The sequence below is a fragment of the Mangifera indica genome, chromosome 15, assembly GCF_011075055.1.
Source record: "Mangifera indica cultivar Alphonso chromosome 15, CATAS_Mindica_2.1, whole genome shotgun sequence".
Lineage (NCBI taxonomy): Eukaryota > Viridiplantae > Streptophyta > Magnoliopsida > Sapindales > Anacardiaceae > Mangifera > Mangifera indica.
Window position 1 is genome coordinate 5,999,529 of NC_058151.1, and position 72,089 is coordinate 6,071,617.

Here is a 72,089-nt window from a genome sequence, read left to right on the forward strand (position 1 = left end):
TGTGTTAAGTAGATGAAATGATTGTTTGTTATACTTGCAAAAATGGATTGGATAAAACACTAATTATAATATTTTAATTACGTATATGCATGCTCATGCTCATGCACATGCACATGCACATACACACTTAAGAATTATTTAAGGTAGAAAAGAGCCACACTCAAATTTACAGTATTAGACAATCACAAATAACATGAAAAAAGTCTCGTGACATATCACACCATACCATCCATAACTCGCCTTTTTTTTTTTTTTGGTTCTGTAAATTAAAAAAATAATAATGATTGAGTTTGATAGAGCTATAAGGATATTGACTTTTGATTAGCTTCAATTTGAAGGTTGAAAATCAATGTACAAAATATAGGGGCTGTTGATCCTATATTTAGATTTTAGTCAAGTATTAAATAAATGGGAAATTTTAAAAACTAGGCGAAATTAAAGGGGTCTAAGCGAAATTACCCAAAAAATTCAGGTTTAACAAAAATGCCCAGGTTTTGTGAAATGACGAAACTGCCCCCATATATAAACACAGTAAATTTTTACTGTGCAATTCAAAGAAAATTCGAATTTTTTCCACATCCCACGGCGAACGTCATTTCCGCCGATTTTCTTACTTTCCGGCAACCGAAAATGGAAAATAATGTTATCACATCTCCCGTAATCTTGTTTGGATCAAGTTATTGCTCATATTATTGAGATTTTTCAGTTTGAAATTTTAGGGTTTACGGTTTAAACAATGCTTAAATTGTTTTGATTCTTGGTTGTTTTTGTTGAATTAATTAAGGGGTTTTGTGTTATACAACGTGTAGATTCGATTTATGGGAAAATCGGAGGCTGAAACGACCAAAATTTGGCCGAAAATGACTGCTGAAGAGATCAGCAGTCTGACGTGGGAACAGTGTTTCCCACGTCAAAATCATGCATCCCACGTTCAGCCAAATTTAAGGGGGTAAATAACTTTTTAAAACTATTACGGAGTCGTGGGAGACACATTAGCCCACGTCGGGTTTTTCTGAAATTTGTCACGTCAACGTGAGTTTGGCGAAATTATGAAAATGTCCCTATATATAAACACAGTCAAATTTCTTATTTCCCACGTTAATATTTGCGAATTTACTGTGCATTTCTTTCAAATTTCAAAACTTTTCACGCACCACGTTCATCCCACGGCCGACCAGATTTTCGTGATTTCCGGCATCCGCAAATGGCAAAGAAGGTTAGTATATCTCCCGTAATTTTGTTTGGATCAAGTTATTGCTCATATTATTGAGATTTTTCAGTTTGAAATTTTAGGGTTTACGGTTTGAATAATGCTTAAAATGTTTTGATTCTTGGTTGTTTTTGTTGAATTAATTGAGGGGTTTTGTGTTATACAACGTCTAGATTTGATTTATGTGAAAATCGAAGGCTGAAACAACCAAATTTTGGCTGAAAATAACTGCCGAAGAGATCGGCAGTCCGACGTGGGAACAGTGTTTCCCACGTCAAAATCGTGCGTCCCACGTTCAGCCAAGATTGGTTGTTTTTAGGGGGGTAAAGTAGCTTTTTTAAAATATTGGGACGCCGGTGAAATTCTTTAGAACACAGTGGACCTGTTTAGAGTTGGAGTTTTCATGAGGAGGTAAATGGAGAATTTTCTTATCTAGGGTTTTTGATTGTGTAGTTTTCGAATTTTATATCCATTTTTTCTATTCTAGGGTTTTTCAACTTTTAGAATTCGAATTTCAATTCCGTTTTTTCGAATTTCACGGTTTTACGAGATATGGACTCGTATTTTTCAGATTTCCGAAGGATTTTTCGATTGTTCCCATTCTAGGGTTTTTCAACTTTTAGAATTCGAATTTCAATTCCGTTTTTTCGGATTTCATCGTTTTATGAGATATAAACTCTTATTTTTTAGATTTCTGAATGATTTTTCGATTGTTGTCATTCTAGGGTATTTCAACTTTTAGAATTCGAATTTCAGTTCCATTTTTTCGAATTTAACCGTTTTACGAAATATGGACTCGTATTTTCCAGATTTTTGAAGGATTTTTCGATTGTTGCCATTCTAGAGTTTTTCAACTTTTAGAAATCGAATTTCAATTCCGTTTTTTCGAATTTCACCGTTTTACAATATATCGATTTGTATTTTTCAAATTTCCGAAGGATTTCTCGAATATTGCCATTCTAGGGTATTTCAACTTTTAGAATTCGAATTTCAGTTCTATTTTTTCGAATTTAACCGTTTTACGAGATATGGACTCGTATTTTCCAGATTTCTGAAGGATTTTTCGATTGTTGCCATTTTAGAGTTTTTCAACTTTTAGAATTCGAATTTCAATTCCGTTTTTTTCTAATTTCACCGTTTTACGATATATCGATTCGTATTTTTCAGATTTACGAAGGATTTTTTGATTGTTTCCATTCTAAGGTTTTTCAACTTTTAGAATTCGAATTTCAATTCTGTTTTTTCACATTGCACCGTTTTACGAGATATGGACTCTTATTTTTCATATTTTCGAATAATTTTTCGACTGTTGCCATTCTAGGGTATTTCAACTTTTAGAATTCGAATTTCAGTTCCATTTTTTCGAATTTAATCGTTTTACGAGATATGGACTCGTATTTCCCCGATTTCTGAAAGATTTTTCGATTGTTGTCATTCTAGGGTTTTTCAACTCTTAGAATTCGAATTTCAGTTCCATTTTTTCGAATTTAACCATTTTACGAGATATGGACTTGTATTTTCCAGATTTTCGAAAGATTTTTCGATTGTTGCCATTCTAGAGTTTTTCAACTTTTAGAATTCGAATTTCAATTCCGTTTTTTCGAATTTTACCGTTTTACGATATATCGACTCGTATTTTTCAGATTTCTGAAGGATTTTTCAATTATTGTCATTCTAGGATATTTCAACTTTTAGAATTCGAATTTCAGTTCTATTTTTTCGAATTTAACCGTTTTACGAGATATGGACTCGTATTTTCCAGATTTCTGAAGGATTTTTCGATTGTTGCCATTCTAGAGTTTTTCAACTTTTAGAATTCGAATTTCAATTCCATTTTTTCTAATTTCACCGTTTTACGAGATATGGACTCGTATTTTCTAGATTTCTGAGGGATTTTTTGATTGTTGTCATCCTAGAGTTTTTCAACTTTTAGAATTCGAATTTCAGTTCCATTTTTTGGAATTTAACCGTTTTACGAGATATGGACTCGTATTTTCCAGATTTCTGAAAGATTTTTCGATTGTTGCCATTCTAGAGTTTTTCAACTTTTAGAATTCGAATTTCAATTTCGATTTTTTGAATTTCACCGTTTTACGATATATCGACTCGTATTTTTCAGATTTCTGAAGGATTTTTCAATTATTGCCATTATAGGGTATTTCAACTTTTAGAATTCGAATTTCAGTTCTATTTTTTCGAATTTAACCGTTTTACGAGATATGGACTCGTATTTTCCAGATTTCTGAAGGATTTTTCGATTGTTGCCACTCTAGAGTTTTTCAACTTTTAGAATTTGAATTTCAATTCCGTTTTTTCGAATTTAACCGTTTTACGATATATTGATTCGTATTTTTCAGATTTACGAAGGATTTTTCGATTGTTGCCATTCTAGGGTATTTCAACTTTTAGAATTCGAATTTCAGCTCTATTTTTTTGAATTTAACCGTTTTACGAGATATGGACTCGTATTTTCCAGATTTTCGAAGGATTTTTTGATTGTTGCCATTCTAGAGTTTTTCAACTTTTAGAATTTGAATTTCACCGTTTTACGAGATATGGACTCGTATTTTCTAGATTTCTAAAGGATTTTTCGATTGTTGCCATTCTAGAGTTTTTCAACTTTTAGAATTCTAATTGCAGTTCCATTTTTTCGAATTTAACCGTTTTACGAGATATGGACTCGTATTTTCCAGATTTCTGAAGGATTTTTCGATTGTTGCCATTCTAGAGTTTTTCAACTTTTAGAATTCGAATTTCAATTCCGTTTTTTCGAATTTCACCGTTTTATGATATATCGACTCGTATTTTTCAGATTTCTAAAGGATTTTTCAATTATTGCCATTCTAGGGTATTTCAACTTTTAGAGTTCGAATTTCAGTTCTATTTTTTCGAATTTAACCGTTTTACGAGATATGGGCCTGTATTTTCAAGATTTCTGAAGGATTTTTCGTTTGTTGCCATTCAAGAGTTTTTCAACTTTTAGAATTTGAATTTCAATTCCGTTTTTTCGAATTTCACCATTTTACGATATATTGATTCGTATTTTTCAGATTTACAAATGATTTTTCGATTGTTGCCATTCTAGGGTATTTCAACTTTTAGAATTTGAATTTTAGTTCCATTTTTTAGAATTTCACCGTTTTACGAGATATAGACTCGTATTTCCCAGATTTCTGAAAGATTTTTCGATTGTTGCCATTCTAGGGTTTTTCAACTTTTAGAATTCGAATTTCAGTTCCATTTTTTTGAATTTCACCGTTTTACTAGATATGGACTCGTATTTCCTCGAATTCTGAAGGATTTTTCGATTTTTGTCGTTCTAGAGTTTTTCAACTTTTAGAATTCGAATTTCAATTCCATTTTTTCTAATTTCACTGTTTTACGAGATATGGACTCGTATTTTCCAGATTTCTGAAGGATTTTTCGATTGTTGCCATTCTAGAGTTTTTCAACTTTTAGAATTCGAATTTCAGTTCCATTTTTTTGAATTGAACCGTTTTACGAGATATGGACTCGTATTTTCCAGCTTTCTGAAGGATTTTTTGATTTTTGCCATTCTAGAGTTTTCCAACTTTTAGAATTCGAATTTCAATTCCGGTTTTTTGAATTTCACCGTTTTACGATATATCGACTCGTATTTTTCAGATTTCTGAAAGATTTTTCAATTATTGTCATTCTAGGGTATTTCAACTTTTAGAATTCAAATTTCAGTTTTATTTTTTCGAATTTAACTATTTTACGAGATATGGACTCGTATTTTTCAGATTTCTGAAGGATTTTTTTATTGTTGTCATTCTAGAGTGTTTCAACTTTTAGAATTTGAATTTCAATTCTGTTTTTTCGAATCTAACCGTTTTACGATATATTGATTCGTATTTTTCAGATTTACGAATGATTTTTCGATTGTTGCCATTCTAGGGTATCTCAATTTTTAGAATTTGAATTTTAGTTCCATTTTTTAGAATTTCACTGTTTTACGAAATATGGACTCGTATTTCCCAGATTTCTGAAAGATTTTTCGATTGTTGCCATTCTAGGGTTTTTCAACTTTTAGAATTCGAATTTCAGTTCCATTTTTTCAAATTTCACCGTTTTACGAGATATGGACTCGTATTTCCCCGATTTCTGAAAGATTTTTCGATTGTTGTCATTCTAGGGTTTTTCAACTTTTAGAATTCGAATTTCAGTTTCATTTTTTCTAGTTTCACCGTTTTACGAGATATGGACTAGTATTTTCCAGATTTTTGAAGGATTTTTCGATTGTTGCCATTCTAGAGTTTTTCAACTTTTAGAATTTGAATTTCAATTCCGTTTTTTCGAATTTAACCGTTTTACGATATATTGATTCGTATTTTTCAGATTTACGAATGATTTTTTGATTGTTGCCATTCTAGGGTATTTCAACTTTTAGAATTTGACTGTTAGTTCCATTTTTTAGAATTTCACCGTTTTACGAGATATGGACTCGTATTTTCCAAATTTTCGAAAGATTTTTCGATTGCTGCCATTCTAGGGTTTTTCAACTTTTAGAATTCGAATTTCAGTTCCATTTTTTTGAATTTCACCGTTTTACGAGATATGGACTCCTATTTCCCCGATTTCTGAAGGATTTTTCGATTGTTGTCATTCTTGGGTTTTTCAACTTTTAGAATTCGAATTTCAGTTCCATTTTTTCGAATTTAACCGTTTTACGAGATATGGACTCGTATTTTCCAGATTTTTGAAGGATTTTTCGATTGTTACCATTCTAGAGTTTTTCAACTTTTAGAATTCGAATTTCAGTTCTATTTTTTCGAATTTAACCGTTTTACGAGATATGGACTCGTATTTTCTAGATTTCTGAAAGATTTTTCGATTGTTGCCATTCTAGAGTTTTTCAACTTTTAGAATTCGAATTTCAATTCCGTTTTTTCGAATTTCACCGTTTTACAATATATCGACTCGTATTTTTTAGATTTCTGAAGGATTTTTTGATTATTGCTATTCTAGGGTAATTCAACTTTTAGAATTTGAATTTCAGTTCTATTACCGTTTTACGAGATATGGACTCGTATTTTTCATATTTCTGAAGGATTTTTCGATTGTTACCATTCTAGAGTTTTTCAACTTTTAGAATTTGAATTTCAATTCTGTTTTTTTGAATTTCACCGTTTTACGATATATCGATTCATATTTTTCAGATTTACGAAGGATTTTTTGATTGTTTCCATTCTATGGTTTTTCAATTTTTAGAATTCGAATTTCAATTCTGTTTTTTCGAATTTCACCGTTTTTAGATATATCGACTCATATTTTTCAGATTTTCGAAGGATTTTTTTGATTGTTCCCATTCTAGGGTTTTTCAACTTTTAGAATTCAAATTTTAATTCCGTTATCAGGCAGTTAAATTTTGTTTTTTAAGTTTTGTCATTTCCTTTTTTATTATTTGGTATTTTTCATCTTTTTATGTTTTTTCCACGTACATATTTGTTTACATATTTGTTTTTACTCATGTCTAACGAATTTTTTACATTATCTCAGGATATTTCTCGCAAAAGAAGACGGGTTGACAGCGAGCTGCGAATCCCCGACGAGACCAGACACTTCCAGGTAGAGACGATATGTTGTGTACAGCGTGCCGCATTATCTCGGATTACTGCTACATTGACCCCAGATCAGTTACGACTATTTGGGAGGACATGTTTTGGGTATCTCCTTCGTTTACCCGAAACCAAATTCTCCGGGATGTTGGTTCATGCGTTCTACTCCGATAGCTACATCGACCCTCTGCCAGAGACGAGTTTTGGTTCAGGGTTAGTGGGGTTGATGTGAGATTTAGTCCGTTCGAGTTTGCACTAGTGACAGGTCTATCGTTTAGTCGACAGATTGATGTCTCTTCATATATGTCTCGCTCTTCCGGACATAGGATCAGAGATACTTACTTTCGAGGATTTTTTACGGTGCAGTATCACGACTTAGAGTGTATTTTCTTGTCGAGGCCATGAGGGGATGACGATATTGACGCTGTCAAGATGGTCTTGTTGTATATTCCTCACATTGTTTTGTTGGGGAATGATCGACAAAAGAAGGTGTCCACGGATTACTTCCAGTTAGTTGATCATTTGGACGGGTTTAATTCCTATCCGTGGGGCGTTGTTGTGTGGCAGATGACATACGATTCTATGTCATAGGCGAGTGAGAGAGTCTGTTCTGGACGGATGTCGAAAATCTGTAAATACGACCTTTACGAATTTTCGTTCGCATTTCAGGTGTGTTTTATATTATCATTTATATATATTAATTGACAAAAATATAAATTGATTTATTTACATCGTAAATGATTATATTACAGTTTTGGATATACGAGACTCTAGAGACGTTACACAATTGGATTGACCTTATCGACCTCTATTCGTCCCCCCGGATGTTGAGGTGGCGTAGTTGGACTCATATAGGGCGTATTTTCACTGGTGATCCGGTATGTACTAGTTAATTAATAAGTCGATTAATTCATTATATGTTACAATTATTTTAACTTAAATATCTTCATCATTAGGAGGATGTCACATTCCCTCTTGAGTCATCATCAATCGAGGAGGGTTTACTGTGGTACGTAGAGATTCGTGAGTACACCGGTTTACCTGATGCTGATTCTTCCTAATCTTCTTCGGTTCCGATCGCTACTAGAGACGGGGCTTCTCCATCCTTAGGCCCTTCAGATGTACCCGTCAAGACTTCTGAGACACATGAGAAGCCTATTCAGCATCCTGTTATGGATCAGCCGATATGTTCCCCTGTTGTTCAGAGCCCACGGACAGACCATCCTGTAGTGGAGGACCACCCTGGACTGGAGGACGATTCTACCCATCATGCCACCGAGCAGTGTCCCCCATTCGTATCACCCAGTTTTTTTACATTAGATGCTACATTAGCGCACTGGGGTGCTACGATTTTACGTGAGATATCGAGTTTTCGTGACGATATCTCTTCCCAGATGACCTGATTACGTGACGATGTCTCTTCCCAGATGACTCGATTAGAGGATCGTATGACTCGTTTGGAGGACATCGTCACGCGTACATATCCAGCCTCCGTCGCTCAGGTTGTAAAACCACTTTTAATTTATTACTTATATAAAATGTCTACAGTGTTATTATTCTGACAACTATTATTACATTCGCAGCTCGATCCTAAAACAATGAAATTCAAAAAAATAGAATTGAAATTCGGAATCTAAAAGTTGAAATACCCTAGTATGGCAACAATCGAAAAATTCTTCATAAATCTGGAAAATGTGCATTGATATATCCTAAAGCGGTGAAACTCGAAAAAACCTATAATTTCAATTATAATGCGCCTACAATGTTTAATATGAAAATGCGCCCTAATTTTAATAACATTTCATTTGACCCCTTAATTATCTCTTTCTTTATTTAACACCCTTGTATGTTGTCTTGTATCAAATCAATACCTATCTATTTTTAACATGTTATATAAATCCTGTATATATTGTAAAATATCTAAAACCCCCATAACAATGTAAAATATCCAAAAATCCCCCATATTTATCCTAAATTACATTTAAACCCCCATACTTGTTAGACATTCATTTAACCCCTATATTATGACATAAAAACTAGACTTAACAAATAAAATTAAGTTTTAGGCTAAGATTGACATAAATACCTTTTTTTGATGAATAGTATTTTTTCGAGCCGAATTCAAAAATACGAACTTCTTTCGTCCGAACGAATCTGGTACTTGCTGTCGTTGACACCCAAATTAAATCCTAAATTCCTGCAACAAAAATGTAGTAAAGGAAAGTAGGGATCGTTCCCTCAAAGAGCTTTGATTAGTATGTCGTCACAAATAAATTGAAACAAATAAATAAAAAGGGGGTTCTGAAGTGAATGCGAATTATAATGAAAAACAATAAATAAAAATTCAGTAAAATAATTTAAAAGGAATAAATCAATTTAACAAACCTTGGTCTTCGGTCACATCCACCATTGGAACTACGATTGATCATCGAAACAAAATATCAAATTAATTAATTGAATATTCGTTGTGGTATTAAATTTACCTGTCATTCCTTACGATTAGTTAACCAAAAACATGTATTCCAATTAACCCTTATTGATTAATAATTCGGATACGATCTCGAATTTAATTAAACAATAGCATTACGATTTAGAAAGACCAACGAAGCAAGACAACACAAACGTACGACGTTGCATTTAATCCAGTTGATTATTTTCCTAGGATTTAAAGTTTCTGACGCAGCAAACGATAAACCTAGTTGCCACTTCAATTAGGTGGATTGAACAATTACGGATTCAACACCTAAACTAGCAATAGATTATATTAATTGATAAACTAATTGCGCATCTTAGAAATCAACCAACACAATCATGAAAAATAATTCAGAAAGATAACCAATACTCAAATAATTAAAAGATGCATTAAAGAACAAAAATAAATCTCACAATCATTGTAGTTTCATGGTTTTAGATCCCTTCAACCAAGATAAATTATTCAGCCACTGTAAACCATATTTTGCTCTCTAATTCTCTAATTACAATGGTTGATAATTCTCAAATAAAAATAAGAGTATATATATTGCATTCCTACTAAAATTCTGGAAATTGAAAGTGAATCTTAATCTCCTAATCCAACCAAGCAAAGTGATACATATCTTCCCAAAAAGAAAGGAAAAGATATGTATCTTTAATGTATATCCTTCCTCCAAAAATATCCTTCTTTATTTAGCTCAATTAATCCTCTTTTCCAGCTGGTGATTATCCTTTTCCTAGGAAGCAAATCTTAATATCTGGACTCTTGCAACAGATCTGAGCGTTCAGATCTGTTTTCCGGATTCTGCTCTCATCTTTCACGTGCCACGCCTAGTCTGCATTACGGAAATTCCAGATTAATAGATCTGCTCCAGTTTTTCATCTTTTTGGCACTATTTATTCCAAAATTGCTCAAAGCTTCCTAAAAGCAAAAAGATAAGTAATTCCATTAGATTAAATCAAATTTCCACACAACACAAGGGAATTATAAATCAAAATAGTAGCAATTAATGGTTTTATCAAATTCCCCCACACTTATCTTTTGCTCGTCCTCGAGTAAAACAAAAACAAAAACAAAAACAAAGCAAACACAAAAAATGTTCCATCAATCTCTTTTCTCACGATACCGCAAAGTGTACATACCCTAAGATTCAAACCAACCAAGATTCAAGCATCAACACACATCATTATCAAACTTTACAAGGAAGTATGCACAAAGACAAATCAAGATAATTGCATTCTAAAGCATGTATAAAGCTTCGGTGAATCATCCTCACGGTTATCACTCATGTGTTTAATGGTTCGGTGTTTCGCTCAAATTCTTCCAATGCAAACATTCTACCATAAGCTTGCTCATGCACCAAATCTCCACCACTTAGATTATATACATGCATAAATCAAAAGGACTTTATTTTAGGTTGTAATGGGGCTTTGGGTAAAGGTGAGGATTAATGGATACAAAAGGTTAAAACCATGAATATTAACAAAACATTTAAACACATAAGGGGAACAAAAATGTAAAGCTAAAGCCACCACATTCACCATATTTCTTTGTTACTCGCTATTGCCTTTCTCTTCTCTCTCTTTTTTTTTTTAACTTCTTTTTTTTCTCTTCTTTTTTCTTTTTCTTTCTTTCTTTTCTTTTTCTTCTGTTTTTTTTTTCTTTTCTGTTTTCTTCTCTGTTTTCTTTTCAGCATTTTTTTTTTCTTGAATAACTAAGAGAATTGATAATAAAGCTAGCAACATAAGGCAGTAACAATAACAACATAAGGCAATAACTAAGAGAATTTAAGTCCCCTTTTCCCCCACACTTAAAATTCTTCAAGATAGCAAATTCACCCAGCAACAAATTTAAGTTTAAATGCCTTGCTTATTTTCATGGTTGGGTGAGGATTTTTACTTGAAGGCTTGGGTTTGTAATATGGTTTTAGCACAAAGAATCAAGGGCTTTGTAAGGCTCAAAGGGCTAACTAGGGAAATTAAAATAGGTTGGCTTTTTAAGCTAAAGGTTTTAAACAAGAATGCCTTTATCATTTCCATGCATGCATATTTCAATGTGGTCTCGAAACGGTTCAAAGCAAGTTCTAGAGATATATTCACATGGACGAATATCACTCATCAAAGAAAACATAGATTGAATGAATGTTTCAATCTTTTTCGGCTCAAAACTCACGGGTTAATTAAATTCACCTTAACTTCAAACAAACTCGAGCACTCAATTATCAAAATTTGTTTAAGTGCATACCCTTAATTAATCTAACAAATCAGTGTACAATGTTCTCCTATTGAATCGGCTAAATTCCAAGGCATACATACAAATTAATTCATTCAAAGTGAGATTAATGGACTGTTTAGCTGACTAAAAAAACAGGGAAGGATACGCTATCTGCCATAAAAATCAAACTTTATCCAGCAAAGAGCAACAACATAGACAAAACAAAGCAGAAAATTTAGGCATAATAGAATAAGCATAACACAAAGAAGACAAAAAAAAAAACTGACAGAGAAACAAAACAAAATAAAAGCAGAACAAAGAAGAATAGAGCAGAGAAGAATAGAACAAGTAAATAAAACAGAGCAGGAAAAAAAAATAAAATAAAACTGAAGGACAGAATAGTACACAACAGAAAAATAAACAACGGAAAATTAAAATACAAATAAACCCTCCCCCACACTTAAACCAAACATTGTCCTCAATGTTTAAACAAAACAAAATATAATGAGAACTGAAATTTAAAAGAAAAAGAAGAGGAAACTTCTCTGGATTTGGGGAAAAGGAACAGTAGTTCGAATTATGAAGAGTTGCAATTGATAGAGGATTCTTTAGATTGTGATGACAACTCTGGCGTAGGAGGCCTCCGATGAGTGGGTTTTTTGCTGCTCTTTGATGTTGTGAATGGGTTTTGACCATGGTGTTGTAGAATGGAGGAAAGGGGCTGCTAGGTTTTTATTTTAGGTGGAGAGAAATTTTGAGGTATGGTCTCTGGAAGCAAATAACCCAGCCTTATAATCACACTAAATCATATAGCCCCCTTGAATTTAAGAAAATAGCAAAGCAGAAGTTAGACTTTTGACAAAAGCACATGACCCAGTTCCAGAATACCAAAATGCAGATTTTTCCCTCATGAACATTTACAGACAGCTCACTGGAACCTACAGGAGGAAGAAGATGATTGAACAGTAACATGAAAATAAATTAAAATAAACCTAAGCGAAAATCATAAAATAATTGCTAATTAAATATCTAAAAATCATAAACTAAAATTTAAAACTAAAATTGGAAAACATAAACCAAAATTAAAAGCAAATGTCTTAAAAAATTAAAATTGCAGCATTAATCAAAATAAGATTGAAAGCTTGGGTTGCCTCCCAAGTAGCGCCTTTGTTTACAGTCATTGGCTCGATGTAATGCCTTCATCTATTTATCCAGGATCTTTCAGCTCCACTTCTCTGATGTTTTCAGCTGGCACTCCTTTGTAAAATAGTTTGAGACTATGGCCATTAACTTGAAATACTTTTGATGTTGCTAAGCTCTGAATCTCTAGCTTCTTCAGAGTTTGCACCAGTTTCTCTACTTGCTGCTCATTTAACTTGCTGGAGATGATCACTGGTAAGATTTCCCCATCTCTTAGGTACACATATTTAAGGTGATTTGGAAGAGGTTTCAGTTCCAGCTCTGGTACCTGCAAAATAGAAAGTAACAATTTTTCATTAGGCACTGGTAGCTCAATATAAAATAAATTACCTGTATTTTTCAGCTCTCTGAACTCATTCATCTTTGTCCCTGCGTTCTGCACATCTGAAATTAATTTAAATTCATCTCTTTCTTTCAAAATATTTTTATGGTTAGCCACCTTTAACTCATCATCACCATCAAGTATATCCTGCGCTAGAGAATCAATTAAATCAACTGAATACACAGGCAAATCCACATCAGAATATTTCATAGCATCATAAATATTAAATTGGACAGCTTCACCATCAAACTCCATGGTCAGTGTGCCTTTGTGAACATCAATTTTCGTTTTAGCTGTTTTCAGAAAGGGTCTTCCTAGCAAAATAGGTGTAGATTGGTCATTATTTTCCATGTCAAGAACATAAAAATCAGCTGGAAAAATTAATTTATCATTAACCTGAACAAGAACATCTTCAATTAACCCCTTGGGATATACATTTGATTTATCAGCCAACTGAATAACTGTGCCAGTTTTTTCTAAAGGTCCAAGATTAAGAGCAGAATAAATGGAATATGGCATTACATTAATAGATGCTCCTAAATCTAACATGGCTTTTTCAATTTTTGTTCCTCCTATGGTGCAAGGGATGCAAAACATACCTGGATCTTTGCATTTTTCAGGAAGATTTTTGCGAATTATGGCTAAAACATTTTCTCCTACCTTTATTTTTTCATACCTTTTGAGTTTTTGCTTTCTTTTCAATGTACACAGCTCTTTCAAAAATTTAGCATAGCGAGGCACTTGTTTTATTGCATCAAACAGTGGAATATTGACTTCACAGTCTCGAAAGGTCTCATATAAATTCGCATTGCTTTCGTACTTCAGTTTTAAAGCTTCAGAAAAAGGAGGAACAGGTTTGTATTCACTGAAAGAAGGATATTTACCTGTCGCTACCTTTTCGGAAGAATTATTTTCTGTTGCCAATTTTTCTCTGTTTTCTGTTGGCTGTGTTGGTGCAAGTTGTGCTTTAATCGGCACCTCCAACTCCTTTCCACTCCTCAACGTTATGGCACTAACATTCTCCTTTGGGTTCATCACAGTTTGTGATGGTAGTTTGCTTGAATTTTGTGCTTCCAGCCTACTAATTGCAGTAGCCATCTGACTCATTTGATTTTCTAGATTTTGAATGCTGATTCTGGTTTCCTGTTGAAATTTCACAGTGTTAGTAGCCAAAGTTTTAACAATATCTTCAAGAGATGTACCTGAATCAGAATTTTGAGTTGGTTGCTGCTATCTAGGAATATAGGGCTGCTGATACGGCTAAAAATTATTCGAAGGGTGATTCGCATTTGCATTCCCATAACGAAAATTAGGATGATCTCTCCAACCTGAGTTGTAGGTATTCGAATAAGGATTATAATTATGACTTCACTGCTGTTGTCCTAAAAATTTGTCCATTGCATTAGCATTTTCAGAGCAATCCTCCTGAAGTGTTGGGCACATATCAGTTGGATGTCCTCCTACCGAACAGATTCCGCAAACATTTAGATCATCAAGTCGTCTTTCAAGAGAAGATACATTTACCTTATTGACGTGCCGAGACGAATGGTCTAATCTATTTCCAAATTGTTGTGAATTCGACGCCATAATTGCAATTAAATTCCAGGCTGCTTCAGGTGTTTTGTCAGCCAATGCTCCACCACTCGCTGCATCAATAATATTTCTCTCATTTGATAGAAGTCCTTCGTAGAAATATTGAATAAGCAGCTGGTCACTAATTTGGTGATGTGGACAGCTCGCACAGAGTTTTTTAAAGCGCTCCCAGTATTCGTATAAAGATTCTCCAGTATGCTGCCTAATTCCACAAATTTCTTTCCTTATGATGGCTGCTCTTGATGCTGGAAAAAATTTCTGTAGAAATAATCTTTTCATCTCATGCCAAGTAGTGATACTTCCAGCAGGTAGATAATACAACCAATCTTGCGCATCATCTTTCAAAGAAAACGGAAAAGCCCTCATCTTGATTTGTTCTTCGGTTACTCCATTCGGTTTCATTCTGGTGCACACCACATGAAATTCCTTTAAATGTTTATGAGGATCTTCACCTGTAAAACCACGAAAAATAGGTAAAAGATGAATTAGTCCAGATTTTAATTCGAAGGTGGTATTAACATCTAAATTTGGAAAAGTAATGCAATGTGGTTGTTGATTTAAATCTGGAGCAGCAAGCTCTCTTAAAGTCTGATTTTCAGCCATGTTTTCCTCTGTTTCATAAGCAGATTTGTGTGCTTGCAGTCTCCTTTTCGCTTCTTTTCTCAGCCCTTTTGCAGTCTTTTCAATTTCTGGATCAAACTGTAAACTAGCTTGTTTCAAAGATCGCGTAACGAACATACAAAGTAAAAACTCCCCGGCAACGACGCCAAAATTTTGTACGTGCTGTCGTTGACACCCAAATTAAATCCTAAATTCCTGCAACAAAAATATAGTAAAGGAAAGTAGGAATCGTTTCCTCAAAGAGCTTTGATTAGTATGTCGTCATAAATAAATTGAAACAAATAAATAAAAAGGGGGTTCTGAAGTGAATGCGAATTATAATGAAAAATAATAAATAAAAATTCAGTAAAATAATTTAAAAGGAATAAATCAATTTAACAGACCTTGGTCTTCGGTCACATCCACCATTGGAACTACGATTGATCATCGAAACAAAATATCAAATTAATTAATTGAATATTCGTTGTGGTATTAAATTTACCTGTCATTCCTTACGATTAGTTAACCAAAAACATGTATTCCAATTAACCCTTATTGGTTAATAATTCGGATACGATCTCGAATTTAATTAAACAATAGCATTACGAATTAGAAAGACCAACGAAGCAAGACAACACAAACGTACGACGTTGCATTTAATCCAGTTGATTATTTTCCTAGGATTTAACGTTTCTGACGCAGCAAACAATAAACCTAGTTGCCACTTCGATTAGGTGGATTGAACAATTACGGATTCAGCACCTAAACTAGCAATAGATTATATTAATTGATAAACTAATTGCACATCTTAGAAATCAACCAACACAATCATGAAAAATAATTCAGAAAGATAACCAATACTCAAATAATTAAAAGATGCATTAAAGAACAAAAATAAATCTCACAATCATTGTAGTTCTATGGTTTTAGATCCCTTCAACCAAGATAAATTATTCAGCCACTGTAAACCATATTTTGCTCTCTAATTCTCTAATTACAATGGTTGATAATTCTCAAATAAAAATAAGAGTATATATATTGCATTCCTACTAAAATTCTGGAAATTGAAAGTGAATCTTAATCTCCTAATCCAACCAAGCAAAGTGATACATATCTTCCCAAAAAGAAAGGAAAAGATATGTATCTTTAATGTATATCCTTCCTCCAAAAATATCATTCTTTATTTAGCTCAATTAATCCTCTTTTCCAGCTGGTGATTATCCTTTTCCTAGGAAGCAAATCTTAATATTTTCTGGACTCTTGCAGCAGATCTGGGCGTTCAGATCTGTTTTCCGGATTCTGCTCTCATCTTTCACGTGCCCACGCCTAGTCTGCATTACGAAAATTCCAGATTAATAGATCTGCTCCAGTTTTTCATCTTTTTGGCACTATTTATTCCAAAATTGCTCAAAGCTTCCTAAAAGCAAAAAGATAAGTAATTCCATTAGATTAAATCAAATTTCCACACAACACAAGGGAATTATAAATCAAAATAGTAGCAATTAATGGTTTTATCAGAATCCCTACTAATTGATGTTGAAAAAAAATGAAAGTGAGAGTGAGTGTTTGAGTGATATGAGAAGTGTGTGTAAATAAAATGAGTGAGGAGGGTTTATATAGATGAGGGGAAGGGTAATTTTGGCATTTTAGAAAAAGTAATGAAATAAATAAATAAATATGAAAATGTCTTTATAATGTAAAATATCCAAAAACCCCCCATATTTATCCTAAATTATTTTAACCCCCCATACTTGTCAAACATTACATTTAACCCTTATATTATGACATAAAAACTAGACTTAACAAATAAAATTAAGTTTTAGGCTAAGATTGGCATAAATACCTTTTTTTGATGAATAGTATTTTTTCGAGCCGAATTCAAAAATATGAACTTCTTTCGTCCGAACGAATCCCTACTAATTGATGTTGAAAAAAAATGAAAGTGAGAGTGAGTGTTTGAGTGATATGAGAAGTGTGTGTAAATAAAATGAGTGAGGAGGGTTTATATAGATGAGGGGAAGGATAATTTTGATATTTTAGAAAAAGTAATGAAATAAATAAATAAATATGAAAATGCTTTTATAATGTAAAATATCCAAAAACCCCTCATATTTATTCTAAATTACATTTAACCCCCATACTTGTCAAACATTACATTTAACCCCCATATTATGACATAAAAACTAGACTTAACAAATAAAATTAAGTTTTAGGTTAAGATTGGCATAAATACATTTTTTTGATGAATAGTATTTTTTCGAGTCGAATTCAAAAATACGAACTCTTTTCGTCCGAATGAATCCCTACTAATTGATGTTGAAAAAAAAATGAAAGTGAGAGTGAGTGTTTGAGTGATATGAGAAGTGTGTGTAAATAAAATGAGTGAGGAGGGTTTATATAGATGAGGGGAAGGGTAATTTTGACATTTTAGAAAAAGTTTGAAATAAATAAATAAATATGAAAATGCCTTTATAATATAAAATATCCAAAAACCCCCCATATTTATCTAAAATTATTTTAACCACATAGTGAGTGAAGAGAGTTATATAAATGAAGGGAAGGGTAATTTTGACATTTTAAAAAAAGTTTGAAATAAATAAATAAATATCAAAATACCTTTATAATGTAAAATATCTAAAAACCCCTCATATTTATCTAAAATTACATTAAACCCCCATAATAAGTGGGAGAGTTATATAAATATAAGGGGAAGGGTAATTTTGGTATTAAAAAAAGTCATAGGCATTTTTTTTTTTGAAACAGTGATTTTGGACATTTTAGCTTGGAAATAGTGATTTTGGGCATTTTTGCTTAATGAGAGAGCATTTTGGCCATTTTTTAAAATTTCCCTAAAAAAATTTTAGTCATACTATTCTCCTCCCATTTGTAAACTTCAATGAGGTATTATGATATAACTAATGATTTAAATATAGAATGAATTCTTTTGATAGGTTGGTGTGGTGAACACGTACATTTTTCAATATGTGTCAATGTATTGTATCTGGTTGTTCCTAAACAATTTTAACATATGAGATTTATTACTATCTTTTAATACGATTATTCAAATTTATGACTGCTCTAATTATATTATATATATCCTATGTCAGAGAAATAACATAACTATAGATTTTTAAGAATAACAATAACATGAGAAATACGGTTTTCATGATCAATTAACACATAGTGATTCCCTCGTCACTATTCGATCATCTCAAAATCATTCACCTAATTATATAACCTAAAACAATTGATGAAGAAATGTCAATTTTATTTATATACAATATAAAATAATACAACAACAAATACATTGACTTGATGCTTGACTTTATAACACCTACTCTAACAAATATAACGATAACAAATGTTTCTATATTAGCCATTTAATGCATACATAAAGTCCTCACGATCAAGATACATATTGATCTATTTCAGTTTATATTATTTATATAAAAGCCTTACATGATTGAAACTGTATTAGAGATTCAAGAGCGGTTAAATAGGGTATTTACACTATGCATTGTCCGAAGTTGTATAGATTATATTTCAGTTGTACTCTTAACATTAGCCAGTATTGGCAACTTATTGCTACTAGATCAGCTTGCTGGTTATTTTATGTACTCTTGATTAGCTCAGTGTGGACTTAGAGTCTTTAGGAACCTTTCTCTGCCAAATCCTGTTGGCTGACTTGTGATGCTAATAATTCCCAAGTTGAGCTGTCAAGACAGGTTTGGAAGGTTGGTGTTTCCTTGCAAAGTGAAAATTCTAGCCTGGACCATTGCTCCAAGGGAAGGTTAAGTGGTTAACACTAGTGATTTTCTTATATATTTGATTTTCTTGCTTTCAATCAAAAAGAATTAGCCACAAGATATGCATGATGCATGTGAGAGGGCATAATTTTGAGGCTTACTTTCAATTGATTAAAAAATAAGGCCTAACCCCTCCTAAGGTGTGATGTTTAATTTTTGAAAGATTTATCAAATTTTTATCACTTCCAGCTTTTACATAGGCATCTTTTGGGATTGCTTTTAGGCTGGGCAAGTAAACTTGGTGCACACAAAATAATTTAGGATTTTATTGGTCATGAGATGAATGCAGTTTGAATCCAGACCCTTTTCTTTGGGATCACATTAGGTGGCCTTCCGCCCAAATAGGATCACAATTTTGGTTTCAAGATGCTACTACATTCATTTAGTTTGCTAGAGAAGCAATTAGGTTTGGCGTATTCTTTTATAATGACCATAAACGGAAGTAATACATCGGAAATCTCTAGTCACCTATTCCGTTTATGGCAGTTCCAAGAATGTCTAATATAATGCCCTCTTATTTATTTTTATGACTCTTAGGAGGTTTGATTTTCTCCTGGATTTCTTCCAGGTGCCTACACTTGAAGTTGATGCAGTCTTAGGTTTATTATGCAGGCACCAATTTTTATGAGGCTTCTAGTGAATGGTTTATTTAATAAGATTTTAGATAAGAATTTAAAGCTAAACTCCAACTGCAGCCAAAGGTTTCGAGCTATGCCAGTGTTTCTCCAAGAAAACATAAAATAATAATCAATAAAGCAAAGTTTATCCAACTTTATTAAAATTCAGATAAAGGTGTGGTGCAAATGGAAAAAGATAAACTTGTTTTACTAACACATATATATGTCTCTGGTTAGGTTCGTGTGTGATGATGGATGAGTGGGTACGGGTCCCCTATCTCTCTCTTTTCTGAATATTCATTCCTACATAACACAACCCAAGAAAGTGCACGAGAAAGAGAGAAAAATGAGTGATAAAAGCAAAGGGTTAAAACTTAAAAGCACCAACCCAACTTGGGCACATTATTTTATGTCCGAACCCAATTAAAGAATTTTAAAAAAAGTATATATATATATATATATATATATAAATATAGTATTCTAGGATATTCCATATCCAATGTCATCATCATTGCCAAGTCTTTCCAAATTATTATAAGGCCAATGATTATTTTCCACCCAATCAAACCATGATTTTTCATTCTTGACAGAATAAAAAATTTATTTACTCATTTTTTTAATTACAAAATTTATTTTCCACCCAATCAAACCATTAATTAAAAAAATTGATTTCTTTAAAAATAACTAGTTTATCTTTTTTAATTAAATTACATAACCACGTCAAATATTTAATACAAAAAACTGAATTTTAAAATTCAACTATTAATTGTTTAAACTTAGAGGAAGATACATGCATAGGAAATTAGCACATCTCCATCAAAACAAACCATATCCGAACTAGTAACAAGCGATAAAGTGTTGAATTTTTCCATCACTCCTACTTGCCCTATTTTTTTTATTAACGATCCCAAACTGACTTCATTTCTACCCATTTTGGAAGATTGTATGAGAAGAAAGTTGTACACAGTAAAAAAGAATTCAACCTCGGGATGAAAGACTTCTAATTTTTTTTTCTTTTATTTGTCAAATGAATGAGGAGAAGACAGGCTCTCCTTCATATGGAGTAACCCAAGTAAATTAGACCCTGAAAACAGTTATTCTTTCACAAAATCCTAACCTTGAATTAAGTCATGATCAATTTCCCCAAAATTAGCTATCACAATCCCTAACTAATTTTCACTGCTGCTCTGAACCAGTAATACACTCTCTTTGTCGTTGTCTTTCGATTATGGTGCCCATATTCCTACCGCATGGTACGATAATATTTAGTACCTACTTTACATCTTGACCACCAATCTTTTCTTTCTTGTTTTTATATTCCTTTTTGTGAAGTTGTGTTATGAGAGAGGAGAAAGTGAAGGAGAGAATGAGAAATTGAGAGAGTTACAACTGGCTAGAGAATGGGCAAGTTTAGGTGAGTTAGTCTCAAGGTGAATAGATCGAGTTTGATTGGGTGGTGTTATTTTGTATAAATGACAAAAAAAAAGAAAGATATTTTTAAAGTAGTTTGGGCAACTGATCGAGAATCTACGTCCACTCTTATTTTTTTAAGCTTTCTGGCCAAAGATCAACATAATAATTATGTAACATATCAGCTCTTAAAAGAGTTTTTTAGAAGAAAATATTCCTTTACCTTTGTAAAATTCTTTATTTATAAAACCAAGTGGTAGGGTTTTAATGTATATACTATATAAGAGATATCTTCTAGATGATTTTGCATCGGATATAGTTATTTGAAAAAGAATTTATCGATCACATTATCCTATAAAATGAGAGATGATGATTGAATGATAATTATTTTTGGGTGATTAGATATATTTTGAAGATACAGATGGAAGGTGATTAGATATACTATGGAATTGTTTAGATTTGTTCTTTTCATTATTTTTGGGTGAAAGAGCCTCTCTAATTAATGGGTAGATGAAATAACTAGTCACTTGCATGTTGTCTATATAGCAAATTACTTTTATGGTGTCATATTCATGAATTTGACCAAGGAGAAGTTTTGATTATACAATGATTGTCCCCAGCTGATGGAGTGCAAGCAAGGCTGAAAAAACTTTTTACTTTTCTACATGAATGAGTAAAACATGCACACTTAAGGTCTCTTGCTTTGTAGGATGTTGTGATGTGACATTTGCACCATGTATTTAATTTGTGGCATGCGTCCATTATATGGCTATTGTGTTGGTTCAACTTACTTACAATTCTTATTGGACATGATTTATGTGCTCATTGGACTAAGGAAATGAGTCACCAACCTAACCTTAATGGTTAGGATTGCTTCTTGCTCTACCTTTGTTGTTTTATGGTTGAAAATAGTTGAGAAAAAGACATGCATGAACTCATTCAAACATGAAAAATTAGACAAACGAAGACAAGTGTAATTGAAAGAAAAATTCTACTTTTTGTACCTTCTCCTTTACAAAAAAATGCTTGGTTTGATGAGGTAGAGTACTTGAACACACAAATGTTTCAAAAAGTATTCACTCACCTTAGAGATTTGTGAGAGCTTTTGCTTCAAATGGCAAATCTTATCAAAGTGTGATATATGTTTAATATATATAGTTGTGGGCTAAAAGTAATTATTAATATTGCATGACACCACAATAAATAATTTTTATTATTTAATTATCATATCAGTGTTTTCATAATACACTTTAAGCACATTTATTATATCACATGACATCTTAACATTTTAAAATGTCAAAAATAGATCTATATAAATCTTTACATGATTTTACTTTATTATCCTTTGGAAAATGCTACCCAGATAATTATTTTTTTCTCATATCTCTCAAACTTCTTAGGTTTATGGGTGTGACCTTCTAGGTTCATTGTGACCTAGTCGATAGCCAATTTTGAATAAACCAAAAAACAATTTTGGAGACTCTTCAGCCATGGTAGTAATCTAGCAATGATCTATAACCCCTAAACTACAATGAAGCATACTCCATCAAACCTATTTTTGATCATATGTATCATGTAGTAAATCCCTCCGTTTTTAAATCCCAATCGAGGGCAGGTTCATGGCATGTCAAAAACCTAACCTCAATCATATATAGAACGTTAATCAATGATTCGGAATACATTATCACAAACAACTTTCATATAATTATCTTATACTCTGGCCAATGATTTTGATTTTAGATATTTATCAACATTTATTGCGATCTCAGATCCAAACAAATCCAAGTCAATAGATCACATCTTGACTATCACGACTTTTGCATATGAACAACGTATGACCAAACTAGTTTATTACTCATGCCATGATTAGTCTTGTACTTATACATCATATGAGAAATACGCATTTATATCAGATCCAACCATAACATCTTAGGTCTAAGGATTAACAATACAGTTGTACAATCCTACAACAAATCATTGACCATATATTAAACAATCCTTAGCTGTTAATTCATACTAATACTCTAATTACATGACTTTCATGTCACCTGCACTAATATCATCTTATGATATTCAGTAGAAAATATTTAGTATGTCTACTATGCGATATCATTGCCTAATTGACATCATATACGTAGGAGACACTTTGATGATTTGATCTTCTAAGGATCCATATCATTCAAACACTTTACATACATACAATTTATTTATAAGAAAATAAATTAACAAATAAAAATTGAAGTAGCATACAAATATGAATAAAAGAACTCTTTCTTTTATTATTACAAGATTAAATACTTTGACACTAACAACATGATTGGCCACGTGTCTTCTCCTAACCTTAGTGAATGATCTTTCACTTCATTATAGCAGGGACCTCGCTAACTTTCTCAGTCAGTTACAGTTACTCCACCTATAGGGGCCTTTTCCTGCATTGTTGCCTCCCTAAGTTCATCAGGGCACGACTTCCCTTCTAGCAACAAATACCTAATAACTGATGAGAAATCAATCTCTCCCTCCATTTTTGGGCATAAATCACTACTTTGTTTTAGATTCCATTGCCCGAAACCTATCGACTAGCTCAAAAGCCTAAAGGTTTGGCTTCGATAAAGATAAAAAAACAAACATAGGTGATCTACCCACTTTCCTTTAGGTCAACTACCCCTCAACCACTCAAAGTTCTTTACTAAATCAAAAACAAACTAGAGACCAAAGCAGAAATTTTATCTTCTACTTGGCAGGGCACGACATAGACAATTAACTATCAATCAAGGATGTATGTTGATCGTATAGATTAACTAACCCTTCCAACTTGCTTGAGGGAAAAGACTAACATCATTCAACCCTAATACAAAACTCATTGGGCAACCCTAATTGTTCCATAATGTCATTAGAAACACGATAACGTGCAACCCATGATAAAAAGTGAAAGCACCATAAAGTCCACCGAGTAGGAGAACAAAAAGATTAGTTTCCAAGCTTATGAATTCTTAGCATCTTCAAAATCCTTCTTTAAAACCCTAGAGTTTCTACTAAAATTCTTATCTTTTTTCCTTATACTTTTTTTATTTTTCTAACCTATGCCATCACACCTTCAACACTTAAATGTATTTAAACATTCTTATTACCCTACAATTAAGGTGAGTTTTCTTGGTGATAGTGGAAGTTACACTACAAGAATCTTTTGCCTATGTGTTTTACGTATTATTATGTTGTTTAGACATGATATTTGAATGTAGTTTTCGGAGAGATTTTAGGGTTTGTCATGTTCCAGCATACAAAAGTAGCAAATTTTATCTATCATTTTTACAAACAATTTTTCATGCTAATTGCACATTAAATACTCTATTTTACATTACTTTAGCACAATAAAAGTCTAAATCAAATTCAAGAATCCATAAATACACAAAACAATATGCAATATTTGCCAAATTCTTAGTAAAACAAAATGATTATCATGTTTATCTCTCCTTCGTAGACTAGCAGGTCTTCAAACTTTAAAATATGACAATTGATCCTTCGATCGATGTAATTTTTACCCTTAGTCTCGTCGGAATTTTCTCTAAAAATTTTTATATAGAATGTGTAAACTATCATTTTTTAAATAAACCCCTTTATATAGATTTTCATATTCAACCGCTATAAACAAGTATTTAACCCTTATGCACAAGCATTTGTAACAATTGTCCCACTTTAATTGTCTTTCCCTTTCTTCTAGAACCATATTTTTTAAAAACTTTTGCTTATGAATGAGCGTTCTTTTTACTTGAATGACATTCATCTCATTGAATTTACTTTTTTCCTCTTTGCTATTGTTCATCCCTTAATGAAGGTCTCAAAGTACTTAATGGGAGTTCATCCTTCATGAATAATTGTTCATCACTACTTAAGTGAATCTTTAACAAAATTAAATAATGAATATGACCAGAATACCATTGGGATGTAACTATAAGTGCTATAATTCCTTCTCTTTATTTGAATTTTGTCCTCAAAAAGTCACTTGAACTACTCTAAGAATCTATGTATCATATTTTACTCCACTTTCCATGTAGCTTCCTCAACCTTGTGATTCCACCACAAACTTGACCAATGAGATCTGGTTATTTCAAAGCTCCTTGACCTTTCTATCCAATATTTGCATAAGTTGCTCCTTATGAATTAGATTGTCGTCTAACTACACATCTTTGATCCTCGTTACATGGGAAGGATAACCTACATACTTACAAAATAACACATAGAACACGTTGTAAATGAATTCCATGCTCGGTGGTGACAAAAGTTGATAAGCCACCTTACATATCTTTTCCAACACCTTGAAAGGTCCAATATACCTTAGAGCTAGTTTCCTTTTTCAACCAAATCTTATCACATGATGGTAGGGAGCTACTTTAATAAACACTTCATCACCCATACTAAACTGTTAAGTCTTATGTAACACCCACAGGTACGTTCTAAGGGCATTAATATTATTTCCATTTGATTAAATTTAATTTTGGGTCGAATCAGGTTGAAAATGAAATAGAATGTCTATTTGGCTTGATGTAAGATGTGAACCAAGGTAGGTCATGCCTATACATTATTTTATGGGTGTACACCATTACCTTATTTGAGGTACAATTGTATATAAATGAAATTAGGACTCTTGTAGAATTGTACCTTATTTGAGGTACAATTATATTCACGTGAACTGGAAGATGTAATATGCTCTAAGGATGATGATGATCGGCTACTTGGAAGTTTTGATGAGTTTGTTTATGAGAAGTGTGAGTCTGGATTTTGTGACAGACGATCGAAGATGCTCAAGACCCCTGAATTCAGTTTCAACCATCGCACGTTGCTAAGTGCGTGCGGATGGTAGATGTTAGCCACACTGGCATGAGAAGTGCGCAGTGGTGCTATGGTTGGATCATTGCTCGATGCCACCAGAAATTTAGGCTCATAGCATGCATGTTTGGCGTTCTCAGGAGTGCCCACCGTGCTCTGCGCTTGCCGAGACTGGCACATCACCCAGGCATACAACGCACACACCGGCCGTGCGGCGTACACTCTTAGTAAGGGGGAAGCTTCCGTCATTTTTTTTTTTTTAAGGAAGGCCAAATCTTCGTCGCATTATTTTTGAAAGAAAATCACTACACGTATGAATTTGTTTTGGAATTGGGCTGCCATGTGTGCACCCACACCTATTGCAATGCACCTAGGCCATTTAAAACCTCCGCCACTAGCGAAGCACTAATGTTTGATTCTTGAATTGGTTATGTAAATAAAATGCTTATTATGTGATTTTGTGTGGTTACATGCATGATTGGATTTATTGCCTTGAATAATTTTTGTGTGGATTGTTCTTCAAATTTAATCAATAAATTTCATAGATTAATATAATCATAATTAGGTGTATAAGTAGTTACAAATCATGTTGATGAACAGTTGATGAGAAATCCTGGTCTTGAATATGCACGGATTGATTGATAAGAGGTCTCGACTCTTAATAAAGGAGTGGAATTAATTCGATAGAAAATGATGATGTAAGTGATGTCCAAGATAGGCATCCGTTTAGACCATGTCCACGAGGAATGTAAATATCACTTGATATATGTGTCTAATTCAATAAGTATAGATGTAAGGGGGAATCCAAGATGAATGCCCTATCCAATACAAGGGCATAGGAGGCACCTGAGATGAGTGTCCGATCAGATGTATCAAAACGTTTTTGATAGTGAGACCTTGTTGAGGAAGATTCATAAGGAACACCAATAAAATCATGAATTCTTGTTGAGTACTTATACTCACAATGTTTTTGTTCTGTACTTATAGGTTGGAGAGATGAGGGGCAGAAGGGAAAGCGACTAGATTGGCACGTTAAGTTGTTTACGCGGCTACATTCGTCATATTGTCTTACTTAATATTTAAGAGATTTATGAACATTGCATTAAAGGTATTTTAGTCTTTTTATGTTTTACGTTGAATCTTTATAATTATTTTATTTTTAAAGAGTTGTACGGATGTGCACATCTAGAGTTCTCGTCTGTGCATGAGTAAAGAAAGGTAAAATGGTTATTTATGCATGGCACATCACACACACACACACACACATATATATTAGACACATTTTGGCATTTATTTAAATCTATCATAGTATTTTGAATGTATGTTTTGCTATATGTATGATAAGAAAAGTTTAAATTCAACACGTTTCTTTGGGTCCATATTCCCTCGAAGAGGTATGAATCTGAAGATAATGTTACAATAATAATAATATTAAAGAAAGACTAAAATGTCTTTATGACATACCTATGGTTGTTGCAACAATACTGATGTGTCATGCATTTTAATACATGAGCAATACTATGTGTACCCACTTTGGGTATACAAATATATACACACTCATATGTGTCATCATATGATTGGTTATTGTTTTATTCTTAATTCAAAATCATCCAATCACATAATGACACATATAAATGTGTATACATTTGTGTACCTAAAGTGGGTACACAGTTTTATTGTTAATACATAGTGCAAATGTCATCATCACAACATGTAATGCAAGAGACCTCAAATGTCCACGTATTACCCATTCACACAAAAAAGTAAAAACTTTACAAAGACTTATTTATACTCCAAAACTAAACGTAATTTTATATAGTAAAAAATTCTCTTCAGTCAAACTCATAGATACAACACTAAGAAAATAATGTCACATAATCAATGTCCATCCACATCATCTACGTGCAATTAAATCAAGTTTACAAATAGAAATCTTTTTATCTAAACACAACAGGACAAACGAAACTTACCGTGATCTCCCTTTCGTTCCAAAACCAATTTCCTTATTCATGGGGATTATATTCCTATTCCATCTTGCACCCTTAGGGGGTGTTTGGTTTGGGTAATGTTTGATTACTAAAATAGAAAGATTACCTTGAAGATAGATTACTTAGAAGATTATTGGGTATAAATGATTACTATGTTTGATAAAATTTGATAGGTATAAATAATTATTGTGTTTGGTTAAAGGTAATAAAAGATTACTAGTTAATTATTTTACTTAAATGCCCTTAAATATAATTATTTTTAAATATTTTTTATATTATTTGTCATATTAATTAAAAATAAATTTATTTTTATCTCAAAAATTAAATAAATAATAATTTTTCTGTAATAAACTCAAGATTACCCCAGTAATCTTTAAATACCTAAGGTGAAGGTAGTAATCAGATTACCACTTATATTACCTGTCACGTCAGTATTGGTAATAGAAGATTACTGTAATCTTTTATTACTGACAAACCAAACAAAAGAATAAAAGATAGATTACCAAGGTAAACATAAAATCCCCCAACCAAACGCACCCTTATAGAATAATGATTACTTCCTATTAAATCGTGAAAAAAGGCATTGAATTAAATGCCTAGTATTAGCATTGTAATAGAAAGTAAGTATAAACTTACCTCTTTGTCTTTTAAATTAAGGACTGTATAAAAGTTAAAAGGATCTTCCGATAACTGCATACACCACTATTCTACACGCATTGTTACGCAATTAAATCATATTAATAACATATGGTAAATGTAGGTTTCAAGTAACAGACCGAACCACCTTTAAAATGGGTGAAAGTGAGATAAGGTAGTAGTTAACTTAACTTGCAATATAACGTTACGATTGACGCATTAGACATAGTAATTAGCGGTAGCAGACTTCTATTCAAATTTACAAACTGGTACCTCCACATTTCATCCTAATACCAAAACAACCCCTTAAACCCAATCCCAAACCCAAACCCAAATGTGAGTACTACTACAACTAAACATGCAAATTCCTTAATGCGCAGAAAAGGGCATGTGCCGGCTGCTGTACTTCCACAACCATTCAACACAAAAAGAAGCATCACTCGGTCTTACGAAGATTCGATTGCTCCAGTTTTCCCTACAAATTACATTTTCAAAGTAAATGATTAGTGAATAGGCCAGTTGGCAAGTAGTACAACTATCTCATCACAAAAAAGTACCAAAATTAAACGTTTTATCATGCACCCCAAAACTGCCCGTGCTCACTCTCTCCCTCTTTTTTTCTTTTGTGTGTGTGTTTGTGTACCGCATTATGTAAAATGACTATGTTATATTATTACCTTTAGCTAATGATGTCCAACTTTAAAGCCAATCAAATTCCATTAGACAATGAACACACCCGTCAGACATATTTACAAAATGAGGGACAAACTGGAAGAAAACAAGATAACATGGATAACCAATTTGTCAAACACTAATAAGTTTAACAAGAACCTAATTTGTTGGCTATATGTCCGACCAGATCAGTTTTTCGAAGCTTATAATACTTTGTTAGTTTCTGTTCCTTTGCAATGGCCCTCAGCTCACCTATTTTTAGTTCCATCAGTTTACTAGTTGCAAAAGACGAAGATGTCACAACCTCAGTGCAGGAATCAATTGAGTAGGATTCTGTGATCGAAAGATCATCCTTACCTGCAGCATGATTTAGATCCCTGCGCGATTTTGATAAGTCAATTTGAAGAGTTGAACCTTTAATCTCCACAAGGACTGGAATACTCAGATTCTTTTTTCTTTTCTTTTGTGGCTGTGAAGTTGAATTTTGACTGTCATCCAAAGCAATACTTTGCTCTTCAGCTTCACACTGAACATGTTGAACTGCTTTCTTCCTCATCTTCGAATTCAATGAGTGATTTGAACTGGAACTATCAGACCCAGGTTCGGATTTCCATTGTCCCTTAGATTTTGCAACAAAAGATGGCTGTGGAACGATTCCAAGAGATTGCAAACCAGATTCTTTAACACCCGGTGAATTTGACTTGGATTTCCTCTTCCCATAATGTTTTTGTGGCTTCACAGACAAGCCAGTGTTATATTTCACATTATGGGCAACAGTTTCAGTCATTTGCACGTCTTCTCCTAGCTTTTTTCCTTCCACAGCCTGTGCATTGCCTCTTTTTTTTCCCTTATCATCTTGTAGATCCAAAAGTGAAGTTAAAGCAGACATTTCAGTATCTGTCAGACAAGATTTTTCGACCTTGACAATTTGTAGAGAAGGTTTTCCCTTACCTTTTACCTCTGGAGACAAATGTGAAGATTTTAACCTGTCAGCCAGGATTAAATTGGATTCTTTCATTCCCCGTTTACGTGCAGCCTTCTGTGCAAAATCACAAAGCTTTTGATCAAACTCGCAGTTTCCACCTTTTGCCTGTCTGAATCCACCTACCTTAGAATCAGAATTATTTCTCCCCTGCTCCAGGCCAGTTGCATGCCTCAAAGCAGGAGGACTAAAATGAGAATTTCTAACTCGTAAATGTCTGGAAGTAGTTAATGCAGAATCAGAATTATTTCTCCTGCTGCTGAGACCAGTTGCCAAACTCAAAGCATCAAGACTAGTATTCAAATTTCCAACTTTTTCCTGCCTTGAGACAGTAGTATGGCTCAAAGCACCAGTAGATTCACTACTGCTATCTAAATTCCCAACTTTTGCCTGCCTAGGAATACATAAACTCAGACCTGAATTGTTTCTCCCCCTGCTGACACCAGTTGAGTGCCTTAAAGCATCAGTGTTAGCATCTCCTATGACAGCATTTGCAGGCTGCTAAACAAACACAATATAAGCTCATTAAATAGGCAAGGTAAGCGTATCTTGAATGTGTGACTCACAGGGCTGTGAAGTCCCTATATTGACCATTATAGTTTGCACAGACACAAGTTGAACAAAAGAAAAAAGTTTTGTGGTACCTTCTGTGCTTTTGGAGGATGCACTTTGCCTTCAGGGTCAGAAGGTGAATCCAGAATTTTATCTTTGCCTGCAGTAGTGGTATGGTATGTGCTGACTTCCTCATTTCCATTAACTTCCAAATGTGGCTTGCACCTATTCCTCCTAACATTATGATGGCCTTCTTCACGTGAACAAGCATTTGAGTCTAACTCTTTGTCAACAGTATTTATCGGCTGATTTTAGGGGGAAAATATTAGTTAAAGAAAGCCTGTGAATATTCATAGTGTGATTCTAAGAGGGAATAAGTCAGATTTCCGTATAATGTGTCCTTTACAGGTTCAAAGTCATATGCCTCCTAATACATGACATTAATGTTTAGTACTGCTTATAATATAATGACACTATTGGTAAAAACAATAATACTAATAATATTATAATAAATTAGAGCAGAAGAGAGAAAGCTGCAAGTACCTTGATCCTTCTACAAAGTTTTGCATCCTTTCCCATGGAGTTTGATGCTGAATCCAAGATTATGACATCTTCTGTAGATGCAGAACTGTTTTCTTCTGCTTCATCACTTACAATTTTTGAATTTGAAGAGCAAATTTTTTCCTTCTTGTTGGAGTAGTTAACAACATGCTTCAAACCAGTTCCATTGGGATTCTTCAACATGATATCAACAGGCTTTCATTATCAAGAAAGAGAATACACACAATAACTTTAGTTCTCTGACATGGCAAATTTATTTTAGGACAAAAAGAAAATGAAGCTGAACATGACCATTTCTAATAAGATTTTCATTGCAAATCAAGAATCCAGAAGGAAATTATATGTTTCAACCAGTTTAAATGTATGATGAATCTATTTAATCTGAAGTTTGTTTGTTAGACTTTTTACAGGTGCCTTGCACTTACCAATTCTCTAGGTTACACAGCGTAGAGCATATACAGCTCTATAGATTCTGAGAGGCTAAAAAATACAACTGGTAAATGCATATTGTTAACTAGCTTATTATTATACCCTCAGAAAAGTATTTCTTCTCATTGTTAGCTTCTGAATCACAATTTGTTAAATAATTTTAATCTGACATAAATAATCACACAAGAGGGAGCAAACTACCTGGTCCATAGCCAGTTCTAGACTACATCTTCTCTCATCCATGGAATTCAAAGACGAATTTTGGATCACTTGGTTACACACTGAAGTAAAATAGTGTTCTCTGGCTTCCCCCTTCATAGCAGGTTCCATGTCAACGGTGCTTAATACTTCTTTTTCATCATGGTCACCAGCTTCTGATTTCAAAGAGTTTGGACTGGAATCTTTACCATTAGTATACCTAGGCTGTTCATAATAGAACTAACGTGTCAAGAAAACGCAATAAATGAGTTAAACAGCAAAAGAAAAAGCATGCCAAAATTATATAACCACACCGGTGCTTTAACTACAAAGATGTACTTAAAAACACAAGTTTATTCTTCCTTATGCTCAAACCCCAACCTGGAGTAAATCATTACATTGGAAATTTTATAACAATCATGTGTTGAAACTAGTTAAAGCATAAGGAGATAGAGCTTCCTGGACCTTAGCTGCTTCTGAATTATTTCTTTTCTTCTCTTGATGGGTCAGAGGTGTATTTAAAAATGAACCACTTTCTGAATAGGTAATACTGGATGCTTGACTTTCCTCCTTTACAACAGTGCTCGAGTCAGAAAAAATAAATTTTGAGTTTTCTTCCAGATGTTCAGGAGGAAGTACGGTAGAATCAAAACTGTCTAGCACCATCGCATCGAGGGGCTGTTCATTCTTTATAGAAACACAAGTGAGTATGGCATGTTATTTTGTGGATGAAAACATAAAAAAAAAAAAATCTCAAAGGGTGAAAAGAATAAATATGCTGACATAACAAAAATTGAGGTTCTGCATAACAAAATTATAGGTAACTCATATACAAGGGCACCATTCTATCAACAAAATTCACTTTTGCCACCATCCATTAGATAAATTCTATATTTTTTTATTTTTCATCACGTAAATCAAAATTTTGACATGATAAAACCTGGAATCCAAGTTATGCAAAAGCAACAGCCCAAATCAGCAAGCATCTAGTGGGATTAGTTGAAATGGGTCCAATGAACTATGTCACAGTAGGTATTCTGAAGTTGAAATTAGACATTAAGGAGAAAGAATGTATATAATTCATATAACTTAAAATGAGCTCTAAAGGCTTCCAATTTCAGCTTTTAAGTTCATACTAGATTTATATGTTGGACAGTTGAAGAAATAATGCAAAATTTTCAAGATATGAACCTGTTTATCTTTATCGTTGCAGTAGTCTCCGAGTAGAGCTTTTAATATTTCATGCAAACTCTTAAGAGGTTTTCTATACATCAAAAATCGAACTTCAATATCGTTTTTATCTTTACTCTTCAAACTCCTTACCGCGATATAAAGGCAATCTATCTGTTTTCGCAAAGCATTGCAACATATCTCAAACCATTCTTCGTATTCTACCCCAGCTAGTTCATTTTGAAGAAACACTAAATCTTTTTCGAGTTCATCAATTTCAGTGTCAGCCTTTGTGATCAAGATCCTCAGCACCTGTATACAATATTTCTCATTCGTAGCATCTTCTTCAATCACATCTACAGCAACAAAAGAACAAATATAAGTTGACTCTGCTTAACAAGTAACAGTAATAGTAAGAAAGAAATTTGACTACAATCGTAGAATCCCAGATGCAAGGGAAAACAATACCAAACCCATAACCGAAGTAGAAGTCACATTGCCAGCCAAGTTGCATATAGCAACTACTCTCTTGTGGAACTGGAAAATCACTTGAATCAAATGCCATTAACTTTGAAAGCGTTGAGCCTGAGATGCAATTAACAACATTAACATTCTTCCAGAGTGTAAGGCGATAACGAGAATTGGAATTACCGAGAAATTTTCAACCTATGAGTTAAATATGTGAAATTTGCTATGAGCCCTTTAGCTAAAGTTAGAAAAATTTTATTCTTACGAGTATTTGGTTTGTAGAATATTTTATTATTAAAATTAAAAAATTACTTTAAAAATATATTTCCTTAAGGATTAGTAGATATAAATTATTAATATGTTTAATAAAATGTGGTAACAATTGATATGCATAAATAATTATTGTTTGATTAGACATAATAAAAAAATATTAATATATTATTTTACTTAAATACCCTTAGATATAATTATTTTAAAATATTTTTTATATTATATATTATTTTAATTGAAAATAAGAGTCTTACAAAAATTAATAAATAACGATATAATTATAATAAAATTAAGATTATTTTGATAATTTTTTAATAATTAAAGTGAAAGTAATGATCAGATTACCTTTTATATTACTTGTCACATCATTATTAATAATAAAAAATTATTAGATTTTTTTATTACTTTATCAATCAAGCAAAATAATATAAGTAATAAAAGATAGATTATCATATAAATCTTTAATTTTTTTAACCAAACGCCCCCTAATAACAAAATAATCTTGGACATGAAAACAGGATTCAACAGTTCTATCCCCAAAAAAAAATAAAAGAAAATTAAAATGAAAAAGAAAAAAACAAATCAGAAACAGAATAATAAAGTTAAAATGATTGAGGGTAAATTAGCAACAGAAAAAAGTTTGACGAAAAGTTAATCTCAACTTTTAGCAAAAATCCGAATGAATATAAAACAAAAAATCGCTAAACGTCATGAAGATAAATCAAAGAATATGAAAAACAAAACAAAAATTAAAAATTAATTTAATCAACGAAGAGCTGGTTTACACTTATCGTTCCTTAAATATGCACACAGACCATCATTAAAAATTCAATTCGGCCGATTGACATTACCCACTCAAGGTTTGATTCTTTTTAAGTTTTGAAAAGTTTTTTTTCCCACCCACCTACCAAAGCAACTGCTTGATTTTATACTTAAAAGCTAATTAAGTTATATTAAGCTAATATTAAAATAAATATTAATATCATTTATACTCTTTATCACACTCTAATCTAAAATCCTTAATTTTTTTTTTTTCTATTCCCATTTTCATTTCTACGCAACAACTTTTTTGTTTTGTTTTTCCATTAAAAATCACACCAAATTAGGGAGATTCCACATAAGAATCATACCCATAAATGTAATTTCGACTAAAATCACGTTAATAAGTACGATTCTAATTGTCGCCGACCATTCTTAAATTTTTAATTATGATTTATGAGCAAGCTTGGATGTTTTATTGATTATTAAACAATTTTATTAAAAACTAAATAGATTTTTTTTTTAAATTACAGACCGGGTGGGAAAATGGATTTTTCAAAACGAAAGGGTATGCTCGTCATTTTATCAAACCGTCAATTCAATTCAACTCAAGGAAGCCTCGACTGACAAACAGAAGAATGCAACCGATAAAGAGACAAATGCACATGCCAGTTACACAGAAAATAACGGAATGTGAATTTTCTAGACAGCCAAATAGCACAAAATGACAGTCTCTGAACTAGAAAAAATGCCCCAATCAACAATTGATGTATATTAAAACATAATTACCATAAAATCGTTGCAGCAGATAATAAACTAACAAAGAGCAAGTGAATGCGCATGCAGGAACCGGAAAGAAATGCAAGAAAATGATGAAATAAGAAATTTCTAGGCAGCCAAACAGAAAAAAATAAGAGTACCTGAACTTGAAAAAAGAAAACTTGATCAACAATCAATTGCCATGTATATTAGAACGAAATTTTCCGAAACTCGTTGCAGCAAATAAAAAAGAGAAGTGAAAACGCATGTAAGAAACGAAGAAATTTGAGAGAAAAAAGAAAGGGAAATTTCTAGGATGCCAAACAGTACGGAATGAGAATACCTGATACGATAGCTCTCCGATCTCTAGCGGATTTAATCACATTAAAATGACCATTTCTAGGGTTTCGAGTTCTCGAAATTAGATATAGTGATTTTTCAAAAGGGAGGAGTGAGTGAGTGAGTGAGTGAGCTGGTTTCGTGAAGGAACCGAAATCCGAAAAGAAAAAAGCTGCTTGATGAACGAGGGGAACGTGTTTCTGTGGTATATAAGAGAGAGAAAAGGAGGGTGAGTTATCAAGTAAAAAATAATTTCAGGAGAAAAGGTAAATATCACATAGATGCATAAGGTTTATCTTAATAATCGGTTCACCCGTATGTATTTTAATAAGAGATTGAAAGTTTTAAAATATCAATGTAATTAGTAATATGTTACTCAAAAGATAAAGTTTGTAATAATTCTGTCGCACCCGAAAATCATGTCACTTAGTTATGCCTATAATTAGCTAAGTTACTCAAATATTTCCCCCACAATTTGACTTTGACACTCTTATTTAAACATGAATCATCATTTTAAATTTTAGGTACTTTCTAATTGCTTTAATCATACAAAAAGAAAGAATAAGCCTCTACAATTAAAAAAAATTATTTTTTCCTTTTAATTTGTATAAGACATGTTAATTTTTCATATTCTTATAACTAAATTGAACCCAAAAAAAATTACAAATTTATCTTAATAAAAAATTAAAATTTGTTTTTTTTTTTTAAAATAGCAAACCTATGAAACAAAACAGACTGGAACATATAGGGGTTTGTTTGATCTTTTTAAATAGAAAATTACTAACACGTGAACGACAGAAATGTCAGTTGGTGGGTCATGGATTTATTCTTCTTTTTCTTGACTCCTTTTGCATGCAATACTGACCGTCCATTGGTCGAGATGTCGAATCCCCAGACCAAAAATCTAACGGCTATCAATCGCTCACAACGCATGATGTGCGCCTGTAGGGACAACTTATAAGTAAGAGAAACCATCGTCTGTCGCTTTACCGTACCGGATTAACTTTGTTTTATAGAACAGACGCCGGCCCTACACTGACGTCGACAGAGAGGTAGCATCGTAAATACTAAGTAACAGCGATGGTGGGTACATTTTTTTCAGCCTTTGCCAACTTCCGTTTCTCCTCTCTTTTTCAAGGGCCTACATGAAATAATTGAAACCCTAAAATCAAATGAATCCATTGAAATTACAGTTTATTTTTGGTTTGGCTTTAATAGCGGTGTTGGTTTAGTTAAAAAACGTAAAATAGTTTTATTTAAATTATGATTTGGATGCTTTCTAAAGTGAACAAAATTATAAATAGTTTTTAATATATATATATATATATATATATATATGAGCCAAATAACTATTTTTTTATTAAGGTTTGATGTAAACTTAATTTTTTATTTATTAATTATAAAAATTTTAAATATTTATTTATCTGTTAAAATTTAATATTATTGTTAAAGATAAAATTATTATTTAATAAAAAGTTCATCGCATTCCACTCTCGAGTTAGTTTCTAACAAATTATTTTTATCCAAAGTTTAAAAAATAAATATTTTCCCTCTAAGATTTTTTAGCAATCATTGTTAATGATCGAAGACAACGATGGTTGAGTTCTCTCCCCCTCTTGGTTTCTCTCTCTATCTTGATCCATCCAAGGTCATCACCAATCGACAAAATCGATCAAAGACAATAATTCTCTTCATCTCAATGAAGACGATAAATTGTCATTGTCTGAAAAACAAAGACGATATGTCATCTTCGTTGGAAAGAAGAAAATCGTTGTCTTTGATTGGTGATGTGCATGGATGGACTAAGGTGGAGAGAGAAGCCAAAAGAGGGAGATAACTTAATAGTCACCATCTTCAGTCGTCAACAGTGGTGGGTAGAAAACTTTAAGGGGAAAATGTTTATTTTACAAACTTTGGATAGAAGAAAATTTATTAAATTTTTAAATTTAAAAGGGAAATATAATAAATTTTTAGTTTTTTTAAATATATTAATAAATAATAATTTTACCATATACAGTAATAATAAAATTTAATAAACAAGTAAACATTTGAGTTTTTTTATAATTAACGAGTGAGAAATAGGTTTACATCAAACTCTGGGTGGTATGTAGTTGTTTGCCTATATATATTTTTTAAGACTGAATATATTCTACACAATTAATATGATTTATATTCTGTCAAAGATGTAAACACTGTGTAATAACTTATTTTCTAATTTATTTATATGTAAAGAAATTTCTATCTGAAACTTATAAATTATATTTAAAAACATAATAATAAAAATGATATAATACAAAAGATTTAAAAAAAAAAAACATAGAGAAACATAATATATTTATATTTATATTTCAACATTTTGATTTCCTTTTAGTATAAAAAATTATATATTGAAAAATATAATCATCAATTAAAAAAATTTTAAAATACAAATAAAAGAGCCAAAGTCAGTCGTGGCAATGGACCAGATCGGATCCTAGGCCTATACAGTAATAGACTTTCTAGCTGAGTCAACCCATATATTTTTGAAAGCCCAAAGCTCGACCTTATATATAGGCTTGGTCGGGCGAGCCCATTTAAACAATTTAAAAAAAATTAATTAAAATTTTTAAATATAAATTATTTTTTAATTATTAAAACCGAAGACAGTATTATGAATATTTTATTTATAATCTCTCGCTTGTGACTGAAGAATTTCATGTTTATATGATGAAAAATATTATAAATTTATAATATAGTATAAATAAATTTATTTGATATTAAATTCATTTGTAATACTTTGTATTAATAAAATTGAAATAAAAATAAAATTATAAACACAAAGAATTATTATTTACAAATTCAAATAATTTTCAAATGAGAATTGATAAGAGAAAATGAAATTGAAAATATAATAAAATAATTAAGATTGAGATAAATTGAAATTAAAGAAAAGTTGGATTGGTTTATATAGAGAAAATAAATAAATTAAAAAAATTAAACAACGGCCAATAGCCATTGAAGGCTTCTGCCATCTACTATGATATATTTTTTTAATTTTTATTTTTTAAATAATAATAGATCAGGCTAGACTAACCTATAAATTTAATATTAAGTGTCAAATTCGTATTTTGGGCCGACTCAATTGATATATTTAGCCAAAGTTTTCTATTTCTTTTTATGTTTAATTTTAATAAAAAATATGACAACAAAAAATAAGATATTTATTATTAAAGAAAAATAAACAAATATTTTTATTTTTAATTAATAATAACATATTAATCAAAATTAAACACAAAACTATGCTACTGCTGATTAAGATTTAAAAATTTTTGCATCACAAACATTAATGAGCACTTTTGATTCGTTGTGTACAATTAATGATGTATTGGTAATTTTTGCATTAGAATAATTGAAATTTAAGGAACTGTGGTGCACCGCCATAGACCACAGAGGGAGAAATTACTATCTATAGGGGCACGTGGCAATTATTTACTGGATAGCTGTGTACTTTGGTGCAATGTAGTACGAATTATAATAATAATAATATAATAGGGATTGGGGACCGCAACCGCAAGTTTGGCTCTCGAGTATTTTTGGAAGTGACTCGGTAAAAAGTAGTTTTAAGTAAAAGCACTTTTTTTTTTTTTTTTTTTTATAAAAAGAATAGAAATTGTGTTAAGCATTTTTTTTTAAAGATTTGTTACAATCTAGGTGATATTTTTTCTATTTGAAATTCAGGCAAATCCCAATGTAGATATAATTAACAAAATCTGCTCTTTATAAATATATATTTTTCAAAAAAGTGTTTTATTTATTTGTCCTATTCAAAAGATGTTCTTGGAACCCATTTATCAAAGATTTTGAATATGCCGATTTCAATCTTTTTTTTCTTTTTTGTTCTTTCATTTGAAAAAGGCTATTGTTTTGTCTCATTCTAAATTTAAATTTCAGCGATATTAAAGGTGTGAATAATTTAAAATTATGTTTTAATTTGTAAAATAGTTTGGTTTATAATAATAAATTTTTTTAAATTGATTTTTAGTTTAAATTGTTAATTAAACTATTTTTCAATCAAATTAAACTGTAAATACATATATTTGACATAATATTTCTATAAATAATTAGTTATTCAATTAATTCTTTAATCTGATTTAAAAAAGCTTCTAATCGGCACCAATTAGATGTACAGTCTCCTACAAAAGGGTGTTGTTGATGTTAATATTTAAGAAATTCTGAATTTAAATTTGAAGGACTCTGGATAATGAATACCTACACTTGTAAACTTAAAAAAAAGTACATTCAAGAATTCAGAGATTATGGCTCCTTTTCTTATATAAAATATTCACATACCATATCTTCTCTCCTTCCGATTCCGATTTGGCGGGTGATGAGTTTTGCATTTTTCATTTATTTTTTTTTCATGTTTTTAGATAAATATACAGACTACATTTTCATTTTTTCACGTTTTTTAAATATTATATTCGGACAAATATATTAAATACGTTTTCATTTTTTACATTTTCAATTATTTTCAATGTTATTATAAAAACGAAATTCTTGAATAATATACCCTAAATGTCTCACAAATATTATATTTTTAGATAATATAGTCTAGTAAGAATAAAATCGTTCCTATAAAAAAATTATATAAATTTTTGTATATAATTTAAATCAATAATTTATAATTAATAACTTTTTAAATAATTTCAAAATTACTTAGTCAAATATTATTACATCAAATTATACACAAAACTTTGTATAATTTATTTGTTTATATAGTATTACTTATCTGGTAATCCTCTTTTGGTACAAGGAAAAAATATTCTATAATCAGATTTTTTGGATTATTATAAGTAAAAATATAACAGTGTTATATGTATCATTTTGAGTATACATTTAAGTTTACAAATATATATTATTATGTAATTAAGTGTTATTTTATCTTTAATTTTAAAATTATTCAATCACATAATAACGTATTTTTTAATATACTTATTGTTTACTAAGAAATGCACACATATAGTTTATTGGTAAATAAACCTCTACTTAATAATTAAAAAATAATATTATATATATTCATTTTAGGTATACAAATATATATATATATATTTATGTATATCTTTACATAATTGAGTGTTATTTTATCTTTAAGTCAAAATCAATCAATCATATGATGATATATATAAAATATGTATTTATTTGTATATTTAAAGTGAGTATATACATATAAAATACATAAAATATGTATTCCATGGATTAAAATTTGCTTAATTGAACATTGAATTAATTAAAAATTTCACAAGCTACATTACCTTAACCTTTGATTTAAATATAATAATTCTATTACTTCTTAAAACTATTCGGAATGATATTGTTTTATTTAGGCTGGAATCTAGCTAAGAGACCCACTAATGATGTTGATTCATTTAGGCTCAAATCCCACTAAGAGGTCCACAAAGATAAAACAATTGAAGAGTGAAAACATGTTTCTTCTGTTCTTCAACACCTCAGTTAATAATATATTTTGAAAAACAGAAAATTATTATTTCTCATTTTAGCTAAAATGATAAGTTTTCATCCTTGAAATCCAAAAATGGCAAACTCCCTCTTTTTTTTTTTTTTTTTTTTTCAGGTTCTATTAGTAAATTTATTACATTTTAAGATAAAAATACAAAAGATGTCCTTATAACAATAAAAAAAATACCCAAACTAAATTTTATTTATTTTCCAAATTCATAGTTTCTCTACCACTATTGTCATTCAAACAACCACCCCTTGTTGCCGCCTTATAACACCATCAACACTTCCATTGTTATCGATAACATCACTATCACCAGTATTTGTTTCTATTGACAATACCGTGGAGTCAAACAAAAGAAGATGGAGAGAGAAAATGTGGAAGAAAGAAATGTTGCAATGTTTCTTTTAAATTGTAATTAATATTTAAAATTAAATAAATAAAACCATTTAAATACTCTATTAATATTTAAAATTAAATAAATAAAATCATTTAAATACTTTTTAATAGTTAAAATTATGAAAAGATTGGATGAAAATCCAAAATTTATTGTTTCTTAATTTAAAAAATAAAAAATTATTATTTTGTTGTAGTTTGAGTGGGAATAATTAATCTCCCCTTAAGAAAAAAAATAGTTTTATTGGCCGTGACAATTTCTCTAATGATGTCCTAACTTATATCAAACAAATTGATTAACAAATAATGACTAATAGATAGTAATTAGTAGAGAATGACTAAGCAATTACTTAAGCCCACAAGTCAAAGGATCAAGACTTTAGAAAGACAAATTACCTTCTCAAAGCCTCAAAGCAAGGTATTAAGACCATGTACACCACGACTTCAAGAATAACTCAACATTGATGAAATATTTTCTATAATTAAAGAATCAGCTACCTAAAAAACAACAATAACAGTTAAAGTGTAGTTATAGTACTTACCGTTTTAGAAATCACAATAACATTATAATTCTCAATTGCTACGGTAACTCGAAGATAACCTATTACTATAAATATGAATAGTGAATAAGGGATCAAAATTGAAGAAAATCAAGAGAAAAAAAAAAAGCATATAAATTATAATCATTTTTATAGCATATTATTTTGTAATTATTTTTTTTCAACTTAATATCAACATTGTGGACATAGACCCTTAAACTTTCTAGTCGAACCACAAAAAATTCTTTTGTCTTTTCTTTATAAATTATGCCTTTTTATATTCTTGTACTTGAATCTCCCTAACTCGATTTACTTTTCATATATGCATATTTATGCACTAATAATTTGACACTAGAAAGAGTTACACACTAACAATTTGATGCTAGAAAGATGACCCATTTGACATAAGCTCTCATGTTTTCCTAAACAATATATTTTACTTGCCACAAATATCATTTTAATTCTAATGACATCTCAAGGAAAAAGAATTACCTAATCTATAACTACCATCTATATGGATTTTGTGATCTTGGACAACGAAATAATTGTTTAATAATTCAATTAAATTATACAAACACACCACAAAACCTCCTTTTGGATCATTTTCATAGAAAATTAATTCACAACATACATAAAACACACATGGGATGTTTATTGAATATACCTATGTAAGCTACTCCTTCTTTCGTTGAAGGCAAGAGGTTACAAAGTTGCTCTCAAAACCAAGCGTAGCCCCGCTCCTTGGTATCCACACGAAATAGTAACAATGGAGGCATAGTTGTGCTAAAGACTTGTTAGAACTTGATGACAATACTTTGTGGTGAGAAGGAAGGGAAAACTCTTTTTGCAACTAGGGTTATGCATTATATAATTATATTATTTATTTTAAAGCGAGAAAGGCACATATATATACACAAACACATGTGCTGACTAGGACTTGAAAATGTCCCAAGCGGCTCTTCCATGTGCACCTGAGACTGATGTGTGTCCTAGGCATGCATGATTTGGGTGGGAATCATACCACCAATGCTCATGTATATACAACTCATGGGAGTTGTAAATTTGGTCAACACATTAAGTGTATAACATTTCTCACAATTAATTTCTCATGATTTTTGGCATTTAACCCAAAATCATGGGATTATTGCCTTTGTGAAACTAGAACAAAATCCTATCATTATCCTAATGTGAATTTCAAATTAGATGATATGGATTTGAGTCAAACCAACTCAGTCCTGTTAGTTCTCTTATACATTCCAACAACATAAGGTTATTACACTAAGGTCTCAAAGTACAATAAATCCTACTTTTGGTCCATAGGTCTTTCCAAGACTCTAGATTCATTATTCAAAATTTGAACCGAATCCAACTAGGATAATCCTCACATCTCCATAGTTCATCAACTTCTTTTGTATGTGACATATAGACTTTCCACTAAGTCGATAGTGACCAGATTTGTGTCAAGCTTTCAATCTAGCATCCATTTATACACAGATTAAGATTGACCTTTAACAAGGAATCATGGCCAATTGATTAATAGTGATATAGTTATTTGTACAGTTCAATCCTTTCATTATACAATATCTCTTCAAGACTGAGGTATAGATTAAATGTCTCCCTTAAGGCTCCTTAAATAACATAAATTGACTTTTGTTAATTAGCATATAATATCATATTGAACATCAACTTAATCCTATTATGACCACTAATTTAATTGGTTATTGACATCCATTAGGAGACCCTAATTGAGATATTATCTTTTGTGCTCAAGAGTAACCAATCTTTTATTGATCCACCATAACCTTTTGTACAAATTTTGATATAGTCAATCACAATCTTTTTGACAATCTTCTGATTAAACTACATTAAACTAGTGTTAAACCATACTAATTCTAACACAAGATAGTCTGGTGACCCCAAATCTAAAAATCACATGTACTTCTGTTCGCTAAAAAGATATTTTTCATAGATACTAGAGTAACTATCCATATGAAATCCTCTTGGTGGGTCATCTGGTGAACACGTTTACAACATGCACCAATGTGTTGTACAAGTCATCAATAAACAACTTTGACATGTGAAAACTATTATCATCTTTCGATAAGGTTGTTTAACACTATAATAACTCTATCACTATTACTCGTGCCCTTAGTCATGGTAATATCAGAGTTACGAAAGTTTTAAAAATAACCATCTAATGCGTATATAAGGTTCTCACAATCAAGTGTCAAACACTAATCCTTTTGTCATAGTTCAACTATTCTTGAGACATTTGTCTGATTATATATATAATATGTTTTATGGGCAAAAAGTGTCATAAGAAATTACAAATATGACCTTTATTAATAAATTTGTATCATCATGGGAATTAACTATCATTAACCCCAATAATCTCCTACTTACATTATAGTCAATCATTTATGTAAACAACATTAAATGATCATATATGCTTATTATTGCTTTTGCCACTAAAGACTATACATTGATACAATTTGTTCATTAAGTTTTTCAAAGGTTAGCTAACCTTTCTTCTTGTTAATTATTATTAACAAGGTGAAATCACTAGACCATGCAATAGACTATTTGGTGAGAACATGACCTTATGAAACATCTGTTTAATACTAACAGTACCAAATCAATGATTCTAGAAGTCAGTTTTATGATTTAATATGTCTTTTAAGATCTTGCATTTTGTGTGCCTCATACTCGACTTTCAACATAGAATTAATTGAACATATACATACATACTTTGAACTGATATTCATTATTTCAACCTAATTTGTCTTATATCACTATTCCTTATTTAATGACTTCATCTTTCATGACTTTAGGAACTATCCATATTCCTTTTAGGAATTCAAGGATATTTCTTGGTGCACCATCCAACGATGCTTATTTGGACGCAGTTGACATTTCTCAAAGATTGAGATATCAACTTTGAGTGTATATCATGATACTAATGATTATTCCAATAGTTGGCACTAATAAAAATTTAATCATCTTTGTCTCTCAATTTATGTGTTTAATGACACAAAATCTAACAGAGACATGCATCATCATGACAAAAGAAAATCATTTCAGATTCTCATTTGTTTGAATCCCTTCAACCTTTGTCTATTATAAACACTTCAACTGAAATTCAGTAGTCTATATGATCTATAACAATAGATCAGGTTAGGATATGGACTACTTAGTTTAAGTTCTCTCACCAAGGATTACTAGGTTATCTAATTCTTATACTAGCTATAAATATTACATTTATTTTTGATATGTTTATCATTGTATATATATATAATATCAGAATTGTCATTGTACTCCCACTTGCTTTTGTATACAAATATCATATTCATCTTAATAAAACCAAAATATGTTATGGTTATTTGTATAAATATTTCTAAATTTTGACATTCACATAAGCTCTTAAATCATCAACTTGCATACCCAACCAGGTCTTATTCGAGGTTAAAACCATTAGTTGTGACCATATAACAACCATTTATGTTTTATCCATTGGAGCTATTCTTGATAATTAATTGTCAATCTTTTAATGATATGTAGGTCTCATATTTTAACATCATAAATGATAAGTGCATTTAACAAGAGTTATAAAAATTTTAATTTTTATAAACTAATAACACTCCTCATCTTTCATTCATTATTCTATATACATACGCTGATAACCCGTTTCCTTTTGAGAAGTGAGTAATCTCTATTGTGATGTTTAGCCATCTTTTGATGGTACATCATATATCTTATGTTTATCTTTCTTGTGAAATAGAACTCAATTGAATTATGTTATCCTCTTACTTGATCTTTAAAAGATTGACATCTAAAAGAATCTTCCAAAACAGATTTTAAAACCTATCCAGTATTGGAAGGGTGATATTTTTAAGTTTCTTTTAGAATATCACATAAGATAGTTTATTTAACATATGGTTTAACAAACGCAAGTTAATTGCTTAACATTAGTATCACTACCACTGTTAAATAAGTCATTGGACTTCAATCCAATGTGTACAACACATATGGTGTATTACACTTAGACATGAATGACATATTTATGGGTTACAATCTTTAAGGTATTACCTTAGATATTTAATGGGTATTCAAACTCCCACTACACCTCATATATTAAATTGGACCATTTGTGTTATGTATTTACTTTCTTGGTTTAACCTAAATGATTAAATAAACACATTAATAAATTCTTTATCTCATTGAATTTCTTCAAGGTATTCAAATTTGTACTTTCAAAAATCTACAAATCATATTTATTGAAATTTTCAATTAATCAGATGAAATTCAAAATTTGTTGTGTTCAACATTAACTATTAATTCTTGTCATTTAAACAAAATTCAACAGTTGAATAATGCTCCCACTAAAAGCAGTGAAAGTTTAACATAGTCAACTTTGTCTAAAAGACATAACTAGTATCCATCATTCGACAAAAATTGATTAAATCAAATTCTAGCCATGCTTAGTCTTTCGTGCTATTTGACACAAAATTGTTTTATAATTGTCATTAAAATGATGTTTAGTAGTTAAGTAATACTTCTACTGTTAGTAAGAGATTGACATAGTTATCTCTGTCTTGATAGACATAACTGGTATTCATTATTCAACAAAAATTGAGTAACTCAAAGAACTAATCATGACTAAGTCCATTGTTGTTATTTGACACATCATTATTTAACAATCATTATTAAGACGATGTTCAACAGTTGTGTTACACTTCTATTTACATAGTAATTTTCGTCTTGATAAACATAACTAGTGTTCATTTTTTGAAAAAGCGAGCAACTCAAAATGCTAGCCATGATTAAAGTCCTTAATGCATCAAATCATTGGTCTAATTAATTTATACGATTGAGAATTATTGAAATAATCATAGTTATAATCCTTGTAGAGTTTTACGTCTGAAAAATATTACAACTAGTTTTTATTTCTCTTCATCTTACCTGTAGGCTAAAATGAATACATAGGTTTTACAACTAATGTGGCGTGCACATGCCGTATTTTCAACTCTTAGGTCCACCTCTTCTCTTATCCACTATACCTCAGTTCCCACATATCAAACAAATGTGAAAATTAAACATTAACTTAATCCTACTACGACCACATATTTAATTGGTTATCGACATATGTCAATACGCTTTAACTAAGATTTTAATTCTTATGCTTACGAGTAATGAATCTTTTATTGATCCATTATAAACTTTGTATAGATCTCAATACAACCAATCACCACCTTTCTGATAATTCTCTAATTGGACTATGTTAGGCTAGTGTCAAGCCATATTGATCTTTGCCTAAGACGGTCTAATAACCTTGAGTCTAATGATCACATATACCTTCATTCACTAAGAGAATATTTTCCATAGACACTAGAACAACCATTCACATGAAATCTTCTTAGTAGGTTGTCTGGTCAAACACGTGCACAATTTGCCCCCATGTGTTGTACTAAGTCGTTAATAAACAACTTCGACATGTGAGAATTGTCATCATCTTTTGATAAAGTCATTCAACATTATGATAACTTCATCACTATTACCCATACCCTTGGTTATGGTACTATCAGAGTTACAGATGTTTTAAGAACAACCACCTAATATGGATATAAAGTTCTCATGATTACGTGTCGAGCACTGATCCCTTCATCTCGGTTAAACTATTATCAGAAAATTTGTTTGAGCATATATTAATACACTTTATGGACAAAGAATGTCACATGAAATTACAAATATGACATTTATATTAATGAACTTGTATCATTATGGGGATTGGCTTTAGGGCACCAACCCTAACACTATCAATATCTCGCACAATAGAAGTCCCTATCATAGTTCACCACCTCTATCACTTTTGGGAGACTAGCCCGTCCCTGTGGTTCAAAGGCAACACCTAAAACCCTAGAAGTAATGGCATAAACAACTAGTTTGATAGATGCACTATCCAAATGCTTATACAATTCTTAACAATGTTATCCTAGTAGTACCTACAAAGGCATGAGCCTTTCCACAACCAGCTAATGAGAGGTCTTATGCCTCTCAAGCAAACTTTCCATCCCTTTTCCCCCGAGGAAAGATGATAGACAATCTCTAAGGTGAAAAGTTTGTCACCTATGAAGCTTGTAAAATATAACTCACACAATGGATGTGTCATACCTCATCATGATATCGATACCCAAGGTGCCAACTTGAACTTACTAGGTGATGATATTGACTTGTAATGTGCAACTTTTAACTCATATCATGATGGGCTTATTTTTCAACGTTCAATGCCTGTCGCACAATAAAAATATGAATAGGAATATGATTAGATTGATTTCTTTTAATAATGAATAGTAATGGATTTGAATAAATTTTCAGTGTTCTAGACATACTTATCATCAAACTTTTAATTATCATGTATGTTTATCATAATATCAAATCTATTAAAATTACTTAAACAAAAAACTATGTTATTATTGCCACAATATATTAAAATTGAAATTCAATATTATAAATGAATTTGAAGTTATATTACTGTTTTTATTTAATAAATTAATTTTTTTCTTATCTATTTAATTAAAAATAAAATTACTCAAACTCAACCAATTTCATTGATCAATGATAAAGATTATGCTTGCAATGTTAGCACCTAATCTGTCCTTTGGGCAAATTTTTATTGTTGAAATAAATGATTTAAAATCAGAATCTGACCTAATCCATGGTTATGTTAGTTTGACGAGATTTGAAAGCAAGTTTAGATTAGGTTGTCCCAAAATTAGGCTTAATAATTAGACTGCAGTGAACTACAATTCAACTATTAAAACATCATTATTCGTGGTTCGATCTCAAACTTTAGGTGTTGATGTCAATACAAAAATTGAAATTCTTTTTCAAGGCTAAGACTTAAGTTCTAAAAGTGGTTAGAAACACCAAGCCAGATGGAAGTTTGGTTAATTTTTTTTTTTATTTTACAAATCATTTGCACTTTATAAGGAAAATAAAAAAATTTTTAATTGTTGGGACTTGAATATAATGCCTTATCCATTAATATTGTTTGTATATGTCATTAGGTCAAGTTTTTTTTTGTATTAAATTTATTCTGATTATATATTGAATGATTAATTATATAAAATTGTTTTAAATATTATCTTTAATATTTATTTAAATAATTCTGGTCTTGTAACATTTATATCCAAATGCATACCCTTTGAAGAGAATATCAATCCAAAGAGACATTTTAACTTATTTTTTAAAAAATATACCTTATATTAGCTATCTATTAGTTCGTTTTACAACTTATATTAGTTAGGACAACAAATTTTAATGTTGTTGAATATTAAAACTAACTTAACTGATTAATTAATTTAGACTACCAAATTTAACTAATGTAACTACTGAGTTTAACCTATCAATCAAACGAATATAAGATTAAGATTTCATTATAGCTAATAATGCATGTAATCTACTCCTCTATGAATTTTGATGAGTTTGATGGTTGATCATCCTATAATACCCAATTCCTCTCTCGAGGTTGATTAAACATAAAAAGATTAAATGAATACCTACTGTCATGGTACGTGGTTGATATAAACTCATTAAGCTTTGTAATGATCAATAACTCCACAAGGACTTCAACTTATGTTTAAATTAAATTTCTAGGTTTAACAATTGCATGAACTAATTGTGTACCTATGTCTCGATAGTTTACATCAACCTAATAACATGCATGACATTAGATCCTTAATATCACACAAGAATTAAATACTCAATCATTTAATCAATGTAATCACTTTTCCTCTTTGCATCAACATAACTCCTAAACCATAGTGAGAAATATCTATATACAAGTCATATTCCTTACCCTCAGTAGGCAACACCAAAACATGAACTAAAGTCAACCTCTTTTTTAATTCTTGTAAGCTCATCTCATAACCATCGGACCATTTGAATGGGGCATTGTTCTTGGTTAACTTAGTAAGTGGCTAGGCTAATTTAGCAAAGGCCTTGGGAACTACCTTTAATACTGCACTAAGCCTAGAAAACTTCAAACCTTCTTTGCTGTCTTAGGACTCTGCCATTCCAACACAACCTCAACCTTACTTAAGTCCACTCAGATACCATTAACTAAAACAATATGTCTTAAAAATGTCATCTGATCTAACCATAACTCATATTTGGAAAATTTGGCATACAACTTCCTATTCCTCAATCTTTGCACCCCAAACCTCAAGTATGGATCATGATCCTCCTAAGTCTTGGAATATACCAATATGTCATTGATGAAGACCACAATAAACTTGTCTAGACAATCTTGGAAAACTCTGTTCATCAATCCATAAAGATTGTCAAACCATTAGTCAACCTAAAGGGCATCACTACAAACTCATACTACCCATATCTAGTCCATAATATAGTATTCAAAATATCTCTTGTGGTAACCTAAACTTGATGATACCTAGATCTCTAGTCAATTTTGAAAACTTTGAGACAACCTTCAATTGGTCAAAAAATCATAAATTCTCAAAAGTAGGTTCTTTTTTTTTTACTGTTACTTTATTTATCTTTTTGTAGTCATTATACATGCGCATTAAACCATCTTTAATTTACACAAAAAAGATTGGCGCCCTAAGGTGAATTATTCGGTTTGACAAAATCATTGTTTAAAAGCTCCTATAGTTACTTTTTTTAATTATTGCAGTTCAGTTAGGGTCATTCTATACGGTGCTTTAGAGATAGGCGTTATCTCAAGAACTAACTCAATACTGAACTCAACCTCCCTCTTTAGTGCCAACCCTAACAAGTCATCAGGAAACAAATCCTAAGATTCACACACAATAAGAGTGGACTACAAACTCAAGATTATCTTATCTGATTTATTTACCACATGCACCAAATAACTCATACAACCCTTACTTAGCATTTTTCTTACTTTAACATTGCTGATCAATATACTCAACACATGACCCTCATGAAATGTGAACTCCTCACCATTATCCAAATGGTGTAAGGGTAAATGTCCTAGAGCTAATTCATTTGACATTTCAATTTATAATTTATCTTATTAATTAATAAAATGATTTATAGTTATTCAATTAATATGTTTATCTATTATATGATTGTGTGAATAACATGCTCTTAAAATAGTAGAATTGTGAGGACGAGATCAAACGACTGATCACAAATTAGATGGCCATTTTACAAGTGTTTATAATCTCGACATTACAATGACCAAAGACACATATAGTGGTGATGAGATTATCATAGTATTGAACGACCCCATTAAAAGGTGGAAACAGTTTTCACATATTAAAGTTGTTTATTGATGGTTTGGTGTAACACATGAGTGCACGTTGTAAATATGTTCATCAGACTAACCCCACCAGAGAATATCCATATGAATGGTTATTTCAGTGTTTATGGAACAAATCTTTTGAATACAACAAGTGCATTTGATCTTTTGACTTGATGTTGTCAGACTGTTTTATATAAGGATTGGTATGATTTGACAATATCTAACGTATCACCATAATAGGGGTATCATGAAGGTAAACAATGACCATATTATGAGATACATGGAGGTTATGGTTGATCAATAAAGGATTTGTCATTTCTGAGCATAAGAAAAGATATCTCATCTATGAATGTTGAAAGACATTCATGATTATTTGAATCTGTGGCTATAGTGAGATAAGGTTGTAACCTAATCTGTGTAGGTCATTAATGTGTTTTAGCTTATATCAAGAAACTACTAAGATTGACAAATTCTATGTCTTAGCCTCAAAAGATATCGATTGATGAAAAGATTGAATTACACGTAATTGTGATGCTGTAAAAGTTTATAGAGATGTTTGTTGACACTCTATCGTTTAGGTGGCCACGACGCTTTACTAGAGGCCAATCTTGATTTGTGTATAAATTTGACCTAAATTTAAACACTACGAGTTTGATAAAAAGCTTATGGGTCATACACATTAAAGGGTTCATACAAACCAAGAGGTAAGGATCATTTGACGACAATCCTAAGATCATATAAAGAGAGAAATGTATGGATGTGTTTTGATTAGAATCATTTGGTGTGCACAGTGCCATTTGGTATTGTGCAAATGCACTACATGGTTTCGGCTAGACCCATTTAGGAGTCTAACTGAGTAAGGCCAAATGATAGATGTAAGTCAACTGACTGTGTTAACTTATGGGTAAGGTGTTTTACTTAAACAAGAAATTTTCAAAGTCCTTGTTTGATAGAAAGTTTAAGTTGACTTGAAATCCTAATTTTAATTAGAATTCATATGCATTAAAACTTTCAATAAATGCAAAATTCTTATTTGATAGAAAGTTAAAGTTGAGTTGGAATCCTAATTTAATTAGGATTCCTATACATTAAAACTTTCAATAAATTAAAAGTCTTAATTTAATAAGAAATCTTGGACACTTTATCACCTAAGTAGTTAGAGTCCTAACTAACGAGGATTCATGCAGACTTTATAAATAAAGGTGTTTAGTTTGAGTCAAATTTTTTTAACACAGTCTAAAACACATACATCATAAACTCACATCTCTACCTTAGAATCTTGTTAATGTAAGCTTCTATTGTCATGATCTAAGTTCTAAGATCCAATCGACAGAAGCCCTAATAGCTTTCTTTTTGGATCCCCTCCTATTCATGCTCCACGTGGATACTAAAACATCATCTTAAAAGGGTTGGATAACAATCTTTACATAGACAAATGAAGTCTGAATGCTTTTGTTGAAACACAAGTCTGAATGCTTTGATAAATTTAAAGAATTCAAGAATGAGGTAGAGAAACAACATAGGAAACAAATTAAAATCCTTCGTAGTAACCGTGAAGGTGAATACCTAAGTGCTGAATTCAAAGGATATCTGAAGGAACACAAGATATTCTTTTAACTCACTTCTTTTGGTACACCATAACATAATAGTATATTAGAATAGAGGAATAAAACCTTGATTGAAATGGTCAGGTCCATGATGAGTTCTATCGATCTACATATATCTTTCTAAGGGTATGCATATCCTATCTAAATCTGTGGATAAAATGCTCTATGAGTTGTAGACTGGGTGAAAGCCCAATCTATAATACTTAAGGATTTAGGGTTGTGAAGCTTATGTTAAGAAATTGACTTCGAACAAGTTGAACGCTAAATCTAAAAAGTGTATTTTTGTAAGATACCTGAAAGAAACTAAGGGATATTACTTCTACCACTTGAAGGAGCGCAAAGTCTTTATTGCTTATACTGACGTGTTCCTTAAGAAAAAATTTATTCTCAAAAGGACCAATGAAAGTAGGATGGAACTTGATAAAATTTTGTACCAAGATACCACAAATGTTAGATAAGACAATATGCCATCACAGATGTTTGATCAGCGAAAATTCCTCAACCTTGAGAGGAACAATCTTGAAGCACACAAAAGTTACAAAGATATACACAAGTATGTTGCGAGCCAGAAAGATGTGGTTTTCTTATGACTTAGCACGATAAAGTATTAGTCATCTTTGATGACGAACCTTCTTATAATGAGAATATGTCGAGTCTAGATTTTGATAAATAGTTGGATGTTATGAAATCTGAAATAGGTTCCATGTATTAGAACTAAGTATGGACTCTGGTAAATACACCTAAAAGAGTAAAACCCATAGGGTGCAAATGGGTTTTCAAAAAGAAACTGACATGGAAGGTAATGTGTATACCTATAAAGCATGAGTGGTTGCTAAAGGTTTCATACAAAAATATGACATTGACTATAATGAAACCTTTTTGTAAGTCATTTTGCTTAAGTCTATTAGGATTATGTTTGCTATTATTGTATACTGTGACCATGAAATCTTTCAGATGGATATCAAGACTACTTTCCTAAATGGCAACCTTGTAAAGGATGTCTATATGGCACAACCCGATGGTTTGTTCTTACTAGATAGGCTAATAAAGTATACAAGCTATAAAAGTCCATTTATAGGCTTAAGTAGACTTTCAGAATTGGAATATTTGTTTTGATAATACTATACAAGAGTTCGATTTTATCAAAAACGAAGATAAACTGTATGTATATAAAGTCAGTGGGATTGTGATTGTATTTCTAGTATTGTATGTAAATTACATCTTAATTATTGAAAATAACATGTTGAACTTGTAATCGATAAAGGCTTCGTTATCCAAGTGTTTTTCCATGAAAGACTTATGATAAGTAGTTTACATTCTTGGGATTAAAATTTACTGAGATAGAGAACGTAAACTGTTGGGCCTAATCAAAACACGTACATAGATAAAATGTTGATAAGATTCTTTATAGAGGAATCCAAGAAAGAATTTCTACCCATGTCTCATGGTATATATCTTTCAAAAGGAATGTGTCCATTTTCACAATCTAATAGAGATAAAATGAGTAAGATCACATATGCCTTGACTATAGGATCAATCATGTATGTCATGCTATCTACTAGACTTAATGTTTTATACACCTTAAGCGTTTGTAGTAGATATCAATTTGGTCTTGGTGAAAAATGTTGTATGGCTGTCAAAAACATCTTAAAGTACCTAAAAAGGACTAAGGATGCGTTTGTGGTTTATAAAGGGGATTTTAAACTTACTATTAGAGGCAACAGTGATACCAGTTTCTAAACTGATCAAGATGACTCTATATCACAGTCTGGGTTTCTATTTTGTTTGAATGGTAGTACAATAAGCTAGAAAAGATCCAAATAAAGTATAGTGGCTAATTCTACAATAGGGTTTGAGTACATTACCTTTTCAAAATGACAAAAGAGGTTGTATGGATCAAAAAGTTTGTGACAAAACTTGTTCCAAACATTGTTAAACTGATTAAGCCTTATTGAAACAATAATAGAGCAATTACTCAAGCAAATAAGCCACGATCTCATCAGAGGTCCAAACACATACTCAAACAATATCATCTAATCCAAGAGACTATTCAGCGAGGTGACATATAAATAAAGAGGATTGATACAAATGATAATTTGGCTAACCCATTAATAAAGCCTCTATCGTAAAAGAAGCATAATAGACACATAGTAGGATTGGGCATTAGATATATGACCAATTGGCTATAGTACAATTGGGAGAATGTTAGAGCAAATACCCTAAGCTAATTGATTTAACATTTGTAATTGTAATTTATCTCATTAATTAGTAAAATGATTTATAGTTATTCAGTTTATATGCTTGTATATTATATGATAGTGTGAATAACATGCCTCTAGAATGGCAGAATTGTGATAAGGTGATCAGACAACTGATCTTGGAAACACCGTACACATATTAGATGACCATTCTAGAAATGTCTATAATCTCGATATTATAATGACCACCGACATATGTAATAGTGATGGGATTATTATAGCATTGAGCGATCCCACTAAAAAGTGATGATAGTTCTCATATGTTGAAGCTATTTATTAACAACTTGGTGCAACACATAGATGCACGTTGTAGACGTGTTCATTGGATTGACTTCAGTAGAAGATATCTATATGGATGATTGCTTCAAGGTCTATAGAATAAATCTTCTGAACACCACCAATGCATGTAATCCTTTGACTTGAGGTTGCTAGATCATTTCGTATAAGGATCAGTATGGTTTGACACTATTCAACGTATCATCGTAATAGGGGTATCATTAAGATAGTAAACAACTATATCATGAGAAACATAAAGGCTACGGGTGATCAGTAAAGGATTTGTCACTTTTGAGCATAGAAGAAGATATCTCATAAGCGAATATTAAAAGACATTTATGAACGTTTGAATTTGTGGCCACAGTAGGATGAGGTTATAGCCTAATCAGTGTAAGTCATTAATGTGTATCAACTGATATCAAAGAACTACTAAGATTGACACACTTTTATGTCTCAGCTTTAAGAGATATTAGTTAACGAAAGGATTGAATTGCATGTAGTTGTGCTATTGTGAAAGCTTATAGAGATGTTTGTTAACACTTTATCGTTTGGTTGGCCATGATGCTTTGCTAAAGGCCAATCTTGATCTTTGTCTAAATTCAACCCAAATTTAGGCATTACCATTTTGATAAAGAGCTTATAGGTTATATGTATTAAAGGGTTCATATGAACCAAGAGGTAAGGATCATTTGACGACACAGTTAGGTCTATGATTAGTTTCACAAATTCATCTGTCTTTTTAGGGTCATACCCTAGAAACTATTGCCTACACATTGAACTATGCTTTGTCTAAATCTGTGAACAAAACTCGATACAAGTTATGGATTAAGCAAAAGCCCAATCTAGATTACTTGAAGATTTGGGGCTTTGAAGCTTATGTCAAAAAATTAACTTGAAAAAGGCTGAACGCTAAATCTAAAAAGTGTATCTTTGTGGGGTACTCAAAGGAAACTAAGTGATATAACTTCTGCCACTCAGAGGAGCAAAAGGTTTTTGTTACTCACATTGTTGTGTTACTTGAGAATGAATTTATTCTTAAAAGACTAGTAGGAAGGAGGTGGACTTTGATGAATTTTTAGTACCACAGATTTTAGATTAGAGAATGTGTTATCATAGATAGTTGATATAAGATAAGAGAATTCCCCTACCTTAAGTGAAACAACTTCAATGCACACAAGAGTTATGTAAGTTTACACAAGTATGTCATAAGCCAGAGAGATTTAGTTTTCTCTTCACTTAACATAGTGATGTACTAGTCACCTATGATGACAAATTGATGACCTATGACAACACTGTTTCAAGTCTAGATTATAAAAAATGGTTGGAAGTCATGAAATTTCAAATAAACTCCATGTATCAGACTTAAGTATGGTCTCTAATAGATGTACCTAAAAGGGCAAAACCCATAGAGTGCAAGTGGATTTTTAAAAGAAAAATTAACATGGAAGGTAACATGCATAACTATAAAACATGATTAGTTACTAAAGGTTTCATTTAAAAGCATGACATTGACTATGATGAAACCTTTTTGCTAGTCACTTGTTTAAGTTTATTAGGATTATGTTTGTTATAACAACATACTACCACTATGAAATCTTTCTTATAAATGTCAAGACTGTCTTCCTGAATGGTAACCTTATAGAGGATGTCTATAAAGCATAGCCTAATAGTTTCATTCTTATTGGACAAATAGGTAAGGTATGTAAGCTACAGAAGTCCATTTATAGACTTAAGCAAGTTTTGAGGAACTTGAACATTCATTTTGATAAAACCATTCTTGAGTTTGGACTCATAAAAAATGAAGATGAATCGTGTATGTATAAGAAGGTCAATAGAAGTGTGATTGCATTTCTAATATTATATATCAATGACATATTGATAATTAGAAATGATAGACTAAACTTGCGATCTATAAAAGTTTGGTTATGCAATTGTTTCTCCATGAAAGGCTTAGGAAAAGTGGCCTACATTCTCAAAATTAAAATCTACTGAAATAGAACATATAGGCTATTTGGTCTAGGTCAAAGCACATATATAGATAAGGTATTGACTAGATTTAACATGTAAGAATCCAAGAAAAGATTTTTACCTATGTCTAATGGTGTGGATATCTTAAAAGAGATGTGTTGACATATAAAATTTAAGAGAGATAAAATGAGTAGAATTTCATATGTCTTGGCTATAGGATCGATCATATATGCTATATTATGTATGAGGATTGATGTCTCATATGCCTTATGTGTTTGTAGTAGATATTAATCTAATCCAGGTGAAAAACACTTGACAACTATCAAAAACATCTTAAAGTATCTAAGAATGACTAAAAATGCATTCTTGATTTATGGGGGGGATTCTGAACTCACTATAAGATGCTACAAAGATGTTGGTGTCCAAACTGATGAGATGATCTTAAATCTGAATTGGGATTTATCTTTTGTTTGAATAGTGGTATAGTAAGTTAGAAAAGCTCTAAGCAAAATACAGTAGTTAATTCTACAATGAAGTTTAAGTACATTACCCTCTTAAAAGTAGTAAAATAAGTTATGTGAATCAAGAAGTTTGTGACATAACTTGAGTGGTTCCTAGCATTGTTGAACTCATTGAGCTCTATTGCAAAAATAATGGAACCATTACTCAGGGAAAGGAACCACAGTCTTATCAAAGGTTCAAGCACATACTTAGGTGATACTATCTTATTTGATAAATCATTCAATATGGTGACATACAAATAAGGATGATTGACACAAATACTAATTTGGATGACCTATTGACGATGCCTTTTACGCAGTAAAAACAAGATAGACATGTAGTCGAATACGACATTAGATATATGATCAATTGGCTATAGTACAAGTATAAGACTATTAAGGTAGGTGTTCTAAAGCTAATCATATTTGACGTTTGTAATTATAATTTTATATTAATTATTAATAAAGGATTTATTATTATTCAATTCATATGTATTTCGTTTATATGATCATATGAATAATATACTCTTAGAATAGTAGAATTATGATAAAAGGATCAAATGGTTGATCATGAGAACCTTATATGCATTAAATTGTCATTCTAGAAATATTTGTAATCTCAATATTACTATGACCAAGGCCACTAATAATGATGATGGGATTACCACAGTGTTAAACAACTCTACCAAAATGTGACAACAATTTTCACGTATCGAAGTTATTTGTAAACAGTTTAGTGCAACACATGGATACATATTGTAAATGTGTTCACCGAAGTGACTTGACCTGACTAGACCAGAGGATATCCATATGGATAATTGCTCCAGTGTCTATAGAATAAATCATCTGAACACCGTGGGTGTATGCGATCCTTTGACTTAAGGTCACGAGATCATCTCATGTAAGGATCGATATGGTTTAACGCTATCTAATGTGTCATTAAAGGTAGTTATTGGCCACATTGTGAGATTCATGGAGACTATGGTTTATCAATAAAAGATTTGTCACTCCCAAACATAGGATAAGATATCTCATATGAAAATACTAAAAGATATACATGACTACTTAAATTTGTGGCCACAATTAGATTAGGTTATAGTCTGATCCATATTGGTCATTGATGTGTATCAGTTCATACCAAAGAGCCACTAAGATAGACATACTTCTATGTGTTAGCCTTAAGAGATATTGGTTGACAAAAAAATTGAATTGCATGTAACTATGATGTTGTAAAGGTTTAAGAGATGTCTATTAACACTTTATTGATTAGGTGGTCATGATGCCTTACAAGAGACTAATCTTGGTTAATGTCCAGATTCAACCCAAATTCAGACACTACTAACTTAATAGAGAGCTTATTGGTCAATACACATAGAAGTTGATTTGAACTCAGAGGCAAAGATAATTTGGTAATAATCCTAATGTTTAAGAACAAGGGTGAGATTATGAATAGACTAGGTTTGACCAATAAGATATAAAAGCCTAGTTTGATTTTTCATTGACCACACATAATTGTACATGGTTCTTATTAGTCGTGCACCATCATAAAGAATGGAACGATCATTCCATGTTAAAAGGCTGATCGTTACAGGCATCTAGATCTTATAAAAGGAAGTGTTTCGTGGAAAAATATAGCTTTTTATTTTTACAAAAACCCTAGCAGCCCTCTTACCATAAACACACAAACACTCAATCATAGTGCACTAGTAGGCTTTTGTGATTAAACTACCCTTTAGAGTTTGTGCTTCACATGGATACCAAGACGCTACCTCACAAAAGTGGGATATCGTTATTCTCTAGCCACGTAAAGAATGAAAGAGTTGTCTAATACAAATATAATCTATTAACACCCAATGTATGTTAACATTATGTTCATGAATTACATGTGTAAACTAGGTATCTTGGCTTGGGTTTTTGGGAATGTTTAATGTTTAAAATTTTTAATTATACTATATTGTCAATTACCAGCCCTTGAAAGCATAATAAGATAACATGAGGCTCGAGATACATGCGTGCTAAATGTCTTAGTATTGTTACAAAGGGGTTTCGTGAGTACACAACTATAGGACAAAGCTTCCAGATGATGACGCTTTCACCAAGAGATAACATGGCTTCACCTATAGGGATCCAAGGAGTGGTTGCTAGTGATCGGGCAAGACATTGTAAACCTTGTAAATGATATAGTCTCTAGTTGATCGTACAATGGTTAATGGCATCCAATGGTTAATTGCAAACTAATGTTCACAAGTTAAATCTCACAATGTGGTAAACAACCAATATGTTTGTCTCATCATGTTTCACATGACTTAATTAGACCCACCTTATCAAATTTGGTTTACAAATAAGTTTAGTTTTGGACCTAAAAGGTTGATAGGCTAGACAAGGATCACTTTAGATAAGATAATAAAGACAAAGTAAATTACATTTTCCTATCCAAGGATTTTGAAAACCAAATTCTCACTGCAAATTTTTACATAACACTTCAAGTGTCTTTATTTACTATATTTTTTCTCTAAATAGATTACATAATATATGGCTTGATAAGACAACTAAAATCACATTGGAAATATACGATCCTACCTGATCTAGTTGGATAATATCTTTTATATATGATTCTTACAACTATCTAATGTGATACAATGACCAAATTTACACTTAGGTAAGATCTTCTTTTTTTAGTAAGTAATCAATTAAAAGGTTTACCAAGTATAGTAGATATTCAAACTTAAAATTTCTCTCTCAAAGTTCTAATATTCTACTAGTTTTGTTAACGTCTCTATCTCCACATCGCAAATTCCCTTCAACTGTTGGTGTAATTTTAGTTAAGTAGCAAATTTTCATATGTAATTCTAACTATCATTTAAGCATCATGAAAATGTAATTTGACATAATAACACCTATTTGACTGTAATTTTGGTAAACCTGATGCAATTTTAGCCAAGTTCTTGATACAATTTTTTTAAAATCATATCACTAGTATTATCGTAAAAGTCATAATATATATTCATTCGCCTAATTGCATGATACCCAACACTAATCACAAAAAACTAATATTTTAAGTGGTTTTGTCTAACAATAACCAACCCATAATGTCCATTGTTACATGTAATATATTATAACAATTGTTTCTCACAAAGTCATATCTTAAGTATAATACTTTATTTTGAATGGATCTAAACTGAATTCAAGCACATATAGTCCTAACTTTAGCTCAATTTGATTTGATCATTTGAAAGTCATTAATAGATCCATTTTCTCTATCAACTTTCACCTTCTTCAACAATTTTTTTCTCCAATTATTTTCATCAATAGACACTTTCATTCTATTAAATCCTATCTTCAATATATTCAAACCATAATAGCTATCATGATGTCTCACAAACGTTCTATCACAAAACCAAAAAACTGAATCATTATAGTTGAAAATTTGGCAGCATGAAGGCATTAATTTCTATCACAAAACCAATCCAATCATCATCATAAATTGCAAAGAATTCATCACCAATCAACACATCATCAATAATTTTGATTAAATATATGACACTCAATTGGCAGAGGTTCCACCTCAGTCCACTACACAACCATATAGGGAAAAGGGAAAAAATTCCTACTTACCTTAATTTCAAGATTATAGAACCAAAGTTGAGCAACAAGCCTTATTTTCTCTACCATCTTTCTCGCCACATTGTTGGAGCTGTCATAGGAAAACCTGAAGATCAATCTCAATACTCTTCTCTCTCTTTAAAAATATTTGTGCATTTACTTTTGGGATAAGGATTTCTAAAAAGCAGCTACTGTGTCAAATATAACTTGATTCTACGTAACACCATACATAGGCTTGTACTTCACCACACACAACCATGTACTATTCAATTCAAAAATTATGTGGCATTCATTTTATTTTACTGATGTGGCAATCAACACATGAGCATGGTTACCTCATGCATGGTCATGTGTCACTTAAAAATCATACTTAAACATTATTTCACATTTAAATTCATCATATAATGACCATTATGCCCTTGAGGCGTACCTGTGGACGTTAAAAAAGGTTGTCTACTTCTATGGTAAAGCTAGTCACTGGAAGTGAGATTACAAGGCCTTCTTGGAAAACAAGAAAAAAAAAACTATTGCTTCTACTTTAGGTATGTTTGTCATTGAGATAAACCATTATCCTTGTACATCTTAGGTTGTGAATATAAGATGTGGTTCTTATATTTGTTCTCATATACAAAAATTGCGACATAGTAGATTGCTCATCGAAAGAAAGGTTGACTTATGTGTTGGACATGGAACAAGGATGGATGCATTAGCCATAGGATCTTATTTTCTTAGGTTGCTCATTACGCTAATTTAAAATTGAATTTAGAAACTTGATTTTTGTATTTGTTTTGGATAAAAAAGGATTTTTATTTTTGATTACTAGTGGTATTATAACTATCAGCTGAAGTAATATTCTCTATAGAACAACATAACTGTCCAATGATTTGTATCTTTTAAGAATTGATAATGAGGTATTTAATGTGCAAAATAAAATATTAAAATATAACAATCTGAATACCATGTATCTATGGCACTACAGGCTAAACCATATAAGACTGAAACACATATCAAAACTTCTCAAAGAAAGAGTTATGTAATCATTTGACTTTCAGTCATATAATGAATGCAAATCATGTCTATTAGGTAAAATGGTTAAAACACCTTTCACTAGACACAGTGAAAAGGTGACTAAACTGTTAGAGATTATACACAATGATGTGTGTAGGCTCATAATAATGCATAGTCGATATGAGGGATCCTACTTTGTCATATTTATTAATGATTTCAGTAGATATGACTATGTGTTTTTGATGAAACACAAGTCTAAATGCTTTAAGAAATTCAAAGAATTCAAGAACAGAGTGGAAAAGTAACTTAGGAAAAATATTAAAATCCTTCGAAGTGATTAAAAAGGAGAATACATAAATGTTGAATTTAGAGATTACTTGAAGCAGAATGACACAGTCTCTCAACTTACTCCTCCTAGTACACCCTAACATAATGGTGTAACTAAACGAAGGAACAAAACCTTGATGGAAATGGTCAGGTCCATGATAAGTTTCATAGATATACCTATGTCATTCTGGGGCTATGCCTTGGAGATAACAACAAACTTTTCTAACATCATATTTTTTTTTTTATAGTTTCATTAACAACCAAAGACTTTACAAACATCAAATTCCACTTACACACATAGATTTTGCTTCAATTTGTAATTTGTTTGTTTTTTGCATTATGTAGTCATTCACTCAAATTTTTTATACTTTTTTTTAGTTGTCATATATAGGAAATCAAGCAAATACTTAACATTTGATGGAATTAAGTACAACAAGTAATGAAGATCATCAATTACATACTTTACATTCTAGAATGCAATGTTTATCCCTTTACGTTTTAAAAAATTAAAACATAACAACTAATGAACGCTATCAATTAAGTACAACCAATATATATATATATTTTGAAGTTATAATGCATAATCATTGAAATAAATATACAAAACACAATATTTAATTGTTTTTTGTATTGGTTTGATTGTTGTCCTCAACTACTTGATGATGAACCATGACCATAACGCAATAAGGTATGCCCACTACCTCTGGCAAATACACATGAGGAAAACATACTAGGCATAGGGCATGGACCCTAACATATCAGTCTTTGGGTTGGCATTGACTATAATAGCATTCTTGAGCTTTCTCTCCTTATAATGGTTTCTATTGTGGCATGATAATTGACCTACATGTTGACAATCCATTTTATAGGGATATATCATAGGAAGATTATCGAAATGAATCCAATCTGTTTTGTCTCCTAAAGGATTAACATTTATCTTGTAAATAACTTGGAAATAGACGATTGAGTAGAATGGATTCACCAATTGGTAGCAGTTAGACAAAGCGATAACTTAGGCAATAGTTGTAGTGTATGTATAAGAGATATGAGAAAATTTACATTTTCTATGATTGTAAGTCCTTTCGATTAAGTTTACAATGCCAGTCTTCTGTCCAAAACTGTGGACTTCATATTTATGGATGTTGATTAGGTTGACAAATGTATTGGTCGATTTACAAACATGTTTAACGAACTTTTCTTTAACCCAAGCAGTTTATGGACAAGTACGAGAATTTGAACAAATAGAAGAAAAAATTGGAATAAGTAAAAAATTAAAAGCACAACTAACCATAAGCTATATGAATTAGGAATTACATGCAATGTTTTGTCCATTGTAAAACCATTTTAGTAGTGTCCCTTGAATAAATTCTACAAGGATAGTGATCATCAAAATACAAGCATTGCTCACTGAGTTATTAACAAACTCAATGATGTTTATCATCATTATATTGTATCGAAGGCCACTGAAATGAAAATATGCCCATCTATGGTACCCAATGTTAGCCAAATAAACTATTATGCCTATATTAAACTTGTAAATCCTTTACATATGATCATCAAAATCAAAGACACGATATGTCATCACAACTTTCTAATATAAATCCTCAATGGGCTTTTTCTTTTCATAATTAACATGCAGTTGGCTTCACAATAACCATGGAAGGCATTAGGAAAATGTTGGTAATAACGATGTTGATGGCTTGGTGGTGATCTATAATAATAGCCAAGTTAAAAAGGTCACCAATATGCTATAACCACCTTATAAGGAAAAAAGTCCACGTCTTTATTTCTTCCTTTCCACCAATATTGAATGCCACCAAATAAATTTGATAATTATGATCTTTCCCTGCAACTATAGAAAGTGTCGTATAATACCTTTCTTTAAAAAATGTGTTAATGTATGCCCTAGGAACCAATCGTGTTATCAGTTTTAGGACATTTCATCTTGTATAAATAATTTATATCAATAGAAGAGGTGTTCTTTTTTTCACATGTGTATTTTGCTCAATTTTGTTTGTTTATTCTTTAAATATATTGTATGCATGTGAAATGTTCAGACGATATGGATCTTTGGAAGATTAAATCATCAAAGAGTTCCCTAGGTACATGATGTCAATTGAAAAGTGACATCGCATAGTAGGCATGTTGAATACATTCGTTCACTATCATAAAATGATATTGGTATGAGCAACATGAACATTTAAAATGTAGTCATAGCATCGTACTAGTACACCATTGATCCTAAGAGTTGAGATGTCATGGTAGGATTTGATACAGTTACGTATGTCTCATATGGTTTAAAAGTATAAGACTATTCATGTCACATATAATAAGTTGGATTAGTCATATGTTGTTTGTATGCAAAAACAAGTGATAATCAAGAAAGAATATGTTGGCTAAAAATAATTTGATTTCGAGTTCCCAAACAAATGTTGATCAATATTAGAAACAAATTTCTCTTAGTAAAGTATAAAGAAAATCATACGAAAGGTTGTTCGTAGTGATACATATTGAATATATGGTTTGACGATTTGATAAACACTAAAGGCTAGGGTTTTGACATACCATGAACCTATTTTCAATCAAGATTTGAGAACAAAGGGATTTTACTAAAATGCATGCACAATCAGGAAAAAAGGTTTCATGAAGTTCCTCTTCGTTGTGATTTAAGGATTATGACTCATTGTTAAATGTTTATAGTAATCGATAAGCTTTCAAACACATTTTTTGAGAATTCAGTTTTTAGTTTATTATGACTCATCGTCGCATGAAGAGGTGTCACTTGTTTCATTCTTCTAGCTAATTATATCATACATTGAATGTCATGATCATCTTGAATCTCTTAAAACAATCTATTAATTGAGTTTTCAATATTCATTGATATGCAGATATGTTTATGTCCTAGATTAATTCCTAGACAAGAACTCAAAGCCTCAATCAATCCTTCGTAAGTAGTTTTTTATTCAATTATCAACATTCTTTGATTCCCATCAATGTATCTCATCGTATTGTTATCTTTGGAAATCCACGGTCTTCCATACCTAACCAAAAATAATACTTTAGCATTTTTAAAAAAGAAAAATTCTTACTATTAGAGAAACAACAACATTTGTTATAATACATGAATATATAGTAATAAAAACATCTTTAAATATCCACCACCCTCGACATGATGAAATTTATATATCTAACTATCATTAAAACCTTTCAATTTTTATATATTTACATAAGCTGCCAAAAGTTAAAAAAAATTACTTTTAGCCCACCAAGCTTGCCCCACCCACAATACCTAGAACACATCTAAATTTGGTTTCAAACTTTCAATCATTTTTTCACAAATTATAACTCAAAATCAATTCAATCTTTCATACTAATTTGAAGTAAATAAATTAATCTTATAACTAAAATTAACTAAAAAACAATAACAATTGGTGAAATAATTAACATGATAATATTGATTATTCCTACCACATCTACCTTAATCCTACCAAACATTTTACATATTTTAACAAAATCTGAATCCAAATCATATAAATAAGATTAACAATTACACTTATAATTCAATTTAACAATAACAATTGAAATGAGATTAAAAAACATAGGTTAAGATAAAAAAATGAAGGGTCTGAGTGATCATTCCTTCCACTCTTATTGTCGCTTATTTTTTAAAAAATTTTAAAATTTTAGTTTCAATTCTTTAAACAAAATAACAAATAACATAATGAAAAGTTTACTTGGATTAAAATGAATTTGTTATCGGATTTATTTGATTTTTAACTAGATTTTGAATTAAATTTTGGGTAAAAAAGTATTTAAGAGACTATGATTCTTAAGTTTAGAGATGAGGCTAAAACAAATATTGGGTCGGTTTCTTAACTATATCTATATAATTATACATATAGATTAATATTGTTTAACCTCCCTAAGATTAAGTTATTTTAATTAAAATTAAATTATTTTAATTAATTTTTCTTAAATTTTTATTTAGGATTTAAAACAATTTATTCCTTGTCCCAAATTTTTGAAATTAACACTTTAGACCCTGTAAGTGTAGCCTTCCTATGTGGCGTCATTATTCATTCAAAGTCACATTTTAGCTCCTCCTCCATTGATACGATAGTATACAAACACTTAAATCCTATTAGGATAAATATAATATATCGATGGAATGTGTATTTGAAAGCTTCTCATGTTGACATCGTGAAATTCAATTACCAGACATAACTAAAGTATTTGTATCACGTGAGCCAAAGTGAATGGCCAATAAATTTCCCTTGTATGAATAATAATATATATTCAAAAAGGTAATTGGCTAGATTTTGTAATGATAGGATAGAGTGGGGGAGGCATCATTTCAGCAAAGTCTCGAATGCTAATAATCATTCTGCTGTGCACGTTCTTTCTCCTTTCAAACTACTTTATCGATCAAAGATTTAATAATTTGTTTGTCAGTTAACTAATTCTATCCAATGCCCATAAAATTTACATTAAAAACAGGTTAAATATTTCCTATCTTAATTTTGAATATTTTAATATAGTTTCATGAATGTCACATCTTTATCTTTAAATTGTTATTTTCTAACTGAACAATAAAGATGACAATAGAGAAGAGCAAAAAAGGGATATCAATCTCCATCCTTATCCTGGGATATTAATGTTTGTCTTTGGTGCTTTTGTATTAGGTAAATGACAATGATTTCTCATCCTTTCCTCTTCCCCTCTCTGTCACTATCCTGTTTCCATTCTCATGAAAAAAAATCTTTTTTTGTATCTTCTAACTATAATATAAATATATTAAATAATAAAATTAATTAAATTTTAAACCAACCAACTATTTTAGTTATCATAAATATCATATATTAACTATCTTAATATCAGAAATATTAATATAAGAGAGCGGAGATGGGGATGGGGATTGGGACAGGACGGGGTAAGGCAGAGACACATGTATCTTTATCCTTGGGCCGTCCCTAACTCATCCCCGATTATGGGAAGACATCTCCATCTTTGTCTTTTTTCTTGTTTTTATTGGAGAATTTTCTCTTTGTTACAATCGATGACCCTAAATTTAGACTGAAATTCTCATCTCTACTGAATAAATATGTTTTAAGTGAACAATATTTGCAAGCAGCTTAAAAAAGAGGCTAAAGGACTATTTCCCACCTAAGTTTTAATGCAAAGATAAATGTAAGCTTGTGGAGTTTCAAAAACTCAAATATCCACCTATGGATCAATTACTATTAAAATTTTTTATTAGAACTAAGAGTAAAATCATAATTTTATTAATAATATAAAAAATATATAATTTTATCTCATTTTTTCCTTCAAGTTTTGAAAACTTGCATTTCACCTCTAGCCTTAACTTTAAAAAAGTAATTTTTTTCCCTCAAATCCTTAGGTCTGCTGTAAACTCCAATGATAGTGACGACCAATCAGTTTTGGTGTTGACTGACCTTTTGTACATCTCCCTCAGGTGCAACTAACGACGCCAGACAAAGGCCAACGAAACCTTAACTTCAACTAAGAGGCTTCGTTGAAGTAGCTTTAGACGACAAGAATCCGTCACGTTTTTCATTGATTCAACTTCAGACCTAAATTATTGTCGATGAAGACCTGTTCTCTGATAGATTCTTATCTTGTAGAGCTGATTCGACAAAACCTCTTCATCTTCAAGCTTTGTCAGCCTCCATCTAACATCGTCAATAGCAATAGAAGGAGACGCACAGAAGATAGGTTGATGTTAGAACAATTGGGAGTCATCGTCACCATTGTCATCACTGTAGTTTGCGGCAAACACTAGGGATTTAAGGGGGGGGGGGGGGGGGAATTACTTTTCAAAGTTGAGGCTGGAGGTGAAATGCAAGTTTTCAAAATTTGAGGAGAAAGTAAAATAAAATTATATATTTTTTAATATTATTAATAAAATAATGATTTTACTCTTAGTTTTAATAAATTTTTTTAATAATAATTAGTTTATAAGTGAATATTTGAGAATTTAAAATTTTATTTATATACATTTAGGTTTACATTAAAACTTAGGTGAGAAATACTTCTTTGGCCACATAAAAAAAAAATGTTATCACAAAAGTGAAAGAGTGGTGATCAAGATTGCATTTTTATTTACAGAAGTCTCAAATCATCTCCGGAGTAGTCATTATCAACCTGTGATCATTAAAAGGAAGAAAGCTTAATGAACAAAATGAGTGGTAAATTAAATAATAAAATAATATTTACATTTCCCTTGGATCAAGGTCAAATATTGTAACTAGCTGAACAAGATTAATTACTTTGAAAAAACAACATAATAACACAGAAGTGATGTTTATTTAAAAAAACTGAATGTATATATTATTTGAATATATAAATATAAATATACAAATTCAATCAATCACAAGTATTGAATAATTTGTTTTTATATAATATAAACATCTCAAACTAAAATGAAAAAAGTCAAAATATTTTAGATTTCAAATCAAATAAAATCAAACTAAAAAAATACGATTTGATCTGGTTTATATTATAATTTGAATTTATTAAAATAATTCATTTCTAATATATATTATTTAATTAAATTAATTAAATCATAATTTGTTAGAACATAATATAAATATATAAATTAAATATAAAATATATTTACAATATGCATATAAAAAAAGGACAAAATAAATATGAAAAAAATATGTTATATATCTAATTGTTTATTGAAAAATTTTATCATATATATATACGGTTTACGATTTAATTCAATTTGAAAATCGTCCAAATCATAATCTAAACTGAAAAATGTTTTTAAAAAATTTATCAACTCAAATCAAACTATTTTACAAATGAAACCATAATTTTAAACGATTCGATCTGGTTTTACGATTTAAATTGAATTATACACAATAAAGCATGCGAATCAACCTACCAAAGATCCATAGAAACATGATCCAAGGGACCTTGGGCCTGTCCCAAGTCTTGTCATGTTACGGTCTAGCACAACCTGCAAGGTTTGTCATTTGGCGGGCCATAACCCGTGGGTGCAACAAGCTCCACTGAATATATCACGACTCACTATCAATTAGTGACTATGTAGATGAGATAATATTGGGGGCCAAAGGACTTATTCCCACCCAAGTTTTAGTCCACTCCCAAACTTAGACCCACAGGTTTTCAAAAATTTTGTTTTATATAAGGGTACAATTGTCATTTCAATAATATTATTAAAAAATATTTAATTTTATCTCATTCTCTCCCCTCCCAAATTTTGAAAACTAACACCTTCATCTCTACTAAAACTTTTGTAGTTTTCAAAAGTGAATATTTCCCATCTAGTTTTTTTCTCCCATCTTCGGTCATCACTTTGTCTTCGATGACATCCTTTTCCGGCCCAAACCGTAGTCGGCTCTCCCTTATCGATGGAGAAAAACTAATCGTCCTCGTCTCTCTATGGTTATCGACAGAGAGAGACAAGGATGATTCATCTCTCTCTGTCGGCAGAGGACGATTCAAGGCAACGTCTTGATGACTCAAGACGAAACAATTTGTCTTAGCAATGACGAAGACCAGGTCTTCATCTTTATCAAGATGAATCAAACAATTCGTCTGCTAGGTTCTAGAAGTATGGATGCTTTCGTCGTCTTAGCATGGTAGCTTGATGTGTATTCAAACACTTTTAGCACAATATTGAAGTGAGTTAAGATCAAGTCTTCAATAACAACACTAATGCTCAAGTTTGGCCAAAGCTGGGAATGAATAAGCATGCAATTATTGATAGCAACAAACCAAGTTTAGGAGACCAGGTAACACCCTTGACTTAAAGGATCAACCACCGGTCAAGGCTCTTCCACCACCTAACTCCAGTCACCAAGAGAAAGGATAAAGGAAACACTTTGCAAATGCAAGCTCAAAGCAATTTTCATTCAATAATGTCTAACCTCATACATGAAGCAAGTAAGCCTTTTATAGGCTTCAAAATATAATAGTTTAATGCGTTTGAAATTCAAAACAAAAGATAAACTAATACAATTGAAGTTCCTAAACAAAAGACATATTAGTTTATGTGGTGTCCAAAAGAGGAAAGGGACTAGAAGCCTCCAAGAATTGTCAACCTTGTCTTTGCCAAAAGAGGAAGTCTTGAGCCCTCACTGGTCTTCCTTGTCTCCTTCCATAAATGCTTCATTGACATTGCTTAAGCTTTCCTATGAAGAACTAATACACTTTTAGTTGTACTTAGTGTAATTAAACATACAATTACACTAATGAAAGACTAACTAAATATGAATTAAACAAAGAGGCTACTCAATTGGGCTTGGGTGCTATTCATGGATCCAAGTGAGCACATTGTATCTAATTGCAAGGTTTGAGTCCATGGAAACTTGAAGGGCCAAATGGTAAGGAGAGTGAGTAAAGACTTGGACTTTGTTGTTGAAGACAGAAGTGTTGGAGCTTGATTGCAAGTTATGGATTGAATTCTTATAGGTGTTTTCATTATCTTCGTCATCCCGATTGCCTTTGTCATTGTCGTGAGTGCTTTCATCGATGGATTTCAGATTTTTAAACCCTACGTTTTAGGTTTTTTGGGGAAAAGTGAATTTTTCGAAGCTTAGAGAAAATTGTTAGTTTTCCAAATTAAAAAGGAAAATGATATAAATTTTTAGGATTTTAAAGTTTAGTGATAAAATGATAATTTTATCCTTATCTATAATAAAAAATTTTAACAAAAATTAATTAATTAATAAATATTTGAGTTTTTAAAATCTTATGAATATACATTTGTCCTTATATTATAACTTGAGTGGAAATAATCCTCTGGCCAAATATTGGGAAAGTAACATAGAGCCACAGCTGGATTCTTACCATTATGCCAAGAATAAATCTTGTAATGACTGGTTGAAAATTATTTGCAAAACCACAGTTGTGGGGTTGAGAAACTATGTACGTCCCAGCAATTTTTACCTTTAAATTGTACAGAGAAAAGATATTTACGTCCTTGCACCCATTAGACGTAAGACTTAAAAAAAAATTAATAAAAAAAAATTATAATTATTTATTACCATATTATTAAATATTATTTTATTTTAAAATTTAAATTGTTTAATTAAATAATACATATAAATATATGTTTATATATTTATATATTTAAAATAAATAAATATAATTTTATCGGTTAACAAATTCTAAACCTAAATAACTCACAAATCTCTCACAG

The 72,089-nt window shown here is 31.2% G+C and overlaps 1 protein-coding gene and 1 non-coding gene across 11 annotated transcripts; one reads left to right on the plus strand and one right to left on the minus strand.

The window, feature by feature from the left end:
- Positions 1 to 14,715: 14,715 nt before the first annotated feature.
- Positions 14,716 to 14,822, plus strand: LOC123198441. The gene has a single exon (XR_006498023.1). It is a non-coding gene; the product is annotated as a small nucleolar RNA R71 (small nucleolar RNA).
- A 13,733-nt stretch (positions 14,823 to 28,555) lies between these two features.
- LOC123198170 lies at positions 28,556 to 35,827 on the minus strand. 10 transcript variants are annotated; one of them, XM_044612813.1, is made up of 9 exons: positions 35,454 to 35,826; positions 33,505 to 33,621; positions 33,058 to 33,392; positions 32,332 to 32,553; positions 31,870 to 32,106; positions 31,222 to 31,434; positions 30,771 to 30,983; positions 29,397 to 30,627; positions 28,556 to 28,947 (listed from the first exon to the last, which is right to left on the minus strand). In XM_044612813.1, exons 2-9 carry the CDS (start codon positions 33,599 to 33,601, stop codon positions 28,919 to 28,921), a joined length of 2,577 nt encoding a protein of 858 aa, XP_044468748.1. In that variant the 5' UTR covers positions 33,602 to 33,621; positions 35,454 to 35,826; the 3' UTR covers positions 28,556 to 28,918. The 10 variants fall into 10 exon arrangements, with proteins under 10 accessions (XP_044468748.1, XP_044468753.1, XP_044468749.1 ...); XM_044612818.1 differs by having other exon boundaries at positions 29,502 to 30,627; positions 35,454 to 35,823; XM_044612814.1 differs by lacking the exon at positions 28,556 to 28,947 and having other exon boundaries at positions 29,165 to 29,999; positions 30,096 to 30,627; positions 35,454 to 35,823.
- Positions 35,828 to 72,089: the final 36,262 nt, after the last annotated feature.

Excerpts from the sequence above, each read along its gene's own strand:
- LOC123198170 (XM_044612808.1), bottom strand. The coding sequence starts at position 33,601 with ATGGCATTTGATTCAAGTGATTTTCCAGTTCCACAAGAGAGTAGTTGC. Across the intron at positions 32,554-33,057 it reads GCAACGATAAAGATAAACAG|AATGAACAGCCCCTCGATGC; the intron begins GTTCATATCTTG and ends GTTTCTATAAAG. Across the intron at positions 31,435-31,869 it reads TAGAACTGGCTATGGACCAG|CCTGTTGATATCATGTTGAA; the intron begins GTAGTTTGCTCC and ends TGATAATGAAAG.